Source organism: Mustela lutreola, chromosome 13 (genome assembly GCF_030435805.1).
Source record: "Mustela lutreola isolate mMusLut2 chromosome 13, mMusLut2.pri, whole genome shotgun sequence".
Taxonomy (NCBI): domain Eukaryota; kingdom Metazoa; phylum Chordata; class Mammalia; order Carnivora; family Mustelidae; genus Mustela; species Mustela lutreola.
Window position 1 is genome coordinate 7,462,267 of NC_081302.1, and position 72,089 is coordinate 7,534,355.

Below are 72,089 nucleotides of genomic sequence, written 5' to 3' on the forward strand. Positions count from 1 at the left end.
GGAATATACAAATACACAACTCTTAATATGCCAAACCTCCCATCTTCTAGCAAACAAAATCAAATTTTTAGCTATCAAAAATGGTAAAACAGAAAAAAGCTAAATCACTACATTTGAAATAAAACTATGGTTAGAATCAGTTATGAATTAGCTGATTCCTCATTGAATAAGCTGTCTAATATCTAATGTAAGTTGGGTTTAAATCCTTGGTGTTTGTAAAGATTAAATAAGACATTTTATCATGAAATCACTATATTGATACACTAGTTTACAATTTCAACAATTGCCGGTGACCCTGAAACCATGCAGGAGTTAGGGGCTTCAATCCGCGCACAGTTGAAAATCTGTTGATAACTTTTGACTCCTCCAAAATTTAACTAATAGCCTACTGTTGACCGAAAGCCCTACTGATAGTCGATTAACACATATTTTTTATACCATATATATAGCATCTGCTTCCACTCAGCTGATGATCTGGCAGTCCTGGGATCAAGCCCCGTGGCTGGCTCTCAGCTCAGCAGGGAGTCTGCTCTCCCTCTCTGTCAAATAAATAAATAAAATCTAAAAAAAAAAAAAAAAAAAAAGGAGGGGTGTTTGGGTACCTCAGTCGATTAAGTGTCTACATTTGGCTCAGTTTATTATCCCCGGGGTCCTGGGACTGAGTCCTGCATCAGGCTCCCCGCGCAGTGGAGAGTCTGCTTCTCCCTCTCCCATTCCTATGCTTGTGCTCTCTCTCTCTCTTTCTGCCAAATACATAAAATCTTTGTGTATATAGATAGATATAGATATCTAAATATATATATATAGAGAGAGAGAGAATATATCTTAAAACAAAGTAAAAAAATAGTAAATTAGAGAAACTACATTTTCAGTACTGTACTATATTTATTGAAAATAAAAAATCAAAAAAAAAAAAAGAAAGAAAGGAAAAAATCCACAAATAAGTGGATCCATACAGTTGAAAGCCATGTTCTTCAAGGGTCAACTCGATAACCTACGGATTTAGATGAACTAAAACTTGCAGACCATTAAAGAAAACAGAACTGATTTGTAAACAATCTTTAAACAATTACAGAGGTATGCATCATACTTCCAAAACGATATCTTTGAGACTTGAACAATCATTCTGATGTCAAGCTAGACAAGATGTCTTGCAAGAAAAATACTGCCAGGATGCCTGAGAATTCCTGCACCTGAGACAATGTCGTGGTAGGTAAGAGGTACCACTTTCCCCACTGCTTCGAAAAATCTGCTTGTTTTCTGGTGTTGAGTACTTGGCTTCATTAACATTTGTACAAGCTGGTTCCTTAAACTTAATTTCTCTAAGGTTCAATCCCTCAAAAATTTAATTTTTTTTGCATGTATCAGTTGCAACTTTCATCATAAAGTGTCTTTCTGAAAAGTTAGGTTCAGAGAGTTTTAATGAAGAGTGAATTTGTAAGTTCTACGTAAGATTCCTTCCCAATTACTCAAAAGCCCCAAAGTAGGCTGTACTCAAGAGTGGACATTCATACAAATTTTAAGGAAGATTTTTTCTAATAATCTCATGCTATTATTAAATATAGAACTGCAACAACAATAAAACATTAAAAAACATTGGAGTATGTTTGTCTGCACTTGGAAAAAAAGAAAAACAGCTTTTTAAAATAGTTTTATGTAGTTTTCAGGGACATCTTCAAAAATCCCAATTAAAAAAAATACATTTGTACTGTAGAATAATTGTAGATATACGAAAAAGGTTGGAAGATCCTGCTGAGAGTTCTTAAATCTGATTTACCCAGTTTCCCCCTAGTTAGCACTGAAAATAACCACAGGGCACTTGCCAAAACTAAGAAACTAATATTGGTACAATACTGCCAAGTAAACTCCTGGCTGTTTAGAGTTCACTGGTTTTTCCATTAATGTTTTTGTTTGTGGGTTTCAGAATCCAGTTTAAGATAGCACATGACATTTAGCATAATATTTTAAAACTATAGAAAATCTTAAACATGGGCTTTCAACACATTTTCCAAAATGCACACAGCCAAGGGCAGTTCGGATCCCTGCTGCTCGGTTTCTCATTCTTTCTCCAAAACGCAAGCATTCCAGACTCAAGCACATTGTTGTATCAGTGTGTTGTATCACTGAATTAAAGCTATTTGTAAACTTTAAACATAACAGATGTTTCTACATCTGCATAAACTACCAGCCTTTGAAAAAATCGTTCAGTGTGCATTTGGTGTTTTAAGACTGCCTCCCTTCAAATATTTACTCTCTGCTACAAGTGCTTGAAATAAACACTGTCCCCGGATCTGGATGATACAATGCCCTCCCTCCACTGTCCCAAGTTTGCCCTGGCTCTCTTTACCTGATCCCATATTTTTTATACCTTCCTTATTCCCACATTTTTCCTGCTTACCCTACTTACCTGAGGTGGTTTCCTCTTCTTGAGGGCCATTTTTTTTTTTTTTAATTAAAGAGGGGGAGATAGAGGGACCCAACCTGGGGCTCTACCTTACCATGCTGAGGTCATGACCTGATCCAAAATCAAGTCAGATGCTTCACTGACTGAGCCACCCAGGCCCCCCTTGAGGACCCTTTACTAACTGGTTTTTCAACAAGCAAATACTATGTGAAGATGTAATGAGCGTCAGGTTCCTCCTAATGCCGAAGTTCCATTTCATCCTCCTGGGATCACATCTGCTGCCACTTCTCAAAGATACAGATGTTGCTTTTTGAAACCAAGATCTTGCTAGACAGTTCACTTCAAAACCCTCCTTATGCAGTGAGGCCAGAAGAACTCCCTCATGCCCAGCACAGAAGGCTGCTGTTTGTGGATGTCTCTATCAACGAGAACAGCAGCAGAAATATTAAAACTAGGTGACAGTTGTATGCTATTCTGGATGCTTCGGGTGTGACTGTTAGGGTACTCATTTAACAATTGAGGTAACGGAGTCTGCAGGTAGTTAAGGGACATTCTGTCTTCAAGCTCATTGAAACAACTTCCCACTGGGGCCTTCGCTGTGTGGTTATCAGGCAGCAGTGACCCTTGTTGGCTAAACTGTACATCAGACCTGGAGTTTGGAGTATCCCTTGCAGGGAACACACCCAGTTTGGACTGCCTCCCCAGTCATCTGGCACTGAACGCTGCGGTCTTCCTAAAAGACAGTGATGGCCCTTGTGCTCTGTCCTCTCTTGTGGCAGACAGAGCTCTCTTTGGCAAGACTTACGAGAGATCACAGCCAGCCCTGGGAATCTGAAGCCACTGTCCCTCTTCCTCGATGATCTGATACAAGCTATTACTTCTGCTTTTTCTTGTATCAGCTCAATTTTCTTCTCAATGCCTGCATTTTCTTTTCATTGGTTTTTAAAACTGACTCTACATCTTTTTTTTTTTTTTTTTCTTCCTTCCACCTGTTATCAACTCCACTTGGAATGATTCCATTCTCCTGGGCCAGCTAGTGGATTGCTGCTTTCTGGGGCATCAGCATTGCAAAGAACCACATTTACAACCAGCATGTACAGAATGTTTCTCCCCAGTGCAAAGACAGATACTTGTAAACTGAAACTATTTATCCTAGATTAACTTCATGTGGTTATCCTAAGCAGAACAGAAATGTATCTTTTAGTAGGATCTCTTTGGAAAGACTTTACTTAGAGAGGAGTTATCTGCAAGGTCTGCTGACATATCTGTGGGAAAAGAGGTAGGGATCAGCCTGAAGACAGGACTTTCAGTAGAAAACAACTCAAACTCTTTGAAAAGGCACAGAGTTTCCTAACTTCCAAATGCTGAATACATTTTATGTAAAAGGAATTTAAGAATTTCAAGATCAGTCCTCTAGTATCAGTTACATGTATTATAAAAAGAGAATACTTTTAGTATTTTTAAAATAACAACACACATTTAAAGTACAAATTGATAACCAAAATATAATACAAAATGGAATGTAAATGTTCAGTTGAAGGAGGTTAAATATATGCATCTATATGGGTGGATGGTTTCTAGGCTCTGTATATGCACATACATATAAATACACTTCTATTTATATTATTTATATGTGAATGTATATTCTATATGTATGTATCTACTTATTAAGGTCACTCGTGCCTTATATGACAGTGCTTTGTAAATATAGAGGTAATAAAATCATTTAGTGCCTATTTCAGAAGTTACAAATACTACTAATCTATTTTAAGAACTGGGTAAAGAAAGACATTCAGTGCCCTTTTCCAGTCTCAATTTTCTCTCAGTTAGAGACAATCTATTTAAAATAATTCTCTTAAATCAACATGAGAAGCACATTTCCATTGTTCCCAAAAGCCTCCTTCTTTTTATTTGGCTTTTTATTCCCCTTTTTGTTTACTTTGTGCTTTTGGTTGGGGAGCAGCCTTTGTTTTTTGTGCCTTTTCTTGTCCCTTTTTTCCACTAGATCTGCTCTGCTGCCTGTCCCTCAGGTGTTCCTTCAAGAACCTTTTCTAAATGCAAAAGCAAATAAGAGGAAAAATGTCAGCTTCCATGGTTGGCAAGACAACAAGGCTCAGAGGGTAGGAAGCAGGTTCGTGGCAAGCAGCGGCAGGCTTCGCAAGTGGGCCCTGGGCACGGGAGCGCCAGGCCGTGCCTGCAGGTGCACCGAGCTCTGAAAGAGCTCTCCCCTCCCAGCACTTTCTGTTTATCAAATGCTGCCCCGTTTGGGCTGTGCCACAGTGTATTTCTCTAAGGTTAGAACCCAGCTGTGTCCAAGAAATCAATAGAGACAGAAAAGCACATGTGCAGCCCAAGTGTTTTACGGTGACACGGGTATGGTGGTTCAACTAGTGCTCCCCATCACTTGCTTTATTTAACACTCAAGAAGTTTGCCTCAAAAACCTCTCAGAACAAGTTTGATTAGGTGAGTATCGTGATGCTATCCAATTATGAAAATCATGAGATTCCTTCCCAGTTATTTAAAACACTGACAGAAAATCACTGCAAACTAATGATAAGGTCTATCATACATTAAGAATTGCTATACTTTCTCCTACTTATACCTTTTTTTTAATCTTCAAGAGCACTAGTTATTAAAAGCAGCATTGGGGATTTATACAATTAATGTAATTCTTCACACAACAAGGAGATGGGCTGGAGAGTGCTTTGATTTTTCTAGAACTTTTGTGGAAGTTTTAAAAACCCCAGAGAAATAAGAGCAGCTAGCTTTTAGGATGGGTTGAACTCAGAATATAAAGTTTTATTTTTTACCACTATCGTTGCCTAACATACATTTTGTCAATTTGCCCTTCCCTGATCCTTAGGAGCATCCTGGGAAAATCCAATAGCTTTTAGGTGATTTTAATTTCAATCTGGTCTCCATTAAAGTTCTAATCGATCATCCCTCAAACACGTCTGTCCTATCCCTTCTGAGGCCACTCTGGGGCTGGTTGAGCCGTGAGGAAAGGGAGCGGCCACCATCTTCCCCTTCCTTTTCCTTTCTTACTCCGGCCTCCACCTGCCTTTCCTTCAAGGCTAGAGTCGTGGGGGAGGTGATTCAAAGGAAGAAGGAAAGATCTACTTCTGGACCTTGAGGGCATCCCGACTCACCACTGCCCTTTGGTCCTGCCAGCCACTGTGTGTCTTTCTCGGTGCTCTTTCCTCACTGACATCATGCTCTTGCTGGGGCAACTTTGCTTCTTACCTTTCGTCAGGCCGATCCAGGGTCGGACTTTTTAGATTACCTTGCCCTGGGAGGTAGCTGCTCTGGGGCAGGTTTTTGTCAGGATATCGATAGCAAAGTTACCTCCTGTAAGAAGCCATGTGTCCCAAATAAAAATAGAGAATTCTTTGTCCCATGAAGCACTAGAGTTTCTTCATTGCTCCCTTTCTTCTTGCCTTATCTGTGTGGCTCATCCAGCCAGCTTCCTGTTTTTGGCTTCTTCAGGCTTAAAACCGACACCTGCCTCCATCAGCATGTATACAAAACCCCTGCGGCATAACCCAACCTTTGCAAGAATGTCCTGAGGTTTGACTACTTCTGATATAATTTGGGATATGACTGATAACGAACATCGAGTCAGGGAGTGTTCTACAGCCTTCTGTAATGCAAACAATTCCCCAATTTTTGTGTGTTCTTTGATGCTGCCACACCCGGCTGGGATACGGATAACCGTGCACCATTTCTCCCCCATGGAAATGGGCTGGAAAATAACATAACACTTTAATTTTTGTAAAGTTCTTGCTACCTTATTAGCAAAGATGCCTTATACGAAGGATATCTAGAGCCATTTTTCTATGCACTGTAAGAAATCTGAACCAATTTAGTCATGTCTTTACAAATCCTGTCTTTAGAAGTGATGATAAGTTCACTGACTGTTGTTAACTTCCCAGGCTTTAGTGACTTTGAGACAACAGAAAAAGTTCCAAATATCCTGATAGAAATTTTTTCACCAATTATTCATTTTCACTTTTTACACAATATTTTCAAAGTGGAGTAGGTTAGCCTGGCAAATCAGTCTTGCACCATGGCACAAGAAAGACGGACATAATTTTTCAGCAGCTTCTGGAAAATACTGATGATTTCTTACATGTTGACTCAGTGGTGGTCAGAGGTAGACTCTAAGCTATTATGTTCCCCATCATGGTGGCCCTCTATATTCTTCCCTTACCCAGTCGGGATCACAAGATTCTTCTGTGCTCCATATTGGAAAATTCCAGACCACCTTCTTGATGTATACCTTTTTTGATGAAACCTGAAGCTTCTGAACTACTGCATAAATTCCTATTATTTCAAGGCTAATCCTTAGCACAGGATACCCAGGGGTTGGCATATCCTAGACCCTCATTTGAGAACCCCCAAATATCTGCAAACTTATTGAGCAAAGGGGTTGTAAGTATGTTCATTTATTCTGCAAATCTATATCATTTTTAATAATGACAGTGATCTCCCCTTTCTTATATCATGCTTAATAGTAAGGGATGTAGTTAATACCTGTGGTGACTGTATAATGTAGGAATTAGGAGATAAACTCATGAGTCAGACCACACCTGAAATCGTATCTTGGTCCTCCTCTACAAGCTGTGTGACCTGAACAGGCTACACAATGTCTCAATGCCATAATTTCCTCATCTGAAGTGTCAATATAATGATAATATCTACACCATAAGTTTGTCGTGAAGACTATGTTGATATATTGAAAATATTGGATATATACATCAGTGAGTGGCACATAGCATTAGAGTCCTTTTTTATTATTAATACTCTTATAAATCACATTCAAATTTTTACTTGATCCTCTTAAGAAGGTAATGAAGTATGTCAGATATTTTAATTTTTTCTTCTATAAAAATGGAAAATTAAATTTTTAAGACTTTTTTCTAGAGAAGTTTAAAGTCCACAGCAAGACTGAGAAGCAAGTTACAGAGATTTCCTATATGCTGTCTGCTCCACAACTGCATAACCTTCCCTAGCCTCAACATCCTCACCAGAATGGTACACTGAAAACTACTGATGAGCCAATATTGACACCTTATAATTACTGAAAGTCCATAGCTTACATTAGAGTTCATACTTGGTGGTGTACATTCTATGGGTTTTGGCAACATGTAATGACATGTTTCCATCATTATGGTATCATATAGAGTATTTTCATTGTCCTGAAAATCCTCTGTATTCTGCCTATTAATTCCCCAACACAATCTCTGGCAACCACTGATTTTTTTAGTGTCTCCATAATTTTGCGTTTTTTAGAATGTCATATAGATAGAATCATACCATATTCCTTTTCATACCGTAACCTTTTCATATTGGCTTCTTTCCCTTAGTAGTATTCATTTAAAGTCCCCTACATGCCTTTTCGTGACATGACAGCTCATTTCTTTTTAATGCTCAATAATACTCCATTGTCTAGTTGGACCACTGTTCATCAAGGACATCTTGATTGCTTTCAAGTTTTGGCAATTACAAATAAAACTACTATCAACGGTCATTCCAGGTTTTTCTGTAGATAGGTTTTCAACTCCTTTAGATAAGTACCAAGGAGTGTGATTACTGGATTTAATGACAGGAATATATTAAGAAACCTCTGAACTATTTTCTCCAAGTGACTGCACCATTATGGGTTCCCACCAGTGAAGAAGGATGAGTTCCAGAGCCCAACATGGTGATGCACATTAAGAAAGTTCTGGGTCAGATCTCAGAAATGCTTTCTTCCAGAGACAGAAATTAAATGTCTAAAAGATTGGAGTATAATGCAAACCTCATAATATTTACACTTTGACACCTTCTAAAATATAACATTAGGTGAATGTCATTTATATTTCTTATAAATTCTCATTTTTATAAAAATTAATTAACAACATAGGAAAAATGGACTTCCAAATGAAATGCTGAATAATTTTAAGAATAATATAGAAATTATGTAAAATATTCTGAAGGAATAAACAAAATAATAAATTTTGTTTCAAGGACATGGGATTATATGTATTTTTATGCACACATTTCTATTTTATGTATGTATGTTTTACACGTGCTTTTATCTCTACTTTATTTTGAACAAAGGTTGACATTAGAGTAATACTTGAATCTATGTTTTTCTGATGAACAATTACAAATGACTCTGTCAATGTCATGTCAAAATCAAGGATTATTTTTAAATTCTGGGATGTGCCTCATCCTGAAGATTATTATTAACTAATCACAATTGGCAGAGGTAGAAAACAGAGTATGAATTCATAGAAACTATGCAAACAATCTACAGAAGTCATATGGGCTATAAGATTCCTGGTTGGAAGGATCTAAAACTTGGTTCTGTAGGAATATACAGCAAGAAATCAAGTGACCTTATTGATCCGGAAGGACTTCTCATTGAGAGTATTTGTCATCACTTCCAACTAACCTTTAGCTTTGTGGTGTTGCCTCTGAGAATTCCTGTACCTATACAAATGCCCTGTTGAACCCCTCCTGAGGCAATACCAAAGCCTTAAATATCATATTAAAGTTTATATTGTTTTATTTTTCACTATAGAAATACATTGTTAGTAGTTGGGATCCTCAAACTATAGCTAAAAAGTCATTATGAGGGATATTTTTTTCTTCCTCACTAAGAGGTAATGTGTCCACAGCAAGGTTTGGCTTCTGGCCATGGTCACACAAACGGTGAGCAGAGAGTGCTCTCTGGGAGCTAATGTGTCACATTTGGTGCATTTGAGCAGAAGGCCTGGCTATAGCTCTCTGCTCAACGAAGTTTCCAGACACTCTCAGAGGTACATGGGCTAGGGCAGCAACGTGCAAAAACCTCTCAGGCTAAATTAATTATACTTCTGGAAATGGTGGAAGAAAAGAAAACAAATCAAGAAAGTGTGGGATCTGGGGAAGTAATTTACTTTTAAATAATTGCTGGGGAATTCTTAGGTGATGTTAGGGCACCAAAGAAGGAAATATTATCTCTGATAACTAATTCTTAGTGAGGACCTACAGAAGTGTAGCTATAACCTGATACCAAACTTAGGTCTGCAAAGAACACACAAAATCTATATGGCAAGATCTCAGAGATATAAATTCAGGGAATTTATAACCACTGAATAAATTAACTATCCTACATAATTAGACTTTGGGTACATAGAGCATGAACTGTGTCTCTTTCATATTGTTCTAGTAAGCAGTCTGTAACTGGGACAATAATCTAGGCTAAAGTCATATATTATGGAGTCATTGTTATTTCTGAATTTTAGGAGGAAACTATAGGTGAGAAGGAGGTCAGTCTCAAAAACTGTGCAGGGTCTAGGATTTTATCTTAGTGGCAAGCCAACAAGTTTGCCTGCCCCATTTTCATAGGTTCTGGCAGAAGACACAGGGCACCCTAATAAGAGATAAGCAGCAGTAGCTAGCTTCAAGTCTATTTCTATCAACTATCTATGACACCACAGGGTGACACAGGTGGCCCATAATGGACACCTGTACATAGTAGGTTGCACTGCAGAAGAGGAGCACCTAGCTTGAGAAATCTATTGTTTCCATAGGATGAGAATTTGGTTTGCTCTTTGTTTTGAGGGAGATTTCATGTCAGCTCTCAAAGTCATTCATTGAAAACACAACCCAAAGAAATTGCCCAAGGAAAGAGTGGTCAAAATTTTATGCTCTTGGGGCCCATTAAGAAAGTACCCAATGGGGCGTGCCTGGGTGGCTCAGTTGGTTAAGCAACTGCCTTCAGCTCAGGTCATGATCCCAGTGTCCTGGAATCGAGTCCCACATCAGGCTCCCTGCTCCTTGGAGAGTCTGCTTCTCCCTCTGACTTTCTCCCCTCTCATGCTCTCTCTCACTGTCTCTCTCTCAAATAAATAAATAAAATCTTAAAAAAAAAAAAAAAAAAGAATGTACCCGATGATCCATGACAGGTGGGTGGTCTACCCAACAGTTGCCCAGGGAAAACCTAGAGGAGAAATGATATGTGATTAGGAGTAAACCTTAGGAAACACAAACATTTGAAAATATTTGGAACAGCCAAGAAAGGAGTAATAGGGGAAAAGGAGAAAAATCAGAATAGTATAAAGAGTGAAAAGGATGAAAACGGTATTAATGAGGGAGTAGTGATGACAGCAATCTGCCTGACAAATACACAACACCAAACCATTCAGAAACTGGAGACGTGGTTTACAATTTTATTTTTTTAAATTTTGTTTCAATATCCCTTTGTATTTTTAAAACTTTTGAGAAGCTGAGAGCTTTTGTTTATGTGGGTTATATACACTGAGAGTTAAAAGTTGAGTGTGAGAACATTTTTAAGTATTTATTAATTAAATCTTTAAAATAACAGTTGGTTTTATGAAAAACAGTATATTTTCTAAAACTAAATATAATGAAAACATTATTTTTCACTTTTGCAATTCTATTAAATGTCTCTCTTAAGATATCTTGATTCTTATACCTGCCTCTATAGTCTTCATGTTGCCATAAGCTATTTAGATTAAAGTATATGAACAAAATCCAGCATCACAGAGGCATGTGGTTGGAAAGAGTGGGGGTGATATAAGTAACCTTTTTCAGATAAGTGGGGATATTCTCGTCTAACATTATACCAAAATTTCCAAGGTGGTAACTTTTAAATAGAAGTTGAAATATTGAAACAGAAAAAATCATTTTTTGCCCTGTTACATTCAAATTCATTGATGTATTTTCCATTTTGAATGGATATTTTAACCACAAATGATTATGTAACATGTACAGATCATTTGGAAAGTATTGTTTTATTGAGTAATGCTGATCTTTCAAATGTTGACATTTCATTATACAGTATTAAATATCACATTAATTAATTTCACCAGCAATCATCAGAAAAGTATTTAAGAATTAGATATACCAGTCTCACAGTGGTGGATACAAGCTTTCCAAATGTTTAATTTTCATTGAAAAGTTCAGATTTCATCATTGAAAAGTATTATCAAATGTTTTTCTTAAAACACCAGGTTTAATTTCTTTGTTCACTATCAAGAAAATGTCCACCAAATATTCAGTTCTGAATAACATATTTGTTCTGTCAGTCTTTCTTTCAGGTAAAAATGGTGATTTGTGGGGGCAGGGGGACAGTTAGTTTAGCTTACAACTCAGACAAATATAGGAGCCCAGATATAGTCATTGACCTCTGTTATGCAGTAAAAGTGTTTCATAGAGTTTCCATGTCATCACATGGCATTATTAGGGAGTTGGAATTTAATGAAAAGGATAACTTTTGTGTTTCACCTCAGACAGTCTCAAAAAAATATTTTCTTGTCTTGTGTTGTCTTCCTTACAAGTTCTTGACTGTAAATACAACAACTACTAGTATTTGGTGCTATTCCCATGACTCATGCTAAGAAACCAGCAGTTTTACTTAAATTACTTTTGCAACATCAGTGCAAACAGCATAAGAAAGACAACTAACGTCTTAGTATTATTATGAAAATAGCTTGACTGTTACAGTGAACTTATCTAGGGGATCTCAGGGATCTGAAAACTTTATTTTGAGAACTGCTATTTTAGAAAAGTGAAAGCCCCTTCCTTCAATTACTAATTCAGTTTTGTTGCTGTTGTTGTTTGTTTTTATATTCATTTTAATTTCTCTGTTCTCCTCCTCTCTCTTTTCAAATGTGTGTGTGAGCATGTTGGAGCTGTTTGGGGTCTAATTAAAAATTAAAGAAAGCCTAATTTTATTGCAATATATTTTTAGCTATTCTTTGTCTTCCTCAGTGATATTATTTTACTTTATGTTAATAAAGTAGATTTTAAATTTTTATTAAGGACTTCATCTTTAGAGCAGTTTTGGGTTCTAGTTTTAGTTTTAGTTTTAGTTTACCAAAACCCAGGCAAAGGTACAACGATTTTCCTCACACGTGCACAGCACCTCATTCTCAACATCTTCTGCCAGAGTGATACATTTGTTACAATCAACTTTAATACACTAGTCACCCAAAGTTCATAGTTTGTATGACGGGCTTACTTCGAGGCTCACAGAAGCTCTGACTCTCTTTTTCATCTGTCTCCTTAATCTTGGGGGGCAGTGGTTTGTCCCATATTCCTCCTTTTTTATGAATTCAAGAGGAGTGGTTGGTTTTCCAGTCTGATCAACTTTTTGTTTGTGGTTAGGATGGAGTAGTTACTTCCAAGCTCCTTATTATATGCAGAAGCAGAAATCACAAGTCTTAACAGAGCATGTCTGAGTATATATCTCCTCTGTTTTGGAGACTAATCTTCTAAAAACCCCTCAGTTTCTGGTTAGACTAAGAATGTTTCTGAGTCTGTATCTATAACTATCTTCTTCATGTTCAATAGCCTCAAAATAATCACAGAAACTTGACCTGAACACATCATCTAATCTTACATATGCCAGTATTTTTTTAAGTTTATTTTGATAGAGAGAGATCACAAGTAGGCAGAGATGCAGGCAGAGAGAGGGAGAGAAGCAGGCTCCCCACTGAGCAGAGAGCCTGATGCAGGTCTCAATCCCAGGACCCTGAGATCATGACCTGAGCTGAAGGCAGAGGCTTTAACCCACTGAGCCACCCAGATGTCCCCATATGCCAGTGTTTTAGATGAAGGCAGAAGGATCAATCAGCAAGACCAGAATAAATCTCATAACTTTTTACCATGAGGACTTGACAACTAATTGACACTTTTTTTATTAATCCATCTGATTTTCAAACCATGCATTATATGTATTCGCTGAATTTAAATATGGGACATATATTAACACAACAAAGAGAAGTTGCATCAAATTAGAATATAAAAAGATGAGGCAGTGTGGCACCTGGCTGGCTCAGTCAGTTGAGCATCCAAGTCTTTCTGTTGGCTCAGGCCATGATCTCATGGGTTGAGAGATCGAGCCCCATGTTAGGCCCCACTCCCAATGCAGAGTCTGCTTGAAATCCTCTCTCTACCTTCCCCCTTCCCACCTCATGTGCTTTCTCATTCTCTCTCTCTCTCAAATAACTAAACAAATAATTTTTTTTTAAAAGATGAGGTAGGGCAAAAAGCTCTATTTCTGAGTTTCCATGCAATCTGGCATAAACTGAATATTTACAGAAAGCAAAGTTTATTTCATTAGTTTATTAAACAACTAAAAATACAAAGGATATTAGAAATTGTTCAGATATCTTGGATTAGATTAATGTATTTTAGAATGACTTAGTCATAATAAATATATTTACATTAGGAAGCTTATTCATTACCATATACAGTTGAAAGTATAATAGTATATGGTCTTTCTAAACTGTAGCAGGATAGTATTTTGAAAGACTATTCAACTGTTTTTCTCTTTCCTAGTTCTCTTTTATCTTATTGTTCCTCCCCCATTAAAATAATTCTGAGTTAGTGCTTTGAGAAAGGAAAACACAAAGAACAGAATATAAAGTAATAGTCGAGTAATTGATTTTGACTTCCAAAAGAGCTCTTAAAATCCAAAGCTGACATGTGACGTGAATATATTTTTGATTTATATAAATATGGAATTGGAAAAAAGAAAAATGATTTAAATAATTAAAAATTCATTTAAACATGTACAACACAGGGAAATGTAAATAACGGATATTTGAGTAAGAAAGACAATATGCAGATATACTAGTCCTTTTCCCAAGCAGATAGATAAAGATCTCAAAAGATTAGCAGGGGGAAGGAAGCTAGAGAAGTGACTAGTCTTTAGAGCCTGATGATACCCCAGAAGAAGCCCGACACTGCCATCCCTTGGCTCTGTCCAGTGGGAATGGCTGGACCCCTATATGTTTAAGGGAAATCTGAAATAGAGGGGTCTTCTATATGGTTCACCTGTAGCCCACGGTTGTGGAAACCTTGTGGAGGAGCTCCAGAACATGGTGCCAAACCAGTAAAATAGATAAGGCTATGGACTTGGATATAGCTTCAGAAAATTCTGATAATCTTGACCTTCATAGAGAAAGAATCAAGTCCCCTAAGAGGGGGTGTGGCAGATGCTCTTTTCCAAATATGACTGCAGCAAGTACTCTCATTCCACATGCTGTTTTTACTATGTGAGTCTGACAGGCCTACCATCAAGAAGTAGGGTCTGTGTTTCTTCTTGAAGCTGGTGGGGTTACAAACAGAAGTGACATGATGGGATTCCAATGCTAAGTAATAAAAGGCAAACAACTTCTGCCTGTTTCTCTTCAATGTTTTTGTTCTTGGAACCCAGCCATCCATGCTGTGAGGAAGACCAAGCAGCCAAGAGAAGCTTCATGTAGGTGTGAGGCCAACAGGCCCAGCTGAGGTTGCAACCAACAGCCAACATCGATTTTCAGACATGTGAGTAAAAGAAAAGTCTTTAGATGATTCATGTCTCCAGACTTCATGTATTCCAGATGAAGCCCAAAAATAGCTCAGAATAGAAACAAGCTGTCCCTGCTGGGCCTTTTCTGAATTCCTTGTTCTCAGAATCCAAAAATATAATAAAACAGTTGTTTTATGTCACTAAATTTGGAGAACTTTGTCAGGAAGGATCGATAACTGGCACAATGGGGTGGGGAAAAGGAGTGGATCTGAGAGGATAATGGAGGGGCAGAACCTGGTCTTGGGAAAAGTAAGCAGAATATCTAAGTCCTTGGACTTGTGCCTAGAAGTCATGGCAGAGTCCTTAGCATCAGGACCAGATTCCACAGTAGGTGCCTCAACACCTGGCTAAGTGAGTTACATCTTAGTGAGTGTTGTCACGGACACAAGATAATACAGGGACAGACACCTTTTCCTGATGCCATGACAATATCGTTATTTGTAGATACTTAGGGACGCTACGGAAGAACAGAAGAACATATGAAATAGAAAGAATCATAAATTGACCAACTTTCATCTTGAAATATCCACATTCAAATCATATTTGAGTTGGCATGACTCAGGTTTTCTTTGCTGTTTTTGGATTATTTCAAATTTAGTCAACGAAAATAAAGTCCCATTTTACCTTTTTTAAATCTTAATTTTATAAAATGTCTCACGTGCCAGCTAAATATTTTTTGGAGATGCTTACAGAAATAGGCATTGCTCTGAGCAGATGATATGTATTATCACATGCCCCTTCACAAAGTTTCAAATTTTAATTGGGAAATAGTGTTTAGATTGGCAAATTCAAACCACAGCTTTGTCTTCAATGGAGAAAATTTGAATAGAAACTAACAGCTCTTTTTGCTTCTACTATTTTATTTTATTTTATTTCTTATTAATGTTAATTACAGTAAGATATAAGTATGACACACTTTATCATCTTTAAGTGTACAACCCATTAGTTTCTGCTTCCACTTTTAATGATTCATTCTGTACTTTATACCTCTCTAGAGATCTCATACAAACTCTCAGAGAGGGGTCTTAAGAAAAGAATATTAGTTTTACTCATAAATGACAAGCTAAGTTTCTGCTAGTGATAACTGACCCATTCCTATCTAATCAGACTCCTCCACTGAATATTCTTTGGGACTTGTGGTAAAGTTTGTGAGATAAATAGCCTTGATCAGGATGCATCTGTGGCCCTAATCCAAAACAGAGTTAATGGGCCTGAATCGGAGTTAAATCCAAGAAGCTCAATATAGCTGACAAAATTGGATAATAAAATACCACTAGGGACACTCTCTGGACTAAAATTTATAATTGTCAATATGATGTAATCAAAAATGCTAATTTTTGTAATCAATCTCATTTGCAGTCAAATTCTACTTATTTGACATCAGCCTAGTTCATGGAACTCTTATGTTCAATTTAAGAAAAAAATTGAAATATCAGTTACTTATTTTATTTGAAACCTGAAATTTTGGGTAAAACTCTGGGGATTCCTGCCCCACTCCTGTGTGATCCCAGAAGATGTTGCATCCATGTGCCTTCATCCCTGTCTCTAACACTGAGCTCTCTAACTAACTCTTTCTGACTCCAAAGTTCATCTCCATTCTGTTCTGAGATGTGGAGCTTTAGTTCTATGGCACCAGTGTTTCATGAACCAGAGTTGTGCTGCCAGAGAAAGAAAACTGTGAGATAGAGTATTATAGTACACAGAACCATTAGCTGTGTGGAACTCCAGAGAACCTAGGCATTAGAAGAAATTATGTACTTTGTGAGCAGATGTATTCTGATATTTATTGCCTTGTAATGAGAATATGGAAGTTGAGTTCTGTGGCTTCTAAATAAATGAATACATATATACATACATAAGACATACAAATAGCTAGTACACACCTCCCTTATATTGTGATGAATGAATTATTAATGGTTACTTGAGTTCAGTTCTCACAGAGAAAAGGGAGAGGAATAGATAGCAAGTCATATTTCAGTTTTCTACCCAAATGTGAAAGAAGAAGTTGGGCAATTTAAGGGCACTGATTACACTTTAGGTTCATTCTTCTAGGTTCATCTCTAATGTTTCCCCACCCCCCAGGTTTTTATTTAAATTCTAGCTAGTTAACATACTGTGCAATATTAGTTCCAGGTGCAGAGTTTAGTGATTCATCACTTACATAAAACATCCAGGGCTCATTACAACAAGTGTGCTCCCTAATACTCATCACCCATTTAGCACAGACCCTGCCCATCTCCCCTTCAGGAACCATCAGTTTGTTCTCTATAGACGCTGTTTCTTGGTTTGCCTCTCTTTCTCCCCACTGTGTTCATTTGTTTTGTTTCTTAAATTCCATATATGAGTGAAATCATATGGTATCTGATGTCTATTGGAAGAAGAATGGATAAAGAAGATGTGGTATATATAGACAATGGAATATTACTCAGACACCAAAAAAATGAAATCTTATTATTTGCAATGACAGGGATGGAACTAGAGGGTATTATGCTAAGTGAAATAGATCAATCAGAGAAAGACAATTAACATATGATCCCACCCATATGTGGGAGTTTAAGAAACAAAACAGAGGATCATAGGGAAGATGAAAATACAAAACAAGACAAAATCAGAGAGGGAGACAAACCATAAGAGATTCTTAATCACAGGAAACTGAGGTTCGGTGGAGGGGAGAACAGTGGAGGGGATTGGGCAACTGGGTGATGGGCATTAAGGAGGGCACATGATGTAATAAACACTGGGTGTTATATAAGACTGAGGAATTACAGGCCTGTACCTCTGAAACTAATACATTGTACGTTAAGTAACTGAATTTAAATTTAAAAAGTATAATAAAAAAAAGAAATTATATTTGTTTTCTCCTGTTTAAAAAAAAAGCATTAGAATCCAAAATATATAAAGAACTTATAAAACTGAATACCTGAAAGACAAATAATCCAGTTTAAAAAAATGGGCTGCAGACATGAATAGATATTTTTCCAAAGAAGACATACAGATGGCCAATAGGCACATGAAAAGTTGCTTAAATCACTCATCATCAGGGGACTACAAATCAAAACCACAATGAGATGTCACTTCATACCAGTCAGAATGGCTGAAAATAATAACACAGGGAACAGGTGTTGCCCAGGATATATTGTTGGTGGGAATAAAAACTGGTGTAGCCACTCCAAAAAACAGTACAGAGTTTCCCCAAAAACTTAAAAATAGAACTACCTTATATCCAGCAATTGCACTAGGGGGGGTCTATTTACCCAAATGATATAAAAATAGTGATTCAAAAGAATACATAAACCCCAACGTTTATAGCAGCATTATCAACAATAGCCAAATTATCAAAAGAGCCCAAGAATCTCTAAAATTTTTAAGTGTATAACATAATAAGCATGGGATTTTAAAAAAAGCAACTTATTGAAATAAAGTGAACATATTAACAACTAGTAACTTCTATAATTTCAAAGTAGTGTTGAGTATACACAGTGTTTTTTGATATTGTCAATAACTTGAACATAACATGAAAATTTCTGTTTCTATTGTTGACAGTGTCACCTAGAATTGCTTGGACTACTGTGTTTTATTGCCTACACTTAACATCTAATGAAATGCTAAACTTCAGTTAAAGGACAGTAAAAGAAAAACTGCATTTTTTTTCTCATCCAATTTTATAAATCCCTGAAAGTCTATCCACAAATATCTTGGTGTTTAGTGGAGCCCAGGTTAAGAATCCCTGAAGTGATAACAGGCTAGATCTTTACTGTATTGTAGAACGAATTGCTTCATGTTTCTCACTAACGTCAAGAAGAGCTATTTATCATAAAATTTTAGCTAAATTCCAAAAACAAAACAACAACAGAAGGAAAAAAATCCCACTTGCATTCACCAGCAGTAAACCAGGAACCATGGGCTGGTCTAGGCTCAGGAGATGGAAGGCTACATGCATTGTTCGTCTTCAGAAAGAATTTTAGAATATTTGCCACTTTCATCTTAGAATTCCTCCACATTTGATTAGAGTTAAAAACAACTGAAAAAAGTCATAGAGATATTAGGTGAGCCAGGTACCATTTGTGCTCAAACATATGCTCTTTTTCTATTGGTCCTTCAAGTGAAATTTCTCCTTAGGCTAATATTCTGTATAAATTTAATGATATCAGTTACATAGGAAAGGGCAAGTTACTTAAAGACTCAGCTCCTCCAGTTTCTCTTGTGTAAAATAAATGGGTTAAGCTAAATGATCCTATGGTGGACTATAGTGGAAAGACAATTAACTTTGAAGTTAAGCATTAGTTAAAATGCCCACTGAAATTCTATTAAATAAAATATGATTTAAGAAAGTTAAGACCTATTTAATTATAGAGCTGTGAAGAGGATCAAATAAGACAACATAATGCTTCTAAAAGGCACACAGTAAGTCTTAAATATGGGGCTTCGTACTCAGACTCTGATAAGCTGTAATAGAAAAATGCCTGCTCCATGCATATGGAATCCCAATTGTTACTTTTAAATAAATGCTCATCATTAAAAATACTTTGAACACTGGGCTACAACATGCTTATTTATTTATCTTTTTAGTGAAGAAAAACTTCTGTAAGCATTTCTTGAATTCGCTGGCATTAGAAATGCTGCAGCTTGGAAGAGAACGGTTGTGGAGGAGAGATGAACAACAGATTCAGGAAGGCAGTAGGCTGTGAAAGACATTGGATGCCAGGTTAAGACACATGGCTGACAAATTCTTTAAAATGTGAGGCAGAGAGCTAAGCCCAAAGCACAAAGACTAACATGGCTAGATCGTTAGTTTGAGTGAGTGCTCTCCATATTTTTGTGTCAGCAGAACACAGAAATGACAAGATGTGCTCAGTGTGCTGGTGTATACAGATCAGGCTCCTCATGGCGGGTGTCAGCTCACAGGGCAGGATGGGCTGCTCCCACAGCCTCCGAGTGCCACCAAGGTCTCCAGACCCACCCCGTGGTAACCTTCACCTCAGCACACCTACAGGCCCTTGGTGACCCTTTCCAGAGCACAGCAGCTGGACCCTTGGTCTCACATATACAGAATAGTTTGATGACAACTTGTCAAACAAACAGGAGAGAACACATCATATTCTGCTTTTTATTTTTTTTTATTTTTTTAAGATTTTATTTATTTACTTGACAGACAGAGATCACCAATAGGCAGAGAGATAGGCAGAGAGGGAGAGGAAGAGAAGCAGGCCTCCTCCTGAACAGAGAACCGGATGCGGGGCTCGATCCTAAAACCCTGGGATCGTGACCTGAGCGGAAGGCAGAGGCTTTAACCCACTGAGCCACCCAGGCGCCCCATATTCTGCTTTTTAAAATAGGTTCTCACCACTTAGAGCTATTATTTGAAAACATTCACAATGGGCTCCTAAATGAGAGAACTTCTCCAAATCCTCATTTACTTCACAGCAATAAAGCAAAAGAGACATTCTAGGCTAACTGCTAAAATTTAGTGCACTTAGTGATGAAAGGACACATTTATGGGCTTTAGGGTCCAGGCTAATTTACACTTGTTATTATCTTTCTACCTATATGTGGTGGACAGAATGATGCCTCCCAAATATCCATGTACTAATCTCCAGAACCTGTGAATATGCTATCTTACATGACGAAAGGGACTTTTCAGATGTCATTAAATTAGAGATGGATCCTGAGTGGGGGAGATGGCCCTGGATTATTCAAAAAGGAAAATGCAATAGCCAGGGTCCTATCATATGTCTGTCTGTGACAGAGGAAGCTGAGGTGAGACAGAGAGACAGAGATTTAAGATGCTCTGCTACCATCTTTGAAGATGGAGGAGGGGTCAAGAGACCAGGCATACAGATGGCCTATAGAAGCTGGAAAGGAAAAGAACACAGGCCTGCTGACACTCTGATTTCAGGATTTCCACCTACAAATTATAAGAGAAGAAATGTATGCTGTTTAATCCTCTAAATTCATCATATTTTTTTAAGGTCACAATAGTGAACTAATATACCATGTGTCTGTGTAATACAATTTTTATGCTTTTTCCTCTTGGCTTAAGACATAACACACAGTTTTGAACCGAACAGAAATACATATTAAATTGTCACTTGTGGAAGTGAAGTTCCAGCCCCTCACCTCTAAGAAGAGTCAAGATAAGACAGTTTAGGATCTGTACTTTTTTCAGCATTGAATCGATCATTTCCAATAAAACCTTACGAACTATCAGGAGTACCTTAAAGATTGTTAAATAGTTCATGTTTAAAATTCTTTTGGAGCAATGTTGATACTTTGCCTTTATTTTTGACATTTTGCCTTTAATAAAATGCACCATTTATCACATTTGCAGTGGGATATCAATGATTTCTTAATAGTTGGTATCTGATCTTTTCTATTCAACATTATGTCGAGATCTTAAAATGTCACAAGGACAGCAGATATTTAGAGAGAGATAGTTTGCAATGTGATGATCGTGTGTGTGTGTGTGTATGTTTACATGTGTGTATAAAAAGACACCACACTTTCCACATCAACTTCCTTAGCTTTATTATTCTCTAATTCCGGGATCTTGAAAACCAACTACAGCCTCTGTGCCTCAGTTTCCTCAAAATACTACCTCATAAGATTAGTGAAGATAACCAGTAAAGAAAATGTATGTAAAATGATAGGAATGCTACTTGGCACATAGTAATCGCTCTGAAACATTATTATTATCTTCATCACTAGTATTATTATCTGCATCACTAGTATTATTGGTATTATTATCTTCATCACTAGTATTATTGGTATTATTATCTTCATCACTAGTATTATTGGTATTATTATCTTCATCACTAGTATGCCCAATAACTAAAAGCACATGCAAGAAACCTCAAAGCTCTTGCACTATCCAGAGAAGGTGGGAACACCATTGTGACCATTAGTGGTCAGTTATCCTACTGTATCTTACTGATGGCCTGCGTGATTTCTCCAAGGGGACACTCACAATCCCACTGATTAAACCATTGCCACTCGCTGCCCACTATTGCAAATCACTCTTCTTCTGACTCAATGGTAGGATCCAACAATGTAGGATCATTAAAAATACATTTTCAGAATAGTGAGTTATTTAGATACTTTGAGCATTTACATTCCCACTGGCTAAATTAAGATCATGCTTAATCTTCTTAGTTGGATAGCCAGAACTTTAAACCAACAAATGAAGGACACCCTTTATAGCTGGTTGCATGCATAGACCTATATATTCAATTTAATAAGAAATTCACTTATCTGAACCAAGCATTAATCATTTCATAACTACATTGAAAGGATATTTTCCCTCTTAGAAAGGAAAATCTCCATATCAGGATAATTTCGTGATTTCCAAATTGTATCTGTTAAATCTCCAGTAACCACTGCACTAGATACCAATTGCTAGACTACAAATCAGTTTATCTGGAGTACTCATTAAGAGGTTATTTACAATATCTATCAGAATTGGCAATTGACAACTTCTTGAACTATTGGCTAAGTTTCCTCATCACTGACATAGTACCGATAAGATATCACCTAGAAATTACAATGTGTGCTGCAAATATACAATTGGTTAAATGATTTAGTAGCCAAACATAATGTACTCAAGAACTTGCTGTCTTTGAAATCTTTGAACACAGCCCTAGGCCACTATAATCTCCACATTTAGAGCTTTTAATTAAATATATCTTCTCATTTGAATATTATTTTGACATCTAATGACACTTTCAACTTACATTTTTTTAAATGATTATTTATTTATTTATTTGACAGAGAGAGATCACAGTAGACAGAGAGGCAGGCAGAGAGAGAGAGAGGGAAGCAGGTTACCTGCTGAGCAGAGAGCCCGATGTGGGACTCGATCCCAGGACCCTGAGATCATGACCCGAGCCAAAGGCAGCGGCTTAACCCACTGAGCCACCCAGGAGCCCCCAACTTACATTTTTTTAAATTACATCTTGTCTTAGTATATAGTTCAAAGGGCTCGTTCATTTTAAAAATCACTGCCCATATTGGGTATTAACATAAGACTTAAAAGTCCTTAGACTTCCTTTTTATAAGATTAATGTGTTAACAAGTATATGTTAACAGGCTTAATTTTAATACATTCTAGTTAATTTCCTACACAGGACAGGTCAGAATACAACATATTCATTCCAACAGAGGCAGAAGGAAGGACAAGATATGTCATGATGAAATGAATACCTGTTCCTTAACCATCATAGCCTGAAGCTTGGGTTTTGCTAACAAACAGATTATCAGCATCCTTTTCATGCAGGCACAGAATAGCTGGTTGGTTTCACTCCTTCACTAACTCTGTAAACATTTATAGAAGATCTCAAAGCCTGGAACTAATTCAGTTTTTGGAAATATAAATAACTATTCCATTTGTTATATTTTATAGAAGAAAAATGGAAAAGTGATTTTAATTTGGATACACTTCTTTTTAGTGGTTTATTATTGCATTAGCACAGAATCAGTCTTAAGAAGGACATTAAGAAATGACCCAACTGTTTTTCTATCTTTGGCGTGCCTTACAAGTTTTACTCTAAATCTTTGCATTTGTGATGAGGGGAAAAAATAAAGACAAGGCTTTTTGTACCATACCCTTCAGACTCAGGATTGCTACATGTACATCTGGGGAAGAAATTTTCAGAGATAAGGAAAGCGCTGGGTGAGACAGAAGTGTAAAGTGGAGAGCCACACCTTGTCACGACATGGGTGCAGCACAGAGCAGACTCATTCTGGGCTGGGTGTGAGTAAAGCCGCATGCGGGAAGATGCACCTGCCTTTCCTGATCATTCTTGACCAGCATTAGACTGCGACTGGTGGTGGCTCTTCAGTAATACTGGACAGGGTTCTTCTAAGTCAGGATTTTTTTTTTTTTTTTTTAAGACAAAACCTTCATTGAACATGACTAAAACATACTCTTGGAATCACATGTAGTTTATTAAATGAATAACTAAATAAGAAATATTTATACATCAAAACACAGGGAACAGATAAACTGATTCTGGTTACTCTTTGGTCCTTCTCGGGTGAGAATTTGATGCACCTTTTAGGGCATCATCACCAGGTGGTATCAATTCTCTCCTTACCACATCCCGGTTTGGTTTATTTTCTGATACTCTATTGAGTGGACACTATTCTTGTCCAAAATTTGGCTGTGAAAAAATTAAAATTGATACAATCTGCAGAGAATACTTGACTTTCCATCTGCTCATGTTCAAGGTTCAAAAAAGATTAGTATATTTATCAGTGATTCATATAATGCCAGCTAAGCCTGTTACTCCTAGCTATTGTGACAATTCATGTACAACAGTAATGTGGGGCATACATCCTCCTCCAACAAGCTTTCTGTGGAATAATGCCACGACTGCCAGTTTCTTTAACAGAGAAGTGTGTCATTGGCGTAGCTTACTGAGTTCTGTCTCATTTGAAATTTGATCTGTGTTAGGGCAGTAAGAGAGGTTTTGTAGTTCATTTGAGTTTGGGGTCTGAAGAAAGCTGTTGCTGGCTTAGTAACTTCCTGACCAAGCCCCCTATAGTATCTTTGACTCTATGATACTTTCTGGGTTTCTCACAGCAAGGATCTCTTCTGGGTACTACAGTGAAAGAGTCTACAGTTTTTTCCTTACCTCTGTTATTGTTACCCCTCTCTAAAATTTAATAGTAAGCATTTTCCACTGTACCTTAAGTGATAAGGTAATGACAATGTATATCAGTTACTTAAAAAAGAAATTCATTAATTAAGTTTATTATTTCAAGGAGACAATGCATTAAATTTTATTACTATGTAAAAATATATATCATTTTTTTTTTATTTCAAAAACATGGCTTTTAGATACATAGATAGGTAGTTAGGTTGACAGATAATCTCATTTATTTTCCCCTTAAACCTACTTGATTACCTTGATATGTGAAGGAAATTAAAAACAAACAAAAAAACCAAAAACAAAAACAAAAAAACAGGGGCACCTGGGTGGCTCAGTGGGTTAAAGCCTCTGCCTTCGGCTCAGGTCGTGATCCCAGGGTCCTAGGATCGTGCCCCGAATAGGGCTCTCTGCTCGGCAGGGAGCCTGCTTCCCTTCCTCTCTCTCTGTCTGCCTCTCTGCTTGCTTGTGACCTCTGTCTGTCAAATAAATAAATAAAATCTTAAAAAAAAAACAAAACAAAACCTATCAGGTATACATGAATAAGACAGGCTGTTTCAGTTAAAAAAAAAAAAATTCTCTTATTGCTGCTTGATAAGAAACTGAACAACAGATTCTACTAAGGCTAATTGACATAAATTCTATCATCAAATTAATTCAATTTCCATTAAGCACCGGGGTGCTAACCCTTATGTTACGGCAATCATTCATTATCATAGGAAGACTTGCTCTATTATTCTAGATAAAGGATTTGTTCAAAACAAAATTATAGATACTATTTGAGAGATAATATATAATACAATTTCCCTTGGGATTACCAGATTTTTTCTCTCTCTCTCTTTATTTATTTATTTTTTTGATACACTAATCCTTAGTATAAATTTCAGGCTAATGCAAATTTTTCAATAAAAACCTTCAAGTATTTCATGGTTAAATAATGATAATTAAAAGAGATTAATTTGCTTTTGGCATTTGTAAAATTCATTCAACAGCATAACGCAGGATGCTATCTTTCCCTAAGAACAGCAGTTTTATATTATTATTTCCTTTAGAGAGGTCACTAAATCTAGATAAATGCTGTATCTTTTATAAACTGCCTTTTATATCTCAAAAATGTCTATTTTTCTGAGCAGACTGAAAAAAAAAATCACTTCCTTTCCTAATGTATCATGCTAAAGTCTAGAGGACAACAGTGACTAGGTCAAAAGGAGCTTAAAGCAGCAGGACACTTCAATTAATAAGACAAGATAAATATTTGAGGAGCTTTAAAGGTTCATTTCTCATGAAGATTTAGATAACCATCATATGTTATATAATGACTTCATTTTCATAATCATCATCTGAAATTCCCTTCAAATTAAATATATATATTACATGTAGATATATTTTATTTGACATATCCTCCCAATGAAACAATTACTTTGGTGCATTTAATGGCCTTCCTCCTAACTGATAGAGCCGTACAATGTTCTCCATTCTGCTATTAAAATATTCTAATTAAATCAGTCACCCTGGTCCCATCTGTTATATACTGATCTCATGCGGAGAAGCTGCTGGAACCTCTCCAGGGTAGTGAATGTACTCAGTTCCTTTCATGGCCTATTGGATGTCATATGCAGGAGGACCTTGTTCTTGGTTTGAAATTATAACTAAGGCTCTGGGTATACAATAAACCATAGTGGATGTTATGGAGATTAAATCAGCTCTTTTTCAGAATGCTTGCAGAGTAAAACAATTGTGGCCCATGTCACTGTTCAGAAGCCTACACTTCATCATGGTCTATGAGGAAGGTCTGAGGAGATTTCCTGAATATTCCCTCCAGGTCTGAGCATGATAGGCACCGGATCCTAGGTCTATGGGAACATGGGTGAACTGGTGAATCTATCACCCAAAACTGGAGCCTACCAGAACACCAGAAATCAGCACTAAAGTGCGACTCCTAAGTACAGATGACCTCTGTTCTTTCAGAGATCACAGCACCCTTGATGAGCGTTTCCCAACAAGTTTACTGTTTTTTAAATTTTAATTTCTCGGAAATTCTCTGTAGTTTGATGGCGGGGTAATCCACAGAACTGTGTGTATAATCTTCTTGTTAAAAGATGATAGTAACAGTGATCTTGATATGTTAATTAGGAGGATTTGGCTGATAAAATGCAGGTTTTCATAAGTGATAGATGAGAAAACTGTATTTTTCTCCACATTGCTGTTGCTATTTTTTAATTCTAACTCTTCGATTCATGGAATGCAGATGTCTTTTACAAAGAAAAAAATCTTATTTTATTACTGTATTTTAATAATTAGGTGGGTTAGTCTAGCTGATACTTCTGTTAGCTGAAATGTATGACTACCCATTATTAATTGTGATGATGCTTCATTACAAAGTTGACAATTCTGCTTATATCTCAGATCCTTTTTGGTGTTGAGAAGGCCATGAAGTATATACTAACAAACTTGTACATTATTTATACAAACAGCTAAGCATACAGCTCTATCTATCTATTACAAATGAGCATATACTTTTTTCCCTCTTATCCTATTTTTTACTATTTCAAATATTAAATAGTTTCAAAGTTTCTTTTTATCAAATCTATTCATGCATATAAAGAATCAACTGTTCTACCAGATTTTAAAATCCAGTGTCCCTATATAAGGAAATCCTTTGACTCTTGTATCTGATTAAGCATTTACTTGTTTTTATACAAATTGCATGTCTGTTGGTATCTACTGCCCTCCTGCTATAGCTCTTTCTCCCCTTGCCTTCTCTTGCACATATATACCTACATCTACACTTTTTTTTTTTTTTTTAATAAGCTCAATCCCACTCTCGTTCTAATCAGTGTTTGGTGTTAGAGTTTGTGGTATTCTGAATCCTACCCAGAGCTCATCTCCTATTTACTTGGCTCATTCACTTCCCACATCCCTAAACTACCATTTCACTTCTCTCTCTTCAAACCTCTAACGTCTTCCTTCTAGTCCTCACTCACAGCTGACCTTGCTTCCTATTTTCCTGGGAATACCAATGAGGGTAGAAGAGAAGGCCTCCAGAAGCTCTCAGATAGGACATGTACCCCACATCCTTCACACTCTGCCCTGTCTCCCGTAAGGACAGGTGGACCCCCTCACTCGCATATTTGCCTCTCATCCTGACCAACAGACCCACACTGGCCGCACTAGGCACTTTTATAGCACTTTTCCATATTCTGCATTTTCTGCACTTCTATGGGATCAGTATGATTATCAATTATTTTCCTCACATCTTTTAAAAAGAGGAAATCCTATCAATACATTTAAAGTCAGTTCCCACATTTCTCTACTTCTCTTCATCCTACCCCAATTCCCCATTAAGGAAAATCTCTACAAAACGTTGTCTGGACAGACTTGCTCTTTTCAACTGAACTCATCACATTTTCTCTTGAATCCTCCTCAGTCATGATTTCATTCTCACCATGCTTGCAAAGCCGTTAATAAGAAGACTAATTCCCAGTTGTCATGTGACTCGAACATCAACATTTGGTGTAATCAGGCTCTGAAACAGTTTTCCCCCCTTGGATTCCAGGAAACACCTGGTGTTCCAGCCTTTGTTTCTCAGTCTGCTTTTCTGATCTCACCTCTTGTGCTCTGACCTCCAAATGCTGGTAAGCCCCAGGACTGTCTTCCATTCACACTCAAACCCCTTGTGACATTACTTAATTTCATGGCTTCAGATTTCCATCTCCAGCCTGAACCCTTCCTCTGAATTCCAGAGTGTCACATTCAACTGCTTAGTCAATAGTTCTACTCAGATGTCTAGTGGATGTTTCCAGCTTCCCATGCATAAGAGCACACCTCCAAGAAAGAAAGAAAGAAAGAAGAAGGAAGGAAGGTAGGAAGGAAGGAAGGGGAAGAAAGGAAGAAAGACTGGACTAAGGAAGAATCTGCTCTGCCAGTAGTAAAGATCCTATCTGGCTTTGTCATAGACTGTTGCTTTTCATCAATCCAGTAGCAAATCCTATTAGTTCTGCTTCCAAATTATATTCAGACTTAGGATCCCACTCTTTCCAGCCTTATTACTACCATCCTAGGCAAAGCCCTGATCTTCCCTCAACTATATTGTCACAGATGCTATCAACTGATACACCTGCTCTGCCTTTACCATCTTTTCTGTCTGTTCTCAACACAGAAGCCAGATTGATCAAGTTAAAATGACATATTATGCCATAACTCGACTCAAAACAGTATTTCTTAAAAATCTCAATTTATTTCTTTTAAATATTTCCTCACTCTAGCATTCGAAGAGTTTCAAAAGACAGCATAAGGAGATGTGCACATTCACTCTCTGTTCCAAATGCACCTATATGTTGAAGAACCAGGTTATCAGAATCAGTATCCGAATGTCTTATTGACAAGACCCTACCTGGGGTGGCTGTGTTTTGGGCTGGCAGAGTCTAGACAGGGAATGTAGTGGGGAGCACAAGGGTGGAAACTCTGTGTAGGAGACCCTGATGAAGGCCGTCCTTTTCCAGCTGGATTTACTCTTGAGGAGAAGACCCAAGACACCAGAAAAAGGATAAGCACAGTGTATTTTCAAGGTACATCCACTTTTCTGTGTTCTCATCTTTATGTGGTCTGGCATCTTTGTTAAAGTCCTTCTGTCCTTTGCGATGACCCTGGGCCTTATTATCAGAACGCTTGTTCTGAAACTCACTATGATGAATATTAGGCTGCATGTCATGCAGCTCTCTCTCCAGAATATGGAGTAGCAGACAACACAAAAATCCGACTGCTGACAGCAGAGGAAGGAGGAAACACTCCGCCAAGATTTAAAGGTCATTTCCCAAAAGTGGGTTTCCTGAAATCTACTAGGAAAGTGGAGGTACCCTGAAAATGCACCATGCTTAACCTTCATCTTGTGTAATTCCAGTTGGAAAACCTAAGGAAGCAAAGCTACTTGGACTTGGCCTCATAATAAAATGTGGTTTGTGGGTTCAGAAGGAAAGAAAGACTGTTATGGGATTAAACTCCAAAGAAGGCAGAGACCAAAGCTATTGGAAAACAATTAAAGCTTTTTCGGTGTGCTCATGACCATCATGTAGAAGAAGAAGGCCATGACAATACCTAAACCTTACTAGAGAACCTAATGTGGCTTCTGGCAACGTACAAACCCAAATCCTTCAGAAGATTTAAGCCCTCCTTAATGCACTGCCGCATGAGTGGAGGGGCAGGATATATACAGAGCAAAGCACCTTTGGGGATTGGTTGATGCATCCAAGATGGACAAATGCACAAGCAGTTCTTCCAGTGAAAACAGTGCTGGGGAAGTGCAGGGAAATCATAAACTCAGAGCCAGGAGATTCCAGAGATCCCATAGGAAAGGAAATTTTCCACCCTTTTGGGCAGTATCACAACTTGAACAAAGGTTATCTAACCATTTAACCAAAACCTTTTGGTACTAGCATTATAACTAGTATCCTCCCATAGAAGGTCTGAACTTGTGGTTTCTCTGTACTATGTTGACCTTATACCACATTTATAATCTTCAGCCATGTGGTTATTTATATAGATATCAACCTGCCTTCCCTGAGACTAGCCTAAAGACACAAGTGAAGCATATAAAAATGAAGGTAAAAATTAAGAAAACCTTAATAGAAAAACATGAGTGAACAAAGGTAGAATATCTAACACCACACTGAAAGGCTTCTGCATCTCTATTATAGAAAACTAGAATCCCAGTAAGGACTTCTAAGTGAACAAGTATCCCATATTAGAAATCTTGCATATGTATGTTTGACATCTGAAGCTTTAAATGAGCCGGGCATTCTGTTAAAATGTGTTTTGTACAGAAACATACAAATATATAAATATGAAATATAATATATAATAATAAAATACTATATATAAATATATATATGTGTGTGTGTGTGTGTGTATGATGTGTGTATATAAATGTTTTTTTTTAAATGACAGTGGCCAGTTAGAGGAACTAAAGATTGTGTAGAGCTTTTGTTGGCTGCTCTTGACCACACTCGTTATTGTCACTAAGAAACCCAAATAGTTAAATTTGCTGAAACTATAGACACTATTTTATAATACATACAGAGTGCTAAATAAACATGCCTTTATAGAATTTTTAGAAGAAATTTTTCCCAGTGTTGTTTGTAAACTTAAGCCATGAATTTGTACGTGCCATGATTACTCATCATTGGCAGTGTTTCTTTCAGAAAGTAATAAAAATGGCACTTGCTCTAAAGGTGCATTAATGAAAACACAATTTGATATTTTAGTGCTTTCCAAGCATCAGGCATAGCCTTACTTTTCCAATACTAAATTATAAGATCTCCCTGACATATATATAATATATATATATATTTTGTATATATATATATATACACACACATATATATATAATCAATATTTGCATCAAATTTTCAAATGCTGTGTTAGGGTTTGTGTAAAACACAAATAAGGCATGGCTTATTTTTCAGGTACTCTCAAGTTGCTTATTACTTGGTTAATATCTTTTTCTCTATGAATGAATATAAACACATCAGAGAACATCAAACTGGCAAAGTGTGTGGTTCCAAAATTAAAAGTGGATGTGAGAAAAAGAAATAATAATGATTGTCTGGAGAAGGGAGAAAAAACATTCCGTGGAGGTGAAGCTTGACTTAGACTTAAAGGAGTGGGTACACTTTGGGGGGAAGAAGCTTTCCATGACAGCTGACATCATAACTTCATAACATCTCACACAAGAACACCATACAGATTTGGGAATGCATGTCTCAGTAAAGAAATGTTGAAACAAGAATGCATTTTTGAGTGCGCCCTGAGATGTCTGATTGCAACAAATGTTCTGTGTTGCTAGACATTGAGAAAAGGCTCCTTCCCCAGGCAAGTTTTCAAATAAGACTCCCTTCTTGGTCAACATCTTGTTTGCGACCTTGCAAAAAAATAGATTCTGAGGAAGAGGACCCAGCTAAGCTGCATCTGGAACCCTGACCTATTGAAATTGTGAGATAATAAAGATGGGCCACAAATTTTGTGGTCATTTTTTCCACAATAGGTAACCAATAAAGGATGACGTGGATATGAGCTGAGAGATAAGAGATGAAATGGCACAGGGTTCAGCAGAGGACAATACTGCATAAGCAACATTTAGCTCATGTGTAGACATATTAGAGAACACAAAAAGATGCTGAGGAAAATCATACATTTAGAACCTTTTGGAATTATTTAGGCCTGAAATATTAAGTGCCTAAATGTACTGGCATCCATGGGAATTAAGATAGTGTGACCCCTGCTGCTAGTCATTTATTGAGAATTATTTTCAGTACTTGACAACTTCCAAGCAACTTATGCACATGGATTCAGTTAAAATTTATGACTAATCTGCAAGTTCCTGTACTGTCCTATTTTATAAGTGATGGAAAAATAACTGGACAAAATTAATGGTTGGTAGATCCAGGCAATGTGATCCTAAAGCCCATGTTCTTAGAGATAGGCGCTCTTAGGATGACTTGGGATTCAAAGAATATAGATAGAGAAGCTCTACCTTGAGAGCAGTAAGGCTGATGGGTTCCACAGCTTAATAGTAACCAGAATGCTCATTACTAATATAGACTAATTACTTTTCATTATATCTGAATCTGACTCTAAAAATAGAAATATTATAGTGCTTTTAATTGTAAAGGAAATGTTCAGTTACTACTTCATTGTATAAGAACAGTAACAAAATTCTTTTTAATATTTCAGAATTTTTTTTTCAGGTTGAAAAAACACAGAAGATGCTCTGAATAGAAAATATATGGCTTATGAGCAAAAAACAAAATAGCATGAGTTTCATAAATGGATGTTTTGTGCCAGAATAGATTCCCAACTGGTTTTATGGCTGGAGATGGCAAAAGCTATGAAGGACAGGAAATAAATTAATAGCATCACGGTTGCATGATTGCAACATAACTTTTATCCTAATGACAAGTGTACCATAACAATAATAAAAGTTTCAGAAATGATGAGGTACTTATGTCTTCAATGAACCAGATAAGTAGATATTTATATTATATCTTTGGCAGAGGATACAATACTACATTTCATCATGAACAAACCACTGAGATCTGTGATAGACATTGAAAATGTCTGGTTTATTGGACTTCACTAATCATTTCAAAACCTTTCGCTCATAATATGATTTGTAGAAACAGCGTATATATAGGACTGGACCATCTAGAAGCAAACCGGCCCTGTGTTGTGGACTTGTTTGCATTTGGTGAACTGAGATGTAACCCTATATCTAAGGGCTGAAATGCAAACTGTATCCCAGTCGTTGGATTTGGGAAAGTGAGGGAGTTACAGGGGTCAAGGACGAATGAATTTTCTAGCTCAGGGGAGTGGTGGAGGTGTCTGTAAATGGGATGGGGGGAAGATGATGGATTTGGTTGCGTGAAACTGAGGTCATAAAGATTATATTCACATTGACAGGAAGAAAGCAAACAAATGCACCATCAAGTTAGAAGGTAAAATGCACACTTGCTTATTCTAAGCATTAATTCTAGCTAGAAGGGAAAAAAATCCCTCTGAAAATTCATCCTTCATGTGGTTTTGAGGTATAAATTCATGTCACCTGTATATTCCAAAAATCCTAAGAAAATCATTTCATTTTTAGTGGGCTCAGGTTGTTAGCACCCTCAGGCATTTTCATGAGTAAAGGCAGTCATTTCAGAAAAACAAGCAAACTTCAATCTAGGCGTCCAAGAATGTTCACACAGATACAGTGGGAAGACTCTGGGCTCACAGCAGAAGATCAGCAAACATCTCCGCTTCCTGGGGAGTGAGTGTAGTGTCCTGGGTGAAAGCAGGTGCCCACCATGGAGTGAGGAGCACACCCACACAGACTCGTCAGGGAGTTACCAGTCACAGAACACAAAATACAGATGTTTGATATGTTTTTGAGAAGATAGCCATGAAAATTGGAGAAACATTTAAGACATAAACCAACAGGTTTTGAAAATAATGAAAAGAATACCTCTATATGAGAGCTATAATTGAAAAATTGAAACCCAAGATCAGACAGACATAAGTGAGTGAGAGACCCCTGAAGCCATCAGAATACAGGAAAAGATACGGAACTGTGAGAGGAATGCTAAAAATTATATAGAAAATAGGAATATTCTGTACATACTTCATTAACCTTCCACAAGGAAAGAAGGGAAACAAATTTAAAAAGAGGCACTATTCAAAGAAATAGTGTCTGAGAGTTTAATGGAGAGGAAGACCACAAACTTCAGATCCAGGAAGCATGAAACATGCAAGCAAAAGGAAATCCACACTTAACATTTCACATTAAAATGAAAGAACCTCAAGGAAAAAGAAAATAAATTAAAAACACTCATAGAGAGAAGACAGATCACTTACAAAGAGCAATAAGGCTGACAGCTGACTCAAAGACAGCATCAATGAAAGCAGAGAAACAGTAAAAGAATCATTTTAATGTTCTAAGAGAAAATACTCATCCATTTAAACTTCAAAATTCTAATCAGGAAAGAAATTTTAAAAAGTTTTGATATCTGAAACCCAAAAGTGTCTATCACCAGCACACTTTCACTAAAGGCAACTTGTAAAAAGATACAAGGGAAAATGGTTTCAGAATGTAGATTTGATACAAAAGACACTGTTTTTGTTTTTTGGTTTTTTTAATTTAACTAAGTGGGTAAATATAAGTGAACATTAGTTCTATCTAAGAATAACATGAGATGTCTCGTTTGAGTGGTTGGAATAAAGCAAGCAAAACATAGATAGAAGAGGGAGACTCCAGTCTAGGTGGCAAATTTCTCAATGAACGGAGGGGAATAAACAAGTCTGTAGGCATCAGGAACAAGGGGGGTGCCAGGGGGCGTAGGTGTCAGAGCAAGAGCTGCTGATCAAAGAATGACTTTGGCCTGACATTCTGAGAGACTGAGGAGGCAGTCCCTGAGGGCTGACTCTACCTCAAGGAAATGTAAATTCCTGGCAAAGCAGTATAAATACCCCAGTCAAAGTGCCTTTACAATTGGAAGTCCATATGCTCTTTTATGTGCTCCAGAAACGCAGGGAGGTTAACAAGTGAAGAGAAGTCTCTATGCAGTTCCCAAGAATAAAAGTTCTTTACATTACATCCTGGGACGGCCACGGCTTCCTCCTCTCATTAACATACCATTCTTACCCCTTGGTTTGCCCCGGTCTCTTTAAAGGTAAAGGAAACTGCAAGCCTCATGCCACAATGCAAGGTTTTATGTTCGAATGTATTTATTTAAAGAAGTCAGAGGGGAGGAGATTATTACTCAGCTTAATTTCACTTTGAAAGGAAAGCTCAAGCATCAGATGCTAATGTGTTCAATTTCCTAAACAAGTCCCCTTTGAACAGTAAAAGCATTTCTTTGTCAAAGCCTCCTATTTTCTCCCCCTCTCTCCATCAAAGGAATAGAAAAAAAAAAAAAAGACTTTCTTTTGATTTTTATTTCATACTCTAATATGTTAAGAAAGCTTTTAAGAGATAATCCCTATTTTTCCGATATGTTCAAATATGAAAGAGTCATGTAATTAATTTATCTTCTGAAAGATGGGTTTGCAGTGAGTTTTTATACCAGGGCAGGGGACCAAGAATAATAAGCAGAGTGGGTCATCTTAATTTACGCCCACTTGAATTTTCTCCAGATGGTGGCCTTTAGCCATGGAGACTGTAGAACAGCCATCTGTACTTGTTTATTTCCTAATATCTTTCCGATCTTCACCACTATTACTTACTCTGTGGTCCTGACCTTTTCAGTCTGTCAGTTGTGCCCTGGTGCTAAGAGCCCTTGTGTTCCTGCATATTGTCATTCTTCTTTGTTAGATCAGCCCTGCCATTCTCAAACAGCACTATGCCCAGATTCTGCTGCCCTTCACTCTATCTTCACTGGAGGAAGTAATCCTATTCCTTTCCCTTATCTCTAGCACCTTCTAACTCTTACATCTTACATTGTCTTTTATGCTTTCTGCCTCTAAACTTCATGCGTTCCCCAAGAAACCGTCCTTGGTCATTTGCTTCTCCTGCTATCTCTTCCCTTGATGTGCTTTGTCTTGCCTTAAACGAGCCTCTCTATGATTGGTTAATGCCCAAAGTGGGTGAAAGGGCTCTCTGAAAAAGGGAAAATTTGACCCACCAATGAGGTCTAAACTTGAAACAGTTAGCGTGTGTCTTTTTAAATATCCAAAACAAGAGTTACGTTATAATCTATCAAGCTTGAACATGCAATTATGAGAATAAACAAGCATATCTGATACTTTAGAACAAAGAGATATAACAAGGATTAGACAGTATTCAAGCCGATGGATTATACTTACCCCTGTAAGAGTTTGACAAATAACATAGGCACAGAGCCCCGTATTAAACCACCCATCCATGAATGTTCTTTCTTGCTCCTTCATAACTCTTGACATTAACTGAATCACTCTGGATAATGAGGCTGAATATAGAGATCAGGATAACAAAAAGAATACATTAACCCCCCAAATCCCTGGGCCTCCTGATTCTCTCTTTCCTTGACTCCACCAAAATAATTTAATGAACCTCAGGGCAGGTTTAAGACAATCCTTTCTGGTTTGGCTTTTTCCTAACTGGTGTTGAGTCCTGTTGTGAAAGTCTGTAAAACTAGCCACTTGTTTTAGCTTTATTTTGATACTTTTATAGCACACATTAAAATCAACGTCAAGGGCGCCTGGGTGGCTCAGTGGGTTAAGCCGCTGCCTTCGGCTCAGGTCATGATCTCAGGGTCCTGGGATCGAGTCCCGCATCGGGCTCTCTGCTCAGCGGGGAGCCTGCTTCCTCCTCTCTCTCTCTGCCTGCCTCTCTGCCTACTTGTAATCTCTCTCTGTCAAATAAATAAATAAAATCTTTAAAAAAATAAAAAATAAAATCAATGTCAATATATTTTATTGTTTAAAGTCAAGAAAAACATATTTTGACAATTAAAATGTAAGTTGGTTATTTCTTGTCATATGTAAAATGTAGATAATTAACCAAACTTCTAGAATCAATATTTTTAAAGCAGGAAACCAACTTCTCCTAAAATACATTAAAATCTCCTTCAGCTTTATAACATATACTAATAAATAAATTCAGTAGTTTTCTTTTCTGAATTTATTAAGAATTATCAATGACATTCTTCTGATGTTACCCTTGTCACTTTTATGACTAGTGCTATGCTCTTTTTTTCCTCAATTACCACTATAATTATCACTGCATAATTTACAAATATTGCTTCCAGAAACTGTATTGTTCTTTCAGCTGTGTGTGTGTGTGTGTGTGTGTGTGTGTGTGTGTGTGTGATACTCTGAAACATATCTCACATAGTTGAAGATAAGGCTTCTCATTTTTTGTCCTTAATTTTGATGGCACTATTTTTGTGTTAATTCCATGGTCATCCAGTGAAAAGCCACATGGGTAAAGCAGGACATTCACAGTGATAGAATAAACATAGAGTGACCCAGATGTTCAAGAGAGCAAGCAAATATGAAGGAAAAGTCAAGGAAATGGTATGCTAAATTGAATTAGTTATGAATATTTTAGAAACCTCATTGACTCTTTTGGTAAATACAAATCTTTTACTGAGATCACAGTTGCTTTCTCTCTTCAACAGCCTTCAGCTAATCATGGATTGCATTTTTGGTTCTTTATCTTCCTCCCAATTCCCACATTGGCTTTTAACTGATATTTAAACTCATATCTTGTACAAATAATATATATTATTTAAGAGTATAACAGATTTGATATATATACACAGAAATTAATAACTTTTAAAACTTCTGAATGTGTCGTCTTCTTGTTTTGTTGGTCTGCTTGTTTTTATTTTTTAATTAAATAAGGTAATATTTGGAAAAGAGTTTCTCTGAATGAGTTATTAGAGATACAAAATTTGAAATGCACTTAAAAAGATCACCTTATCTACTGATTTAGCCAAAATTAAAATTAATTTAGGGCTATATGAAGAAAATGCTACATGTGTTGAGTGGAGGCACCACTGTCTACTCATAGAATCCTTCTGTGAAAATTGCATATGTGATGGAGCCAAAGAGATGCTCCCCACAGACTGAATCTTACATAAATTTGTGAGAGTTTATTCTTAGGATGGAATTTAATAATAGGTTATTAAATGTCAAAGTGATTATTTACTATTATTTATTAAAGAAGAATTCTTGTATGAAAATAACAGATTGACTTAATAGTTTACGGTGCAAAATCAGTATAAAAGCACACTTCTATTAAAATAATTAAAATATAATAGACAGGTACTTGAATATTTATGACAGATCATCAAATTTTATTTATTTTTTATTTTCACTTTTTAGAGGGAGGAGGGGGCAAAGGGAGAGAGAGAATCTCAAGCAGGCTCGACACCCAGCACGGAGCTTGATGTGGAGCTTGATGTCATGTCCCTGAGATCATGACCTGTGATGAAATCAAGAGTCAGATGTTTACCTAAATGAGCCACACAGGCACCATTTAAATTTTAAAATTCTGGGGAATACTGATAATGGAGGAGGCTATGCTTGAGTAGGATTGGGGAAATATAGGAAATCTCTGTACCTTTTGCTCAATTTTGTTGCGAAAAAACAATTTGCTCTAAAAAAAATCCTCTTGAAATGTTAAAACAAAATTCAGAATATGAAATTGTATGTAGACTTGGGTGGGAAAATGCAAAAATAAATCCTATACATGTTGATGGTTTTAATTTAATTTAAGAATAATGAAAATAATTAAAATAATTTTGTTAGGTTTGTTAATTTTCTCCGAAGAACTATAAAATCTCATAATTATCATATATAATATTTTTAAGCATGTAAGAATGATTTAAAATGCAGCATCCAAAAAGGATCTAATTGATATCATTGAGAACTTAACTTTTTGGAGAATTTTAATAGATACTAAATTTAAGAAACCAAAATCCAGTTGGTTCTTGACCTCTGTTTCCAAAAGAATTGCACACCCACAGACACCTTCTCACACACACACACAAACACACACGTGTACATACACCACACATGTACAGATAAGAAACATTATTTTTTATAAATGGAGAAGGGATAAAAATAAACAAAAATATAAACTATTTGTTTACATGCTTCAGAAAGTATCACAGTGAGCAATCCAACGCAAATAATTTTCCAAATAAAAATAAAATGCCAAAGATACTGCTTTTAACGTTATTTGTTTGTTTGTTTGTTTTTTAGCTTTTGATCCTCTTTATCTATTTCACTCATACACACACACACACACACACCCTCAAGAGCCCTCTGGCTACCATCTGTTTGTTTTCTGTATTTAGAAGTCCGTTTTTTTGTTTGTCTCTTTCCCCTCTCTTTATTTGTTTGTTCCTTTCGTTTCATACATTCCACATAGGTGTGAAGTCATAGGGTATTTGTCTTTCTCTGATTGACTTATTTCATTTAGCATTATACCTTCTAGGTCCATCTGTGTTGTTGCAAAAGGTAAGATTCCATGCTTTTTATGGCTGAGTAATATTTCATTATACATATATACACACACATACATATAATTCCATATATATTCCATATATACATGTGGTAGTCCATTATATATATCCCAGATCTTTATCCAGTCATCTACAGATGTGTGCTTGGGTTGCTTTCATATATTGCCTATTATAAATAAAGCTGCAGTAAACAGCAAGGGGACATTTCTAGAAAGAAAAGAAGGGAGGAAAGGAGCAAAGATGGAAGGAAAAAAGGAGAAAGAAAAGAAGTCAAAACACTTTTCTCCGAAGTACTAAAACAAAACAAAATCAAACCAAAGCAATAAAACTTCCAAATCGATACAAGGTACTTATAAGTAATACTAATAAATGTAAATGAATGAATGAATGAATGAATGAATGCAATAGCATGTTCTTTCTTCTTTTTTTTTTTTTTAAGATTTTATTTATTTATTTGACAGACAGAGATCACAAGTAGGCAGAGAGGCAGGCAGAGAGAGAGGAGGAAGCAGGCTCCCTGCAGAGCAGAGAGCCCGATGTGGGGCTCGATCCCAGAACACTGGAATCATGACCCAAGCCGAAGACAGAGGCTTTAACCCACTGAGCCACCCAGGCGCCCTGACATGTTCTTTCTTCTGATTCACTTTTATCCCTTATTTTATTGATGGCTACACTACCAACAACAGAAAAAATGAACATCTTATTTTCTACTTTTTGTGAGTCTCTCCTGTAACACTCACATGTAAGTATCAGCTAAACATTTTAAAATCAGGGGATTTTTTTTTTTTTTTCAGTATGGTAGAAATGATGATATTTTTTCATCTACTTTTCCTTTTGAACATTTTCAAGATACTTTAAAAGTAAGCAATTTACTGTTAGGTGTCCCATAAATGGAAAAATGAGTTATTATTTTACTAGCTATGTCTTTTTATGTCTACACATAGTTTTTACATCAATAACTCTATCTTTTGTGACTGCACTCAAAAGGGTGTCTCTCAATCATACTTTGCTACACATTTTTTTTTTTTTTAACAGAGAAGTATTTTCCTTTGGGGCATTATGAGGAGTAATTTGCAGTGAACTTAGAAGCATATTGTCTTGGGTCCCTCCTTTTCCACCCCCACCCCCACCCCAGGTTCCTTCAGCTCAAGCTGGTCCAGCCCAGTTCTTGGGGGATGTATAAAGAAGAACATCTGTTCAGGAAGTGCTGCTTCGAGGGTGAGAAGATCTCAAAGAAATACCTAGATTGTACTCTGGTGGAAGTAAGAAAAGGCTCCCAAATCTCAGGTAGGAGACCTGGACAAAAAGAAATAGCTGGTGCCTTCTCATCTCACAGCTGGTCAGTTCCACTTTTTTTTTTTTTTTTTTTTTTTTTTTTAGATATATTAATTTGAGAGAGAAAGAGAAAGAACATCTGAGTGAGATCTGAGTGAGGGAGATGGGCAAAGAGAGAAGGAGAGAGAATCTCAAGCAGAATTCCCACGGAGCACAGAGCCAAATATGGGGCTGGATCTCATGATCTTGAAATCATGACCTGACCTGAGCTGAAATCATGAGTTGGTCACTTAATTGAATGAGCCACCCAGGCGTCCCTACAGTTGGTCAGTTCTACTTTTTGATCTGAGAGCAAATTCATCTCTGATCAAGGATATCAAGGATATCCTCTGAGCTGAGGATAGATACCTTCTTTTTCTTTGTCAACAATGTCATTCCATCCACCAGTACCACAATGGGTCAACTATAGCAGGGACACCATGAAGACTTCTTTCTATACATTGCCTACAGTGATGAAAGTATCTATGTCTGTGAAGCTGCTGCCCCTGACTTGGGGGTTCCCATTCTACAAAGAGAGAGGTGGTCCTCGTTCCTTGACCTACTCCTTCTTCAGTCTCAGCTACCACCTCCTTCCTTCACGACATGTACTTCCAAATGTTTGAGACTTTCCACCAGTTCCTCTTAGCAGGAGGGTTAATGGAGGAGGTGGCTTCTCATACCTGTCCTTCCCTTTCTTCTACATCTCTGACTCTGTTTTAGACTTCTTGACTGTCAGTCTCTGTCACAGCCAGTGATTGTTGTGTTCCCCTTCTCTCTCTAACTGCCCAAGGGACTCAGAACCCTACCATTCCCTTCCTTTCACTACCCCTTTTATTTGCAGGTAGATGAAAGACACTTAAATTGTGAGGAGAAAGTAGGAGTTATATCAATAAAGAAAAAACCATCAAGCTAGAAAAGGAAAAGAAACATATTGTCTTGGAGGCAAACATTTGTATGTGAAGCTAAGGATGTTCATGAACAAAGTCATGACTATGATGTTTTGAATTAACTAGTTACTTATATCATGTTATACCACCTTTGATTTTATACCTTTAGTAATGGCCTACTGGTCCACAAGCAGGAACTCCCAGAATTCCATAAAGGCTTTGTGTCGGGGACCGCCTCCAGCCGGGAAAGTCCCCGCCATTACAAGATGGCGCTTGGCTCACTGCCAGCAAAATACGCTGCAAGTAAACAACAAATGTTCTGGTAAAGCCCGCCTAAAGGAGGACATAGTCATTGGCTGTTTCAAATTTAATCAGCATAGTAACAGGACTCTCATTGGCTCTCCCCATTGCTTGGCCCCTTATTGGCCACCCTGCTGCATATAAGCTAAGGAAGTTGACGAAAGAAACAGATGAAGCATTAACACCATACCAGGCTGATTGTCGTTCTTGCGGGTGGAGGGCGACAGCTGTGAAGTTCTTTAGTTAGTTGTTCTGTGACCTTCTTTCATGTTATCCATTGGACTCTATAGAGAGGCATGCTCTCTGCCTTCCCATTTGAGAAGGACAACTTACTTTATCAATCTGCCCAACTTTTCACTCAATTTTGCCACAATTTCTGTCTTCTTTGGTTCAGGCACCACAGCCCTCTGCAAACATCTTTGCTCCCCTCTCTTGCCAAACTGTGTTAAGTGAGTTCCTGCCATTAGCATCCTAAGATCCTACATTTGTGGGAAAATGAATTAAACAGATATTCCCCATTTTATAGACTCAGAAACTAAGAGAGAGTCATACATGTGATCTCATTCCAGAGTCCTTGGTCTTTAGAATTATGCCACTAAATAGCTACAAACAACCATTCATTCATTAACTTAATCATGAATTCATGTATTTAAGAAATAAAAACTGGGCTCATTCTATATGCCTCCTTTAGCTTCAAAAACCAACATATCCAATATTTTTAAAGCATCCTAATTCAAGCAAAGCATACTCAATAGCCTCTTTTGCATGCAGTACCTTGTTAATTCAAGTGCTGATTCAAGTGGTAATCCACATCTGCCTCCATCTAGATGGAGTTAATGCTAGAAAGACTATATGTTTGGAAGGAATAGAGTTTACATTTTAGCATCCAGAGAGTTTTTTGATTACTTTAGGCACATATTTTCACTGTACAACACAGAGAAATCTATAATGTAATATCCAAATAAATTAACATCAATTTTTGAGCCATTACAAAAATTTTAAAAACTATTTTACTTAGTTATTCATGAATGAGAGACAGAGAGAGAGAGAGAGAGAGAGAGAGAGGCAGAGACAAAGGGAGAAGCAGCTCCCCAAGCATCAGGGAGCTCTATGGACTTGCTCCCAGGACCCCAGGATCATGATCTGAGCCGAAGGCTGAAGTTTAACCATCTGAGCCACACAGGCACTAAAGTTATTACAAATATTTATAAGAAAAATGATATCTAGCAGTTCTTATACAATACCCCCCAGCATTTTTTCTTAATCAATATATATTTTCAGGTCCTTCCATGACATTTTACATGACTAGTATAACTATTTTGCTCCTTGAGGATTTAGGAAGTAAAATGCTATGAAGTGGTCAAGTCTCTATCTCTAGAAAAAGGAGTGATAATCAATGAACTTAAGAAACATAGGGAAAAATAAAAGAAAGAGTATAGCATTTCTCTTCCATTTCTTCTGTACTCAGTATTACATAGAAATTTGGTCATTTTAACATCAAATTCAGTGTTATCATTTCATAAATAAATTTTTCTAATTTTATAAAAACAATTCTTTCTCTGACCAAGAATTACATGCCATTGGAGGACACCTGTATGAATCTGTGTACTTTAGGGTTAGGCAAATCTTGAAGATTATTTAATCCAATTAATTCATAATTGACAATCTGACAATTTCTTATATCAGAAACACTATTATACAGTGCCAATCTTACTGATAAAAATGTAGCCTATCCCACACATGTTGTTGACACAGAAAAGTGATTAGAATTTATTGATTTTGTAAAATTATGTTCCTCAAGTAAACATACAAATGTAACTTTAAACTTGTTTATGCTTGCAGTTTTTATATGAGCTATAGATGGAAATCTCAAAGTTGATGTGACCAGTTTTACTGTTTATATTGCCTTTGGTGAACTCCACATTTTTAAATAAAAAACTACATATCACTAACTTACATTATTAAATGATTGTTGAAACAAAGTCGTATGAACAATCAAAACAACAAACAAATGTTCAAACGAAAACTTATAAATCTATTATTGAAAAGTGTGCAGCTACTAGCTTCATAATATATGTTGACTGATAATCGTGGAATACAGAATGTAAACACAATGGAATCACAAAATGAGGAAATCTTGGGAGTTACAGATATAAGAGATACTAAAAGCAGAGCTTTGCCCCTTGAAATGGGGATGATTTGTTCCTCCTCCTTCCAATTTAGGGCTGACTCCTTTGAGGCAGTTCTGTGACACGATGAGAGGTCAGGGAATAATGAAATAAGAAAATAAATAATAAGAAAAAAGGTAAATGGTAGTTAAAAAAACAAAACAAAACAATATTTTGCCTAAGACCTGAATTTATGAATTAGTAGTGCTTGAACTTGGGAAATGTGACCTTCAATGCCAAGGCTTTAGCTCATTTTTTATCACCAGATTTCAAATAATATTCCATTTTAAAATTTAATAATTAATTATCTCATTTTCTAGAGGGGCACACAATAGAAAGCACAGGAACAGTGTTTGAGTGTCTCATCACCAAGAACTTGATAGCTATCATCTGTTAAAACGATTGACAGGAAAAAGAAAGCAAAGTTACCATACATAGTTTCTTTTGTAATACTTGTTTATAACCCAGAAACATGCCTTCCATAGGGTATAAAACTTTAGTGGGGGAATCTAAATATGCTATACCAACAGTCATTACCTCCATCATCACCAGTAACAACTAAATAAATACCTCCATGATCGAAGTATGAGGAAAATTCCTCCATACTCAGAAAAGTAGTGTTAAAATATCTGCATATTCAGCTGAGAAAAAAGGATAATATCTTTGTATTTATTGCTGTAACATTTTCAGGTTATGGTAGTTTCAGTTTATAATATTTCATATGAGGAAACTAAATAAAAATAAATAGTAAGAGTCTGTAAAGAATCCCATTAAAGATGAGTATTCAGATTATAAATACTGAACACATGAGTGATTACCAGCATAACGCACACAGATAGCCTACTTCAATGTGTCAAAAAATTGCAAAAGTAGCACTTTATTAATAGATGACATAATGATATTTTAATATTTTTGTCATCAGGAAACTGCTTTGCTGCAAATGATCTTCACTAGAAGCATTTGGCTATGAGATGTTATTTTTTAAAATATGTGTAAATTTTCCCATCAAACCTTCAGTTAAAAATACTATCTCACAAATGTAATCTCCATGACTTTTTAATAAAGCATCCTAGAGATATTCATTTATATGAAAATCTATTTCAATAGCTATAAAACCGTCATGCAAGTTACAAGAGGTAGATTTTGAACGAATTTTTATATATGTTGTTAAGTTACGAGAATAAAAAACTCACCAAAAAATTAGCTTAATGGAAATTAAGACTATGAATGCACAACAAAGCCAACACTACTGGTTGAAAATGGTTTTAAAAATAAAAAGAGAATCGCTCATATCAGTGCTAAATACAAAGGAAATTCGGATCCAATTTCCAACCTTTAATGAAATAGTTTCACGTTTCATAGATTTTTTTTCTAAAGATGTTTTTTCAAATCCTCCTCCAATCTTCTTTTAAATACTCTATAATTTTAGAGGCTATTGGCAAAGGATGTAACAAAAATTCAACTGCAATGTATCCTGACTGCCGCGGGAAATATGATACTCATTGATTCATGTATTCACTCGACAAACGCTTATTAAATGCTTGCCCTTGCCAAGTCATGTTCCCTGAAAAAATTCTTCCCTTATAATCTAGTGGAGAAGAAATTAATAACGACAGTAAGTGAAATAGATAGCGTCTCATATAATAAGTGTTATATAATAAGTACAAAAAAGGGGAGAAGTGATGCTTAGTGAATTAGAAATGCCTGAGGGGGGAATATCCGTGGAAATCCCCTCAGTGAAGATGGGTTGAGAAGTTAACAAATTAGCCATGCAGATATGAGAAGGAGCAACATTTGTCTGCTGGGGTGAGAGGCTGCCTCCTATATTCAAGGAACAGACCAGAGAGACCTCTGTGGCCAGAGCCGAGAGAACGAAGAAATGAATGGAGTTGTCAGAACAGTAAGAAGTCAGCTCTGGAGGCTTACAAGATGTGGTAGGGATCTGGCTGGGCTATGAATGAGATGGGAGGCACTGGAGGGTTTTGAGCAGAGGAATGACTTCATTCAACTGAAATATTAACACGATCCCTCTGACTATCCTGGTAAAAAGATGCTATAGGGAGCAAGGTCAGAAACAGGGCTGATTTAGGGACACGGGAAAATTGTTTTCCTTTTGTTTCTTAACCAAAAAATATTGACTTCTGTAGCTAGAAGATGTATCCTTAAGAAGCCTGCATTATATATTCTTATATATCATATATAACAGTGATATTATCATTTTTAAAATTTCAGACATTAATACATACAAAATACTACGTAAAATTACACATGCCCCTACCACTTAGGTTAAGTAAGCAAAAATAACCACCCAGCCTGTAAAGATTGCCCCGCCTCATGATGATCCCAGAGATCATCGCTATCCTAACTGTAATGTTTATGATTCTATGATGCATACTTCACATTTTTTTAAGCAGGTCTGAGAATGTAAGTGTATTTCGTTTTCATCAGTTAAGAGTGTGTCAGGAAAAGAGAGTATTTCAAACAGAGTGAAGGTAATGCAGTGAATTGTTTACAAAATGTTGGAAAGAAGAGGAATTAAAAACAGTTAAGAAGATAACCCAGATTCTGGGACGATCTTGGATACTTTAACCCTGAAGCTGCTGCTACGGGGGTGATTCTAACAATAGAAGGTACAAATCAGCTTGTATTCTTGCCTGTTTCCTGGAGGGGCTCAAGAGACCTTAGTCCCTCAGGCGGGGGCTTCCTTCCTCCAGAGGCCAGAGACACTTGCTGCTGTGAGGCCACCAACACCCAGCTATGGCCATGGAAGAAAGAAAGGTGATAAGGAAAAAGTGGAAACTAGCTGGTAATGAAATCTAGGAAAAGTAGTTTTCAGAGTTTCAGCTCTCTGCCGTATATATAAAAAACATGGCAGGTTGGAATAGAGTAGGAAAAAATTCAACAAATAGCCAGCACACTTCAATATGATTTTAATTTTTAAAGGATTGTTTTTGGCTCCAAAAGTAAATCTTTAAAATTACCCAGAATTAATTTCTGTCTTTGGTGTAGAGGTCCAATTTTACTTTTTCTTAATATACTACCAACAATTGGTATTTATACTGCAGGTTCACCAAAAACCAAAGCCAATTTTATCATATTTTATGCTAACTCATATATTAAGTTCTTTTTCAGGGCTCTGTTTTCTATTGCATAAATATATATATTTAATTATTTCTGTACAGTAATGATAGCTTATGGGCCTTAGATCAGGCAGGAAATATTTCTCCACATTAATATTTTAAAATATATTTTTAGTTATTCTTGGCAACTATCTCTTTCAAATGCAATTTAAGATTGTGGACTTTTCTAATAAATTCTGTAGGAAATTATTGATATTGCCTTAAATTCATAGAGTAATTTTGAGAAACTTACATATTTATGTTACTGATTGGTATCATATCATTATGGGTGTGGTGTCATATCCTTAATCTCTCTTAATAAAGTTTGATGTTTCTCCACACACAAGAGGTTATCTTTTGTTAGGTTGCTCCTGATTTGTTTTTGCTGTTGTTACTCTAAGTAGTACCCTTCTTTCAATTACTTTAAAAGGGTAATTTGAGACTGGCATATAGGAATACAATTGATTTTGAAAATGTGTATTTTAGATACGAATGTATTTTTATTCCTGTGACTTATTCATTCCCTAACTGGAAGCCTATGTCTCCCTCTCCCCTTCACCCGTTTTACCCTTCCCCCAACTCCTTCCCTCTTGTAATCATCGATTTGTTCTCAGCATCTATGGCTCTGATTCTGCTTTTTGTTTATTCATTTGTCATTTTCTTTTTTCCCTTTTTTTATTTTAGATTCCACATATAAGTTAAATCATACGGTATTTATCCTTCTCCGTTTGACTTTTGACTTATTGAATTAACATCCATCCTCTCATATATATAGAACTTACTAAATGGGAGAAAAAAAAAGAAAAACCTTTCTCCTTGTGATGAGAACTTTTAGGACTTACTGCCTAACTCTTCTCGATGTCACAAAGCAGTTGGTAGTAGTCAGCACGTTGTGCGTTACATCTCCAGTACTTATTCATTTTATAAATGGAAATTTATACCCTGACCACCTTCCTCCCCTCCCCCCATCCCCCCTCATCCCCCTCTGGTAACCCCAAATCTGATCTCTTTTTCTATGAGGTTTTTTTTTTGCTTGTTTTGTTTTGGTTTAGATTCCACATAGAAAAGAGATCATAGGCTCAATATTGATTGAGCTCATAGGCTCAATCTACTCTGTTCCAGACACTGTTCTGGACTCTCAGAATATATTACTGAAAAAGTAGACAAAGGAACTCCTCTGTGTTAACTAGATAAAGTAAAAAAATTGTTCTTTTTTTTCACTGTTTTTTGCTTTCTGCCATTCTTATTTCAAAAAGAGGAACTGAATATTATCAAACATATGTAGCAGGATGTTGTAATTGAACAACTAAATCAAATTTTTCCTGACACTCAAAGTCAGTGGAGAACAATGTCTTCCTCAGTCCAAATACATAAACAGACATGCACACAGGACTCGGAGCGGTTGTCTCTAAAATTGGCCCTGCAGTGTGTATACCTCTCCTCATGCAAGAGGATAAATTTGAACGTGCCAGGAAGTTTTTAGTCTGGCAAATTTCTTTACAGAAACACTGAACACCTGACAATTTATAATAAGATTATGCTCACTTTTCCTGAGTTGAAATGAATACTTGCTGGATATGGAAACCCAAAGGCAAGGGATTAAATGTGTGTACGAGGTTGCTACTTTCCACTGGCGCCTTATAAAAGCAAACACAAATCCTTCTAAGAAGATGGCACTCATAAATTAGTACTTCAGTACTCAAACAAGGGAAGAAGTCACCATGAGTGAGCAGGAGGGACAATAAAACCCGACTAATTGGGATAGCCAAGTAACTCAGATTATGGCAATCCAATAAAATACAGAACAATTTTCTATGCAATGTTGACAGATTATTGTTGGCATTTCCCTCTACCCTCTCTTTCACCCATTCTGAGTCCCAGATTAAAGTAGAGTGGGAAGAGTATCAAAAATCTATCAAGGAGAACACATGCGCGCGCGCACACACACACACACACACACAACTTTTAAGAATAAAAAAATAAAATTATTGTAACTTTAAAAGTCAACAGATGGATTAAACAGCAGGTTAGGCACAGCTTGAGAAAAGTAGTGACCTGGAAATTCCACATAACACAATAAAATAGATGGTAAAATAAAACAAGATGAAAGAGTGATCAAAAGACACGGGATACGGAATGAGACCGCTGAGATGTCTGGTGAAGGCTGTACCTCTCCAGGAGAGACTTGTGTTTGCTTCTGCCAGGACCCCCGGGGAGCTATCAATTTGAAATCATGTTATCTTAATTTCTCAACTCCAGCATTTCCTCTGAACCATGACAATAACATAAATAATCCAAATCCAAACCCTAAATCTATGTGTGAGAAAATTAATCATTCTAAGTTACCTGTGAAAAGATCTTTCTCCTTATGAGACCATAGCTTGGTACAGCCTAAAAATTTGCCTTCTAATAGAAACCTATTTTGCTCTCCTGAACCTTTTCAGCAAAGCTCTAGTATTGTGAGGGCCCCAGGTTTTTGTGGGGGATTCAGTCATGGGAGCCTAAGGTGCCATTTCCTGCCTCCCACACTAGTATTAACATGCAAGCGTTGAGGTCAGCACAGTGCATATACACAGGAACAGGTGGTGTTACTGACTGCGTAGAATGCTGGCTTCCTGTCCCCTATGATATTTTTAGGCTCGCTGACCTCCCTCATGCTCTCAGAAGCTCAGAAAAGAATTTACAAGGAAGTTCTAGAGATTTTCAGAGTACAGTTGGTAGGATATCTAGTAGGCCACAGTGCAGAAATACAATATTTAAATATATGCTTTGTACTTCTTCTTTTTTTTTGAGAGAGAGAGAGAGAGTGAGCAGGGAGCTACAGAGGATGAAGGAGAGAGAGAATCTTAAACAGGCTCCACACTCAGTGTCGGGTCTGACATGGAGATAATCTCATGACCCTGAGATCAAAACCTGAGATAAAATCAAGAGTTGGATGCTTAACTGACTGAGCCACCCAGGACCCCCATGATGGTGACTTATGCAAAATAGGATACAAGCATATTCTGATGACACGAATGATAATTTTTATCAAATACTATCTCAAAATTTCATTGACTAACATTGCATTACATGTTTTTTTAAACATTATGGGCTAAGAAGACATAAATAATGTTGACTAACTGTACAAATGACTTATGTATATCAGGGGAAGATTAAGTGACATGTGGGACACAGTAAGTCAAATAAAGAAAGATGGTAGACAAATTGAGACATGACACAGCATGCGGTCAGGTGAACAAACTCAATCCCAACAACATTGCACCTTGAAAGCCTGGAGCACATTTTACACCACGAGTGTCAAGTTAGTAAAGAAAGAATAATCACCATCTTAACTTGATATTGTTATGTGAACCTTACTGAGTTTATAACTTTACTAAAAACTAAATTATATTTTGGGGCACCTGGGTGATTCTGTTGGTTAAGTGTCTGCCTTTGGCTCAGGTCACAATCCCAGGGTCCTGGAATTGAACCCCACACCAGGCTCTCTGTTCAGCTGGGGGTCTGCTTCTCCCCCTCCCTCTCCCTCTCCACCTTGCTTGTGCTCTCTCTCTCTCTTTCCCTCTTTCTCTCAAGTAAATAAAATCTTTAAAAAACAACTAAGTTACATTTAATACATAGTTCATATGATTTACAACTGGAAATGGTTTTTACATATTATGTTTTACTATATGTTAGCAAGGTTAAAAATAATTTGTTAAAGTACCCTTAACCATTGCCTATCCACTCACAGTACCAAATTCCTCCGCTATCAGTAGGATATTAGTAAAATGTCAAATGGAAGCGATTTGGAATTCTGGGCAACAGCCTTCAAATAGAATCCTTTGAAAATTAGTTCAATATTCAGCTGGAGGAATACTATATTGTAGGAGGTTGGAGGGTCCTTCCTGATAGCTGAAGCAGCTTTGCCTCATAGGCAAATCAGAGAAACTCAAGAATGAATTATATTTGCAAGTTATTTTTGTTATTATGTGTCTAAACAACATGGCCCAATAACATTTATCTTATATATAAGATATATATATCTATATCTTATGTCTTATATATATATTATATATTATTATAAGATATAAAATATAAACATTATAAGATAATGTCTATCTTATATATAAGATGCTATATATACATAATATCTCATATATGTTTATATATAATGTATATCTTATATTTAAGATAAACATAAGTGGGCCATGTTGTTTGGACACATAATAACAAAAATAGATACCATATTTTTTTACTGTGTTCTATGTCCAGAAATTATGGCTAAACCCTGTACATGCTTAATTCCTTAAATCTGCATAAACCCCAGAAGAGGAAACTGAGTCTTAGAGAAATAAAATGATGCACTCATTATCCCACTTCTGACTGAGCGCTAGCTGTCTCATGTTTAACTCCAGAACATAAATTCTTCATCGTTATGCTGTAATGTCTCTCAGAGAGGTCTATAACAACAAGGACACATATTTCTAAAACAAAACAAAACAAAAAAAACAAAAAAAAACGGGTTTTGAGTTTTGCACTGGCCAGAGCAAACTGCTGTAATCTTTCTGTTGTGGTCTCCTCATGTGGAAAGGAGAAAGGGTATCTGCGCTGAAGGATGCTGGAGAGCAAAGATTCTGACCATGCTGCTTGGGGTCTGGTGTACAGGTCCGTTTGCCTCCTGTTGTGGAATGTCTCAGCGAACCTCATTTCTTAGATCCCTCGTTTTCTTCAGGTGTGCGTGCTTCTGCTTCTGAGGCTTCTTCTGGTTTCCCCATGTCGTATTTGCTCACCTCTCTTCTTCCTTTCTATTAAATCTCTCCTATTCTTCTTCACATCTTTAATTTTCTAGACCATTATCATCCTGTACGCCTCAATTTCTGTGTCCCCCGCATTTGGTCTCTGATTATGCTGCCTCCCCCTTTCCCATCGACTCCTTCAAAGAACTGTTCTCTGTTCACAACGCACTATGACCATCACCTGGCGGGGGCGGTGAGAGTGGTGGCGATCAAACTACATCAGCACATAGTGCCCAGGAAAAGTTTGGCAATACTGATTTTTCCCTCGTTGCTATTCATTTTCCAAATGATTGCTTTAGACCTATACCATATTCAACATATTGCTTTGGACTTGTACTATATTCAACAATAAAGAGAATGTCGGGGAATTTGAATGATACAAGAAATCTCGCTATGGCTGTTCAAAAAAAAAAAATTTCTGTGATCTAAGTAGATCATAAAGATTGGACATATGAAAAGACATCCTTTTAATCAAAATCTACTTTATGGGACATAGTAATACAGCCATGGGATGCCCTGTTTTATTAATTAATATCTATTGATAGTAATTCTCTTATTGTAGGGAAGAATATTATCCCTAATGAACTAAGCTTTCTATAAAGTACATTTGCGATCATTTTAATTCTTTGTTCTCATGGTGAACATTAAAAAAACAGATGATTAAAATATACAGAAAGATATTTTAGTGATTTAAGAATATAAAACAAAATGTATATGACAAGTAGGAATATTTTTCTTTAATATTCTAATTGTCTTTGTGTCAGTTAAACATCAGTGCTCTGTAAAGAATGTTTTCTTTGTTGTCATAGATTATTTCCTCTGAACCAATAAGACTTCCAGAATAATCCCAATTAAGTAAAGCTGATTTCAGAAACAGTTTTATAAATATTTAAGAACCAAAACCTTTCATTCTAAACCATGGAAAGTGACTCTGCACTAATATTGTCTGACAGTGACCTAATTAGAATCATTTGCATACTGATGAGACTTTGAAGGAGATAAGCAATGGCATGCTTGTAATAGATAATTAATTTGTATTTCAAAATAAGCTATGGCTATTTAACAACAACTCAAATGACACATTGAATTAAAAGAGTTGTTCAAGCTACTTCTTAACAATAAACTCCTGTTACAGCTTTTCAATTGTGTTAACTTCAAACTGATGAACATATCCCATGAATCCATTTATATTCGTAAGATGACTCCTCATTAAGTGCTTAATTCTCAAATTCTTCTTCAAAATATCTCTTTTGGTCAAGAAATTTGGAGTGATTTACATGTTGTTAATTAAAATATTTTCTACTGATGTAGCAACGTGCATCGGAATAGTACAATGCACTTTTCAAATAATCTTACATCATCCCCCAAGGACGTAATTCCCATGTTTTCGTTATTGAAATCATTGAACTGAAAGGTAAAGAGATTTGGGCACAGAGAGCAAGTCGAAATGAAACAGGATGCTGGGGCATTCTTCATCGTGCCTCCTACCATGAAATAAGACATATAGAACCTTACATAAACTGACCAGGACAACCAATAAACTCTTCCAACCTGTCTAATTTACTGTCCCTTATTGATCACTGAAAGTGTAAAATGTCTAGAATCATTCACCAATCGCCACAACTGGAAATGGACAAGTGAGCTGCGGTGATTTATAGAATTATAGTCTTCTTCCTCTGATCCATTAATCTCTCTTTCATGTAAGTTTCAAATGATAACTGTGGTTTATTTTCATAAAGTGAAGTCACTCTACAGTATAGCTATTCTGTTATCAATTATTCTATGCCTGGCAGTCCTGGAAAGAATGCTCTGATGACATAATTGTAGCTGAATTATGAAAATAACAGGCCCTTACCCAAGAGAAAGTTCAAGTTTTCACACAAAAATATTTCTTCATTGACCCCAGAGGGCACATTGAACTTAGACAATGACTAGTGTTATTTATGTGGCCTCTGACAAGAAGAATAAGAATTACCATTGTTGGAATTTCAGGTAACAAAGGAAGAACTAGCAGGTCAGCACAAATGAGGAGGAAAAGGCAAGCGGACAACATAGTAGAAACATCGGCTTCGTTCTCAGTCACACAGCCTTGAAGATTCAGAATAATCTCAAAATTGGGAAATCTTTTCTCCTTCACAACATAAAAGTTGTTTCATTCAAATCTGAGATTTTCAGTTTGCATATATGTTATTATTCTAAAAACCAGTGAGAATGCAGACCCTGGAGCTGGAAGAAACAGCAAGAAACTTTCTATGATGCTATATATGTTATATAATTAAAATACAATCACACGTTATATATATATAACATATTTATATATTAATATATAACAATCATAAATGCAATTTAATTATATTAATATATAATTAAATATATATTATGTATCTATATATTTAATATATAATTAAATTAAATATAATTATAAATATAATAAATATAGTATACATATTAACCTGAGATGATTTAGATTTTTTTTTCATTTTATATGGGGAAATCACTAAAGCCTAAAAAAGGTTAGATGGCATTCTTAAAGTCACAAATAATAAGCAAGAGATTGAAAAGTAATGTGCACTTCTATATAATAGGATGTTAACACCTGATTTTTCCCCTTTTAGTTTACCTAGAAATGATTTATATTTATCTGAGAAATCACATTTTTATTGGCTTTTGCTGTTACTGTATTTTCTTTAGTTCAGTGTATGAGTCACAGTTCGGTTACCTCTGTTTTGTAAGAAGGTTCCTATGAAGGTCCATGCTTTTACTAACCATGACTTCAAAATCGATATGTAACACTTTATCTGAACAGATACATTCTAATCTTTTCATTGTGAAACCTCATCTGAATGTCTGCATTTGAAGATTACTGACCTTCAAATATTGTGGGTAAGACTGAGTTTAGAACAAAACAAATAGGGATACCTGGATGGCTCAGTTGTTTAAGCTTCTGCCTTTAGCTCAGGTCATGAGCCCAGGGTCCTGGGTTTCTTGCTCAGTGGGGAGTCTGCTTCTCCCTCTGCCTCCTTCTCCTTCTGCTTGGGCTCTCTCTCTCTCTCTCTCTGACAAATAAATAAAAATAAGATCTTAAAAAAGAAAAAAAGAATAAAACAAAAACATTTACTGTTTTGGTAAAAGCCTGTTGACTAATATTTCACCGCCTACACATATAATTACCATAAAGAAGTATGCCATTTATTTCCAGCCCTATTAATAATCTAAGTTTGATTTTCCAGCACAGATAGAGCTGAACCAGTATTACCCTGAAGAAAGTAATCTCATGCCAACACTGGTATCAGCTATGCTCCTGTGCTTAAGTTTTGGTTAGGTTAAGTCATTTAATGACTTATTCAGAATATACACACATGGTTTCATTGATACACACACATACAGAGAGACACTCAGCTAGCTCTGCTGAGCAGTTATCACTTCAAAGAAAAGAACTATAAAACTGCAAGAGAAGCACAGTGCTGTGTGGTCTATCAATGGAAGAAATATTGTCCCAATCAGTGAGCCTTTTTCAGGATGCTGAACATTCTGAGTTTCTGACTTTGAGCACTGCAAAGCACTGCTCTAAAAGTCACCTTGGTGCATGTGGTAGGAGCTAGCAACCCATCACCGGAATGACATTTCCTTTAAAAAAAAGTCATACTTTCTGTGCACCTCAGATAAAAATAGCAGAGGCCTCCAGCACTGTTCCACATTTTATGGTCTCATGGACAAACACAAGAAGTTTCATTTAAAAACAACAGAACCCATCGAGTGTTCATTTAGTTGTACAGAATGCCAGGGTTTTTCCGAGTACTCCCCGTCAGTCTAAATTAGATCTGCATCGTTGACGTATATCTGCATTTTGCTCTGGCAGTCATGGAGCAGAGCGGCTGTGGGTCTACTGAGGCAAGGACTATTGGCCAAGCCTGCCTCTATCCTCTGAAAACATTTTGTAATTTGGGATATGAAACTCAAATGACTACAGCAGAAAGAGAAACATAGATTCAAAGATGTAGTTCTTCTTAGTTGTTATCTATACATTATCTATACAAAGGCATGTAGACCTTGACAGTGGTAGCCTCGAACTCCCAGCCATATTAAAGAATTCATGTTAAGTGTCATCTCTTCTTTCAAGGCTCCTCTTGGAGCCCACCATCTCATCCAGCACACTCTGTTTCCCACCACCATAATAGCTGCTGCTTGCTTTTGTCATTTTCTTGCTTTGTTGTAATTAACTTCCTTTTTTTTTTTTTTTTTTTTTTTTTTTTTTTTTTTTTTTTTTTTTAAATTTCTGTCAACCTCCTAGGCTCTGAGTTGCCAAAATGGAAGTGATTTCTTCTTCATCATTTTACTTCAGAGACTAACCTCCAACAGACCCTCAGCAAGTTTGGCTGCTGGTTTCCACCTGCCTAAAGTTCACTCCTAGCTTGACACGTTATGCTTGTTTTCAACAGCAAAGGAAAATAGAGATGCGGTAAGAAGACTCAAGAGGTCTGTGTTTGTTTTGTTTTATTCCCAAGTAGTCCTTGCCAACTGGTTAATAAAAGGTTAGTTAGTCTAGTGTTTGATTGACACAATGCAGTTGGCCATGGGGTTACTTAACTACCATGTTTTGGTAATGGGTATGTTGGAAACAAATAAACTTTCTATTAAGTCACCAGAGGTGGTTTCAGCAATCATGGAATAATAACGGTCACCCATTTACCTTCCAGAGCTGTCTTCGTAGCTTACCTTCCCAGGCCTGCCAGCATGCCTCATGTGGGTTGACAGACCTAGGGAAGCTCTGCTGAGGTCATACCCAGATTAGAGCATTTCTCAAGATAAATAGTAAAATTAAAACACATACATACATACATACATACATACAATATAAGACAAGAAAATACAACAAAAAAGCCCCTAAGGTGTTAGCCCAGTATGGGAATGCAACCCACTCATCACATGGAATCGCCCACAACTGCAGGTTTCTGTTAAGTAAATTAGCATGGGGGTTGCCCATTTAGGTAAATGAATTGGTCTCCCAGAGAACCATCTATGAAGTACATATCCTTCAATGGATTATTGATTATTGCTGGATTCCATCAAATCTGTACCCTGATTATCAAAATCTCAAAGACGACCAATTCCACAGCTGTGAATATGGATGAAGGGGGGAAAAAGATAAAAAAAAAGAAAGAAAAGAAAAGTTCAGAAAGGAGAAAAGAGGTACAAGCACACAGCTTGCAGCCTAACTTAGTGTTAATGCCAGTACACATCATATCAACTAGTCAGGAACTGGATCGGATGGAAGGGTGTTTTGTCCCGCAGCTAAAGCACTATGAACTAGCTTTACTAGGTGGTTCTCTAAGGAACTCCACATGCAAAGTCAGGAACAACTCCACACTTTTCAAAACTTCAGGAGGTTGTTGGTGTATCTGCCTCTCATATGTGGATGAATTCTAATAAATATTGTTTTAGTGTTGTTTCACATAGCAGGTAAGTTTTTGTCTCATGTTGTTGGAATGAATATAGATAAGTAAAGGGATTGAATAAACACAGACACAAAGGAAAAAAAAAAACAAAACAGGGAAATAAGATAGTGAGAAGTTATTAAATGGTGAAAATAAACTTATTTAGAGGTAAGATATACTTAAAATAGCGTGTATGTGTATCCAAAAATCAATGTTGTGACCATTTATTAGAAGTTATCATAGATAAAAAAAAATGCAGCTTCTCATTAAAAATTGAATGAATAAATGCTGTTAATTTGCTTCCAAGGGTCTCTTATTTTCTGCTTCTTAGCCTCAATTATAACGTTGAAATTTAAAAGCCTGAATTAGTAAGCCAAGTGCAGATTCTGGAGTTAAGTAACTTATTCTAACTCTGGATCCACTAATTATTAGTAGTATGACATTAGCAAGTGCCTTAATCTCTCTAAGGCTATGATTCCTTGTCAGAAAAATGGATGTTAACCCAGTAGTGACTTCATGAGATTTTGGTGGTCAATAAACCAGAATGCAGATGAGTTGTTTTACATAATTCAGACCAATAAATACTCTAAACAAACATCAGTTCTTCTCCCATCCAGGCCCGACCCTGCTTAGCTTCCGCGATCAAAGGAGATCGGGCGCGTTCAGGGTGGTATGGCCGTAGACAAACATCAGTTCTTCTGATTAGAAGTCAGGGATGTAGGTCCAGTAATGACCTTGTCAAGGTCACTGGTTCCACATCCATCCATCTTCAAAAGGTCTATTTCCTCTACTAGACTCTCATCCATCTTTCCTAATCATTTCCTCCTTCTCGCTCTTTTTCTCTCTCTCTTTCTCACGCACACACAGTAAAATACGCAATGAGGCCAATGGTAATCATAATCAAATACACATAAATATCGTTAATGTACAGTGAGGAAAATGATTTGGATGTTTTCCATCATTTATGAACAGTTTGTTACAGACAAGTAACTTCTTATAGTAATCATTTCTCCATTTTAACTTTTCTTTTTCAAATGTGTTATCAATGGAGGCTGCCCTGAATAAAACTTAATTTATGCAAAATGAATGACATATTAGCTTATGATTTTTAAAAATCACTGCTGTTCTCTTTCTGATATTTTTTAAAATTCTCACAGTGCTTGAAATTCACGAATGCTTCTCACTTCTGCTGTTTCAGATAGTTTTTCTAAAATTCTTATCCTGCCATAATGTGTTATAGGGAATTTATTCTTCACAGCAGAGAAACAGTTAAGACTGAGCAACAATGAAATTGTTAAAGATTGCTATGGTCTTATTTTGTATATGATATTTTATTTAAAAACAAAAACAGAATATATAGAATAAAATATCATAAAAATATGTATTGATTTATCAATAACATTTGGCATTGATTGTCACAACTACTGAAATATTAATGCACTAATATTAATACAAAAATGCAGAATTTATTAATGTGCTGATATTAACATGTGGTAATTATCAAGGGTGGCCCCAGGAGTTTCACTGCTTTGCTGTTCACACCCTACAACCTCCCCTTCAGTATGTGAGGACCCGATGACTTGCTTTTAGCCGGTAGAATACGGTAAATGTAAAGGAACATAGTTACTAAGTAATTAAGGAAGGTTAATTTTTCCATTACCTTTTTGCATTTAGCTGTACCCCGCTTTATCGGAGCTCTGAGTTTCAGTGGGAGTGAACACAGGAGTTGGTTCAGGGTTCCTTCAAGTAGGAAGCTACTCTTTTTCTGCCAGGAGTGTTGAGAAAACAATAGCAAACTGCCTGATCCCACCCGGGGAAGGACTACGTACAATTACAAGGATTGTGGTAGAAGGAGAGAGTCTGGTGATGTACCCGATAGAGCATAGGTAGCTGGTTCAGTGCATGTTATTCGGGAGAGATGTTTTCATTGTTGTTGTTCAGGAGACATGTGATATAGGATTGCTGTCAGCTTAGTCTCCTGTCATGAGGCCTCTCTCTCCCCCAGTTCCACCTCTCTAGATCTGGTCTGGCAAAGTGACCTTCTGTTTCAGACAGCGGACCCTCTGCTGCATACTGAACACCTTGTATTGATGAAACAGATGTAAACTAATTACATAAGTCTCAGGCTTGATGTTATTCAATAAGTAATGTTAACAGTAAACATAATTCAAGAATTAATTGTGCCCTTCGAAATGACTCAAGGATAACTGGTTTCACCAGCTGATACTCAGAAAGTCACTGTTCTCGGGATTCTAATTTCACTGTTGTTACTGAAAAGGGGCTTGGCATTATTTTCTCCTTGAAATTTTCACTACTTGATATCAAGTATGAGAAAGCGAAATGGAGACATCACACCTTTTACTCAGAAATTGAGAACTAAATACCCTAAAATGTACTTAATTAAGAAATCCAGAGGCTACCTGGAAGGCTCGGTTAAGTGTCTGACTCTTGATTTTGGTTCAGGTGTGGTCTCAGAGTCCTGACTGAGATCAAGCCCTGTCTCAGGCTCGGTAACAGCAGAGAGTCCGCTTAAGATTCTCTCTCCCTTCGGCCTCACTCTTTCTTAGAAAGAGAGAAAGAACGAAAGAAAGAGAGAGAGAGAGAGAGAGAAGAGAAGAAATCAAGAATCGTGTTTGGTATTCTAAAAATTTACATAGTTCATTTCATTAATATACTTTAGAGGTTTATGAAACTCAAGGGAAAATACTTAGATTCTTTTGTGTTTGATAGTTTTGAGAGACTGAATTTTCCCATTCAAACTTCAAATTTAGCTATAAACATTATAGATTTTTTAATAAAATTTAAGATAATCAGGTATCACCTGTATGTTGTTGATATTTTACAGCAAAACAGCTGATTAGGAATTGCAGGATTCCATGTTTTCCTGCAAAGCGACTGAGAAACATCTTTTCTTATACTACAGCCATGATATCTAGTTATTATTTCATTCTGCTTGAATAAATAAGCAATATTGGAAAGATAATTGCAACAGGTTGTCCAATTTCTAAACACTGAAAGAATTAAATATATTTGTGAAAGAAAGACCATTGTCATAATCAACACAAAGAGAATACAGATATTATAATTTATTGTGGAAACATAGCTGCAAGTAAGTGCTGGGTAACTGTGAAAAGATAAAGGTGTACAGATTAAATGTACCCACTCAGAGAACAAGAAAATTACTAAAGTAAGCTTTGTCCATAAATATGTTCTTTGTTTATACCCTACCCTTACCACCAAAATTTAGTTTAATTAGAACAAGATAATTACCCAATTATCTTACTGAAAGAAGGTATGGATAGATTATTAAATACTAGAGTAAAAAAATCAGACAGAAATTTAATTTAATTTTGTGAAAACCTATGCATCAACATAACTCTTTGTACCCTCAATAATGCTACCCCATTTATATATAAGTGGATAAAAATGTTAAACTACTAGCCTTTGGCTCAAGTCATGATTCCAGAGTATTGGAACTGAGTTCTGGAGTCTGGCTCCCTGCTCAGCGGTGAGCCTGCTTCTCCCTCTCCCTCTGCAGCTCCCCTGCTTATGCTCTCTCACTATCTCTTTCTCTCTCTCAAATAAATAAAATCATTTTAAAAAGAAGCAAATTCCATTCAGCTGTTCTTTGACCATCTGACTGATGGGCCACTTCATTGGCTTTTTCACTGGGGAAAAACTATTATTATGATACAGGATAATTCACAGGAGAGTTATCCTCAAATTACACTTATGGACAAACGTGTCAAGTGTGTAGACAAGACAGAAGTTCATAACATTCACAGCCACTCATTCTGCCATGAAGTCTACACTGTCCATCTACATTCATTTAAAAATTGTGCCCTAGCCTAGACATGTGATTTCTTTGCCACCGAAGAGAGGTAGTCCACTGCATCTCCAAGGTAGCCAGAACGTTGCTATAGAGAATCCCTCTGTAAACAGATTAGTATGTGGCTTAGCTGTTCTCTGTACCACAAGATGGAAGATTTCAATAACACGCAATATTTTGGAATTTTAGATGGCAAGTTCCATGGGTTGCGGGCAGTGAAATTTTTGAACACAGGATTCTGTCATAAAGATCCAATTTGCTGTAGTTACTAGTGGAAATACCAAAACAAATCAGAAACATGGTTCACTTGCAGTAATTGTATAATGATATTGCAAAGGCTGGGCTCTTACCTGGGAATAGTTACCATGTAGAGGAGTAGTGAGAAAAAAGTGAACTATGGTATATTGAACAGTGTGTTCAACAAACAGAAGCTGTCAAAGAACTGGAGTATGATGACATGACGGCTCCTGATTCCTTCTTTTTACCTATCTATCTATGAATCAAGAACAAAATCACCATTCATCTCTCTCTCTTACCATGCCTTTTTTGTTTGTTTTGTAGAGAGGGCATGGGGAAGGACAGTAGGAGAGGGAGGCAGAATCTTAAGCAGGCTCTACTCCCAGAACTGAGCCGGAACCGGGGTTCCATCTCATAACCCTGGGATCATGACCTGAGCCAAAATTAAGGGCCAGACACTTAACCAACCGAGGCATTCAGGGTCCCTGTAACATGTTTTTTTGACAATGATTTTCAAACAGTCTTACCCTAAAGCTCCTGAACATTATCACTAGATTCTCTGGGAAGGGTATGAATTAATTTAAAAATGGCAACCTTCAATATAATACAAAAATTCTATGAAGTCAAAATATTGGTAGTTGAGTGAGCCAAAATCTCATTTATTTACATCAATAAAATAGGCACCTCAAGACAAATGGTCTCCCTTGAGTAATGTATTGCATTTCCCTCTGTTTTTAGAAGGAATGAGTAATGACAGTGAAAAGCTTAGGTTCATTAAAGAAAAACAAATTTAATGTACTGGACTCCTTTATTTAGAAGGAACCTGTGATGTGAGTTGACAGTTGCTTTGTTTAGACAAGTGTCATAGTTTTATTTCATTGACCACATTTTCTGAAGTCCAATAGGGTAATCATTCTATCAGCATCCGATTTAAACATCCAACATCAACACAAAAACAACGGCTTCAAACTAAAGAACCAAAATATTCAAAATCAAATAATTATATTTTTTTTCAGTAATGGTAACATTTTACATAATTTGACCCATATGGAGCTAGATAATCAATGTTGCTGAGGTGTAATCTAAGTCCAGATTTCCATTAAGGAAAATGTTTTTAGGAAAATAAAACATTTTAAAACAAATCAGAGATGTGTAGTTAATTAACTACTGAAAGCTAAATATGCTATTTTGAAGTTTAATATGATGTAAATGTAATGCTCTATTGAATACCCCTTGATTTCGAACAAATGGATGCTACTTCCTCAGAGCGAATCAAAATTAATTTAGATATTCCCTGTCTCTACTAAGGGTGATACCAGCTGTCCTTGAATTGCTCTAATCTCCAGTAAATATCAATAATAGGCTGGAGCAGGTGAAGAAAGCTACATTCAGGGTAGAGTGCTCTGAAAAATTCTAAGTAAATTTATTATTCTTTTAATAAATTGCTACAATCCCTTTGCAAAGAGGATTCATCTACTAGAAAATATTTGAGGAAAAAAAATCACCTATAATATAAATTTTAGAAAATACTGTCTTTGGTGATTAAAAGCAGATATTTATGAACTAGTTTAAGCTATAAATGAACATTAGATTTTGCTTTCTAGTGTAAATCATCATTTATGCTAGACATCTTTGTAGCTTCGGTCACGCTCAGGATATTAGAAACTGCCATCTCTTCTGCGTGGGGTATGTTCTTTCTTTAATAAATGTTTAAATAACTACCAATGTTCTTATACTATGTCTCAAGACACAAAACTGATCCACAGAACAAAAATGATTGTCCAGGTAATTTCAGTTAAAAATAATTTAAATAAATTATCTAAAATATAGTATCAAAAGTTTAATTTTATTATTCACTCTCTTTCCTCATCTAATTTCCTTTAAACATAATAAAATTTTCTGCAATCAAAAAATCAAACAAGTCATATGTAGGACCCTATAACGTGTAATTAGCCTGACCACAAAACATAACTATTAGGCAAAAAATAAAAGCAAACTCTACAAGAAATTTTTGAAGATTGTACTAATAACTGATGGGGAGAAAAGGAAGATGATGCTGTTCAAATGCCCTTTGGCAATTTTCAAAAATAATTTTGTTTATTCTGTATTACAAAAAACATAACATGAAGTATTGAATTTGACTAAGCCTGGAGTTCATTTAAATGTTTCCCAAACCCATGATGAATAGTTTGTTTTAAATTAAAGCCATCACTCTCCCATTCAGTTTGTAGGAAATGCATACATTTAAAGGTACATTAGTTCCAAATTATGTATTTCAAAACCATCATACATTAAAAAATCGACTGATTTAGCAGCATATATATTGTCTATTAAATTATGTAAAATACCAATATAGAAAAAAGTCTGTGTCATGTAGTAATATTGTACATATTCTAGCTTTTCTCAATGCAGAGTGGTTGTGTGAATATGCAGGAGGGTTTTATCAAAGCAGCTCCAACAAATAAGTACTGAAAAAAAGTAAGGTGTATGGATGTGACTCATTCTTCTAGTAAATAATAAGAAGATAAAATGAAAATCACTTGGTGTCTTTGACCCTCGGCTGCTTATCTGAACACCTGGGGTTGGAAAGTTGTGATTTCTAAGTCTCTAATATTAAATGATCTTGTGACCTGTCTTATTTAAGTTTCTGAGATTATCTAATTGGGGCTTAGGTACACAGGACGGACTGTCTTGAAGGCATAGAAGATGCTGTTAACAGGAAATAAGTGGCAGGCTCCGGAGTCATTGGCTGGCACCCATGGTTCCAGAGAATTCTACTTCAGAGACCAGCAAATTGCCTTCCATTAAATCAGATGTGATGACTATATATTTAAGATCAAGTGATAAAGGTAACAGCTAAAGAACTAAAAACAAAGAGTAATCTATGTACGGATGACAGCCAGCTCCTTTACAAGGGTCGATTTACAATAAACTTGAGCCTCCTCAACATCATGGGAAGGGAGCTCATAATGTGGTCAGATGGTCTCATGGTTCTAAAGAATTTGTCAAGTTCGGTAATTTAACTATGATTTATGAAGATCACTGTCTCTTCTCACCCTGATTTCCATCCATTATACCATCCCTGATTTTAGTGGACCATTAAAAAGGCTACCGTGAATTTGGGGATTCAACTGAGGGCGGCTATTTTTGGAATTCTCTTCAACTGGGTTTGGTAATTCAGATTTATTTTAGGCCTTGTCATCACATCCATGGCGAGTTTCTGTGGCCTGATCACGTCATGTTTAGGAGACACCTTCAGGAAAACTTCTACTGTTTTCTGTGCTGACCTGTCCACCCTAGAGATTCTGGTCATTTGTATCATGTTGCAAGTAGGTCCCCTAGCCTTGACATCAGAGCCCTCACATTAACCCTGCTGGGAGAAGTAGAGCAGACATGAGAGCCGTGGAATAGGCAAGAACAAATCTTCCAAGCCCTAGAAATGCAGAATTGTGAGCAGAAGATGGTTTTCACTGACAATCAAAATAGAAATTCAACTCCTCTTGGTAGCAATACACAAAAATGTGTGTGTGTGTGCATGTGTGTGTGTGCATATGTATATGTGCACGTACATGTGTATGTGTATCATATATGATTAGAAAAGGACCTGACATTTTTTGCTTTTTTGATGGGAATTACTGAGAATGGAATTTTTTTTGAAGATTCTATTTATTTGACAGAGAGTGCAAGAGAGAATGAGTAGGGTAAGGGGGAGAGGGAAAAAGAGACTCCTGGCTGAGAAGGAAGTCTGACGCAAGGCTCGATCCCAGAACCCAAGGGTCATGACCTGAACTGAAGGCAGAGACTTCATCAACTGAGCCATCCAGGCACCCTGCTCAGAATGAATTGATGAGAATCCCTGTGTTTACAGGGCACAATCTCAAAGCAGCTCTGCAAGGTTGAGGGGTGTCTTATGTATGCAGTGGCATGTTTTATGTGTGCCAACCTACCAAACTTGTCTTAGCATATTTGATGCATTTTTTTTCCTAATGAAATCTGGCAGATGTAGACAAAACAGCATACAAATTGCCACCAACTCAGCAAATAAAGTGAAGAAACAAGCACAGAGCACCTACACATTTTAACCAATAAATCAATATAGGATAAGAGTAATTTATTGCAAATTAGTGTAGCTCAGTGTACATAGCAACAATTTTAAAATGTGTTTGAACTGCTCTTGAGTATACCTTAATTTCAGATTACTTTTGTGTTGTGTTTTGGAAATATTAATCAAACCAGTAATTTAAAAATGTAGTATCAAGGCAGGCAACTATTAATCAAAATATGTTTTTTTCTTCTTCTGGATTTTGTTACGTTTGTGACATTTGCCAGTTTTTTTCTCAATTTAAATATTCTATTTTTTACTTAATTTTGGATGTATAATCTTATCCGTTTCCATAAGCATTACCTGCAAATTATAAACAACGTGAAATTATAAAAGTTTCAGATCTCATAAGATCTAAATCTGTTCTCGCCTATTGCATATGCCAATATTGATAGAGAAGCTTTAAAGACTGAAACCCACTGGGAAGCATCAATTGTTTTAATGGCCTGTCTTGTCTAACATACTTGGATTCTTTGTAACTAATATATAATCATGTCTCCATTTTATAGTCACCACCATCATTACAGGACTATTGCTTTTATTCCACTTCTCCCTGCCAGTCTCAATACAGGAGGATTTATCCTGGCTGAAATAGTCCATGTTTTAAAATATCTACAAAATCTATTGGCATTCATCATTTATCAAGCAAGTAAGATCTATTCCTTTCGTATTAATCACAAAAAGCACATGGGAGATTTTGACCAACCAAAAATTTTTCTTGGCAATTTTTAAGACACTAAAATGTTAGCTGGAAAAATGTCTTCCCTGAGGGTGAAGACTAATTCCCAAGCCATTGCAGGAAGAGGGTTTGTGGATGCTTCCATCACTTTGATGTATGTACACCTGGAAAGCATTATTTTATTACTTGCCAAATGATTTTTGTTGACATTCATCAGCATTACTATTTATTTTTAATGATTTTATTAGTTGAGATGTTTTCAGCCACAAACAGAAACACCATACTCCAGGTATTTTTTGGCAACATAACTAGAAATCTAGATGTGAGTAGACCTTCGGTCGTTACACAATCATACGATGAGGGAAAGCCAGCAGGAACAGTTTAGAGATATAAGTGAGGCAATCCCATAAGCTGACAAGACTATACAGATCTCTGATATCTTATCTAGTGAAAATAAAACAGCAAATAATTCAACAGAGCTGAGGAATGTTTTATATTCTTAAAGCCACAATGTGGAGAAGAGAATCCATGAGACGTTAGCCAAGCTGAGCTGAGCTCTAACAGTGGAAACATACGCACTCTGGCGACAGAACCCACGTCTTATAGTAAAGAAAATGGCACCAGAATGAGGAAAATAGCCCCAACCCCAATAGTATTTAGAGATTGTGCTCTGTTATGGCGGGCATTTGAGGAAACATTTAAAAGGTTTTATTTTACTTTTTGTTATTTCATTTTAACCATGGGGGTGGGGGGACAGGGCGCACCTATGTGGCTCAGTCAGTTAAACATCTGTTATTGGCTCAGGTCTTGATCCCAAGGTACTGGGATGGAGCCCCACGGAGGGCTACCCGGTCAGCTGGGAGTCTGCTTTTCCCTCTCTCCCTGCCTCTCTCTCACACTTATATGCACTCTCTCTCTCTTTCAAATAAATAAATAAAACCTGAAAAAAAAAAAAAAAAGAAAAAGAAAAAATCAAGTCATAAGATTTTTTTTTTTTAGATTTTATTTATTTGATAGACAGAGATCACAAGTAGGCAGAGAGACAGGCAGAGAGAGAGGAGGAAGCAGGCTTCCTGCTGAGCAGAGAGCCCGATGCGGGACTCGATCCCAGGACCCTGGGATCATGACCTGAGCCAAAGGCAGAGGCTTTAACTCACTGAGCCACCCAGGCGCCCCTCAGTCATAAGATTTATTTACAGAAGTAGTACTCCAGAAGCCACAGATATTTTTTTGGATATGCAGAGTATTAATATATTTTTTCTCCCACTGATTTCATTGAAGCCAATACAAATTAAAAAATTAGTTGCATATCTACTCTATCACCTTTTCCACCATTTGGCATTGTTGCCCGGAAGAATTCTTGGACTAGATGGAAGCAGAAGCTCCTCCAGTTTGTTTGGTTTTTGTTTGTTTGTTTATTTGTTTTTTTAAAAGATTTTAGTTATTTACTTAGAGAGAGAGAGAGAGCATGAGAGGGGAGAGATCAGAGGGAGAAGCAGACTCCCTGCTGAGCAGGGAGCCCACTGTGGGACTGGATCCCAAGACTCCCGGATCATAAAGAATACATTAGATTTTATTAATCTGCTCTAATTTCTTGGTGGTGGATTTTTAACTTGTACCATATCTTTATTCTTTCTTTACTTCAATCAATCTTGGTTTTTAATTTTATCATTTTTAATTTGCCTTTTTTCCTGAGCTGAAAATGTTCTCTGTTTATTTTAAAACTTTTATATTTATAGTAAGATGCATTTAAAGATACAACTCCTGGGGTACCTGGGTGGTTCACTCCGGTAAGAGTCTGCCTCTTGATTTTGGCTCAGGTCATAATTTCGGGGTCCTGAGACTGAACCTTGTGTCAGGCTCACACTCAACAGGGAGTCCACTTGTCCTTCTCCTCCCTCTTACCAAAAAATAAATAAATAAAATCTTAAAAAAATATATGTAACTCCTTTTTAAGTATTGTTTTATCTATATTTATATAGGTAGTGTTGTCATTTGATGCAAATTATTTTAAAATTTCTGTTTCTTCTCTATCCCCTCAAATGGATAGAAATATGTATGTGTGATTTTTTTTAATTTCTAGATGTTACTTAATGTTACTTTCGAATTTCTTTGAACTGTGGTCAATAATCATGGGTTTTAATGACATAAAATATGAGAAATTGACTCAAATTTCCCTCGTGGTCTTATGTATGGTTATTTTTGTGATCGTTCACAATACATATTCACGGTTTTCTTTGTGACCCTGGTTCTAAGTGGAGGTGGCACTGTTCCCTTGGGAACTTTGGGGAAGTGAGTGGAGATGCTTTTGTTTGTCATAATAATTTTGGTGATTGGGTTTGCTGTGGTTTATTGGGTATAGTCAAGGGAAACTAAATATTTAGTAAGACATTTGACAGTTTAGCACATATAATTGTCCTGTGTCCTTCCTGTCTTTCTAAAGTTCTATTAGACATTTATGTTGGCTAAAAATCTGTTTAAATCATTTGAGCCTAGAATCTAACACTATTTCACAGAAAAACCAGTCTTTTTGCATTACTTTAACAGACACTTTGCTTTTCAAGAATGGAACTACAGCTGACTCTTGAACAATATGGATTCGAACTGCTTGGGTCCATGTAACACAAGGATTTTTTTCAATACCTGAAGCCAAGGACTCTAAAAGTATTTTTTCTTCCTTATGATTTTCTTAATATCATTTTTTTCCTGGTTTACTTCATCATAAGAATAAGGTAAACAATACATACAACATATAAAACGTGTTAATCAGCTGTTTATGTTATTGGTAAGGCTTCTGGTCAATGGTAGATGATTAGTAGTTAAATTTCTGGGAAGTCAAAAATTACACATGAATTTTTGACCACCCCAGGAGGCTGGCACCCCTAACCCCCACATTGTTCAAGAGTCACTGTACCATGTAAAATGAAAGAAGATTTTGCTTTCTTTGGATTTTTTTTAAAAGATTTTATTTATTTGACAGACACATCACAATTAGGCAGAGAGGCAGGCAGAGAGAGAGGAGGAAGCAGGCTCCCCACTGAGCGGAGAGCCCTATGTAGGGCTCCATCCCAGGACCCCGAGATCATGACCTGAGCCAAAGGCAGAGGCTTTAACCCACTAAGCCACCCAGGTGCTCCTTTTTGGATCTTTCTAATCACAGACTTCTAATCACAGTCACACCTCGAAAAACCACATTATCAGTGGAAAGCTACTTATAGTATTTGAGTTGACTTTAAAAAATGTGTATTTTTCTGTGTTTTTTTGGCTGCCATATTCACTTGATTCTACATAGATTCGTAAACATCTAATTATTTTTTTCTAGTGCAGTCGTACCTGTATCAAAATATGTATTATTGTATACTAAACTACTTGGTCTAGTTCCTCCTTTATATCACAAAACATTATTGATTTTGTATTTAAAATTTCTAGAAAGGTATGTTACATTAACTATAATTCTTTTTCTTTTTTTTCTGGATATTAATTTTTGTTGTTATTTTTTAAAAAGGGGGGATGGGGTTGATAGAATTTAAAAATCACACTTTTATATAGTACACATAGTCCTATATGGGTGTAGGCTCCCCCGGGGTAACGTTGTGATGGTAGAGGCATCGAGAGTGGTGAGGAGATTAGATGTACAATTTAAAATGGAGTGACATCCCAGGTTAATTTCATCATGTTTAATGATGTGAAGAATGAGGAAAAGTAGAGGAATTTAGTTCCCCTGGCACCCTTACACCCTGTCAAATGGGCCTGGCTTAAAAGTCTTTCAGATGTATCCCATGGAACCCAAGATTTATTCTTGCTTTAACAATTAATTATCTCATGTTTTTGCAACGGATGATTTACTTGTCTCCACTCAACTTCATGATCCCTGATCACAGAGACTCAACATACCCATTGCCTAGAACATGCTAAATGATATCCTTTTGATTACAGGCAACAGAAACACATTCTAACATGAGCAAAACTGTGGTTATGGACTTTAGTGGATGAGTATTGGGGAGACTCATATAATTTAAAGAAGAGCTCAACAACCAAGCCTCAGGGAAATAAGAAACCTAAGTAGCAGCAATCACATTCAGTGTCCACACTGTAGGGAAAAGTAAATATGATCATTCTAATTAGGGTCATTTGTTTTGGCAATGATCAGTCATCACTGAGGAAAAGAAAAAGTACCACTGATAGAGTCTTTGGAGAAATTGTTGAAAGCTGTATAGTTGCTCCAGTTCATATCTAATGTAAGAACTCAATAGCAGTTGTTTAACAGATGAGTAAATAAAAGAGAAGACTGTGGGCAAAAATGTTTTCCAAGAGGTAATGCTTTACATTTTTTTTCTCTACTCTAGTTCAAGAAAATAAAATTTATACAGTTAACATTGAACTAAAGCATTTTATTTATACATTTTTATTTATATTCACATTAAGTGCATCTACCATGACTGAAAAGTAGAAAGAAATTATTCTGAGTACATAAAGGAAGTATTTTTCAGAACTGGGAACTTTCATCATAAATTGATAAGAGAAAATATTTCACAACTGACTACACATTATTTTCCTCCAAGTATCAGATTGCATTGACAATGTTTATGATGATAAACAGTTTACAAAGTCCTATTAGAATATAAGGTGGTTCACACTTTGTCTAGCATACTCTTAGACCAAATGACATTCCATTTCTTCCTTAATAAACTAGTCCTTAAAACTTGGTATCTCATAGTGATATAGCTCATTCTAGTAGGATATTTATATAGATTTGGAAAATCTTATTTCACCAGCTAAATGTCATTGGGTTATGTCATATTTTAATTTGAACTTGATTAAATAAAAAAATACTTAAAAACATAACTATTTAACAAATTTAAAATTGACATGAAAATGGAAAAGTGCAAATTATGACTTAATTTTGAACAGACCATTCCAATGTAAGTCTACATAATTTCATTTTTAATATAAAACTTTGTGTCCCATTGAATATTTTCCACAAAATAAAAGGGTCACTTGCTGGGCAAACTATTTACAATGAGAGTCAATGTGAACTTTGTCGAGAATCAGGTAAAGTCTGAGATTTCATTCCATTGAAAGCCAAAAGCTCAGGTTGCCACATTCTCATGAGCACTCAGAAGACAGAAAAACTGAGTCAGAGCTGAAGCACGGTTGATTCCTCATAGCAATCATAGGAACCAAAAGTCAGCATTTCTGTTGCACTTCTCTGAACTCGATTCCTGGGGTAATTCAAAGAGGCCCAAGTGACATTTTCACATATGGTGGGTTGCGTGAAAGTAGGACTCTGAGCCTAGGAAACCCAACTATTTTATTATGGGAAGTAGGGTTGCCTGACTGTGGCTCAGAGGAAGACACCATCTCTATCTTCCAGTGTTGTGACTACCATACCTTAAGAACAGCTGTACCTGGGCACTCGGTGCCTCTGCTCCTAAGGACGCAGGAATTTGAGAGATCTATTGAGAACTATTTCCCAACAGCTTAGGAAAGCTGCCTCCAACTTTTCCTGGTGTCCTAAGTAAATGTGCCAAAGTCTGTCTGAGACTGGAAAACACACATGATATAATGCTGGCTTATTAGTGCTCCTTTCTTCTCCCATAAATGATGTCATGTCACTCAATCCCTAACAGACAGGCTAACAACATTGTTAAATAAACACTATGCTCTGCAGACTGAGAATCCTGAGGGTCCCTACAAAATGTAGAGTACTCTGGTAGGAGGAGTTAACATATCCCGAATAAGATCATTTCTCATGGCTTATGCTTTTATTGGCCAATTTCTAAAATCTGAAATTTGCTTTGCTTTTTCTATCACCTCAGTTAATGTTAGAATTGCTTCCTCTTTTGCTTTACTGTGATTTACTTTTACACTAATACCAAAAGTGTTCTTTTGACTTTATTTTGTGCATGTTTTCTCTATTGATCTCAATAACTTCAGTTTCAGCTCTCTCTCCATCACCAAGTGGAGACTGTTGTATTTCAAAGCTACATATATGATGTTAACCAACTAATAATGTCCAGATTCATGTGTGTATTGATTTATTTAGCTTGAAAAACTACTTTGAAAATGCTAATTTTAGAAACTTGTGTTGGAAAATCTCAATTCTGTTTATCCTTCTCCTTTAAAAATAGGGGTGGCTCAATTGGTTGGGCAGCTGCCTTCAGCTCAGGTCATGATCCCAGCGTCCTGGGATCGAGTCCCACATCGGGCTCCTTGCTTGGCAGGGAGCCTGCTTCTCCCTCTGACCCTGCCTGCCACTCTGTCTGCCTGTGCTCACTCTCATTCTCTCTCTCTCTGACAAATAAATAAAATAAATAAAATCTTTAAAAAAAAATAAATAAAAATAAAAATAGATAT

The 72,089-nt window shown here is 36.5% G+C and overlaps 2 pseudogenes; both read left to right on the plus strand.

The window, feature by feature from the left end:
* Positions 1–19,641: 19,641 nt before the first annotated feature.
* Positions 19,642–30,040, plus strand: LOC131814103 (glycoprotein-N-acetylgalactosamine 3-beta-galactosyltransferase 1-like; annotated as a pseudogene).
* A 10,019-nt stretch (positions 30,041–40,059) lies between these two features.
* LOC131814105 (gamma-aminobutyric acid receptor-associated protein-like) lies at positions 40,060–40,844 on the plus strand (annotated as a pseudogene).
* The last annotated feature ends 31,245 nt before the right edge of the window (positions 40,845–72,089 follow it).